We start from the raw sequence: 72,089 nt of genomic DNA, 5'->3' as shown, positions 1-72,089 counted from the left end.
TAACAGGGGCCACTCTGGGGTTAAGAGGGTGGTGTCTGGGGTAAAAGAGACCCTCAGTAACAGACAGCTGTGAGAGAAACAGCTGTAGCTGAGCCTTAGGGAAGGTTTGTGTTAAAGTAAGAAATCACGTCATCAGCTTCGTCACTCGCCGACCTGAGGAGCGAAAGAGAGGGAGAGGAAGAGAGAGAGAGAGAGAGAGAGAGAGAGAGAGAGAGAGTAGAGCCAGGTGAATGGAGATGGGTGGGGGTGGTGAAGAATGTGTCCACCCACACTTTCTTCTTGTAGCAATGTTTTTGAGAGCGAGAGAGGGGTCAGTGGACGACCTGTTTGCAGGGATCCCTCCAGAACAGCGTCTGGAAACTTTCACTCACACTCACAGGCACACACACACACACACACACACACACTCCTGCGGACCCCTGCTGCTCTGTTTACTAAGGTGTCTGGACATTCAGAGCTGGGGCTTTGAGGTTGCCAACTGACTCCTGAGGAAGTGTACAATCAAATTTCCATATTTTCAGTCGTCTGTCTGTCCGGATGTTCTTTAGCTTCTTTAGCTTAGCGCAGGAGCGATGAGGCTAATGTTGCTAACAAACATCAGAAGGCTACAGACTCCCGAGTACCTCTCCACTCACTGCAACCACATAAATGTCTTACTTAAGGTGGTACTGAGTAGTTACATGACCAACCTATCCATGTAGCTGAAGGCTGCAAAGACAGCAGTATCACCCTGGAGGTGGCGCTGTTACTGAACACCAGGTTATCAGCACGGCTGGGGTTATCTTTAGTACTCAATAGCAAAGATTGGAAAAAAAGAACAGGGCCACCTCTTGGGTCAGATGTTGCGTAGATATTCCAGAAGCAGGCTTGGTACTGGAAGGTGGTCGGTGCGTTACCGAGGGCGAAAGGGACGGAAGAGCACTGCCTCCTCCCTCAACGTCCGCCGCTTATGTGCCACCATTAGCATTGGACGTAACGGACCCACTGCCCCTACACTCTAGTGTGTGTGTGTGTGTGTGTGTGTGTGTCCACACGGTTGTGGTAATTCTCTGTTTAGCCTCGTCCAGACGTCCAGACCCTGATTTTAGAAACGATGCCCAGAGACAGTTGACTCAGCTCTGGAACTCAAACCAACGCCAACAGGGTGCGACAGTTTGGGAGTGGCTCATGCTAGTCTGTTTGCTAAGATGCTAACTAAAGCCCAAAATATGCCGAGTCATGTCCTGACCACAGGACACTTATGGAGCACTGTCCACTTGTGGGACATGTCTCAGATCTGCTTTACTCTTAGCACACTTCAGCTACGTGGCTAATGTCAGGTTCACTAAAAGAAAGCAGCTAGCATAGCTACAATGCTGGATCATCAGAATGTAGCTCCTGTATCATTTAAGGTGGACTGGAGACATCAGAACGTGGCCCTGCACCTTTAGGTCCGAGGCATCTTAAAGTAGCAACCTTCTCATTTAAGGTGAACCAGAGACACTAGAGTGTAGCTCCCGGATCAATGAATGTAGATCAGGATGTGAGAAACCGTGCAACACCATTTAATGTGGAGTGGAGGCACTAGAATTCAGCTCCTGCACTATTAAGGTGGATTGGCCCTATGCAGGCGAATAGACACACAAGAATATAGCTCCCAGACCATTTAAGGTGGACCCGAGGCACAAGATTGCCATTTAAGGTGGATCGGAAGCATGATAATCTATCCTCTGCACTATTTAAGTGGATCAGGCACAAGAATATAGCTGCACACCATTTAAGGTGGACCAGAGGCACCAGAGTGTAACTCCTGGACCATTTAAGGTGGACTGGAGGCACTTTTTAAGGTGGAGCAGTGAATAAAGAAGTATGGCTGCTTTGTTGTGGGCGACCCACTCCATGGAGCAGAAATAGGTTAATTTATGGACAAAAAAGTTATTTCATCAAATAAAAGGTTTGACTGGTATTGTTTGGGTGGTAAAAATAAAAGCTGCACAGTCTGAGGGACTGGTCATCAGATCTGACCACATCTGGACATAGCCGACATAGTTCTGCGCTCGAGTACCATACAAGGTGTTCCAGGACTTACATTCCAGCTGGACTAGGACACCGGATCTATTCAGACCAGACTGACCACGCTCACGGCAAACAACTGATGAAGACTTTACTGGAAATGACTGAGGAATTCCTGCACCTCAGTGTGGAGGAGTGGGACGCGTTGGTGTCTGCATCGCTCTGCAATTACACCTCCATGCCACTAGGGGCTGAATCTCAAACATCTTTCTCTACACAGTGTAGTATGCAATGCAGTGGTGCAGTAGAATTACGTTTATAAATCTTTAAAGTGCACTATTTAGGGAGTAGGGTGTGTTTGGGACAGAGTACAGTTTACACGAGGTGCCCAGAAAGATACAAATACAAACGTGAAGTCAAATAACGCCCGGTCTCGTTTGTCCTTGCAAGGCTTTTTTATTTTTTATTTCAGAGGTTTCTGCATTTTTCCCTTGTTTAACCTTATTATTCATCCTTGAGGTCCACACGATGTCTGAGGGAATCTCTGGTCATGAATTTGCTGCCAGTAGCGGGACGGACATAGTGTATGTTCCTGTACTTCTTTGGTTCAACATAAACAATGTCCGTCGGACTACTGACCAATCACAGTCTGTGATCTGAGTCGATGCGACACATAATTACATTTCTGGAGAGGTGCGCGCCAGGCCACGGTGTAGTTTACGGGGTAGGGTTCGACCCAGAGGTATAAACTGGGCTTTAGTTCACCAAGGTAAATGCCAAGAGTTGGCAAGAGAGGTGTAAAACCCTCCAACATGAGACTGTGGAGCGGAGGAACTGCATTCTCTGGAACTCAGTAACTTTGTGATGAGCCAAAGAGACAAACTAATCATTCAGCATCAGAACCTGACCCCAGTTCTCTTGTGGCTGCCATCAAATCTTCATAGCAATGTTCCATACGCTAATATCCCTTTCGCCATTTGCTCAGAGCTGCCGCTGCCTCATTTGAACTCGGATACTAGGCTAGATTATCATTCCCTGATCTCTCTCTCTCTCTCTCTCTCTAATCCACTAAGAGGAAATGAGTCTGTCTCTGAGTATTTCTCAGGCTCCTCAAACACAGCCACTCGTTTCCCTGAGAAATACCACACTCTGCTAAAAAGAGGTCTCTCTCTCTCTCTCTGGAGCCAGGGACTAAGAGGTGTGTGGGCTGTGCTGTCGCTCAGCTGTGCCTCCTCAGATAAATGGGAATCTACAGGAAAACACACTCAGCAATGCTAACATGGCTAAAAATGAATGCAAGCTTATGGGAACTATTTAGCATCAGCTAACTGGCCACTGCTAGCTTTAAAGTAACAATGGGCAGTATACAGATGACCTTACAATTACAGTTTCAAAATCATTGCATAGGTTCAGTGACCTGTAATAAGGAGAGCAGAGCCTCTGTCACTGCTACTATGGGCTCAGGACTGCGGAAACTGCACTATGTTCATTTTGGAGGAGCATAGCCTGAGCCTATAATTGTGCTACTTTGGCGTCTGCATGCAGTTACACTGCTGAAACACTAGGGCTGAATCTCAAATGTCTATGTAGTGCACAGTGTAGGTCATAAATGAACAGATTCTGCACTCGAAAATACACTGTACGGAGGATGATGAAAACGTACAGAGACGTGGAGAAGAGGAGTTCATGTGTCCAGACGTCCTCAGCGTATCTCTACGTGATCCGAGTTCATCCCGCTGTGGATCAGTCACCATAGTTATGGTCTGATCGGTCATGACGAGTACTTGTATTTCTGCTATGGAAAGTTGCAGGAACGTTGTGCACTGCGTATGGCACACAACAACGAGGAACCTATTTGTCTCAGAAACATAGATCTGCCTTCACAGCCTTTACTGAGGACATTCCTTTCAGCAGAGGCTGTGTACACAAGGTGTTTCTGATAAAGTGCTCAGTGAGGAAAAAGTCAAATGTGTATCTTCCAAAGAAACCCTTGCCTCACTCTCACAGCTGGACACAGTGGGGCGAGGCGACATTAAACAGAGTCAGCGCCACACCTCAGCAGCACTGTGTTACAGTTTCTGACCCTCCGGGGCGGACAGAGGCGTATCCACGGCGAATCCATTGATTTGGATTCCTACCTATTCTCTACAAAGTGCACTGTTAATGATTGGGTGAGTGTGTGAGTGAATGGGTGAGTGTGTGAAACTGTCCACAGGTGTGAGTGTGTAAGTGACTGGGTGAGTGTGTGAGTGAATGGGTGAGTGTGTGAGTGAATGGATGAGTGTGTGAAACTGTCCACAGGTGTGAGTGTGTAAGTGAATGGGTGAGTGTGTGAAACTGTCCACAGGTGTGAGTGTGTAAGTGACTGGGTGAGTTTGTGAGTGAATGGGTGAGTGTGTGAAATTGTCCATGGGTGTGAGTGTGTAAGTGAGTGGGTGAGTGTGTGAGTGAATGGGTGAGTGTGTGAAACTGTACACAAGTGTGATTTTGTCAGTGAATGGGTGAGTGTGTGAAATTGTACACAGGTGTGAATGTGTGATTGACTGGGTGAGTGTGTGAGTGAATGGGTGAGTGTGTGAAACTGTCCACAGGTGTGAGTGTGTAAGTGACTGGGTGAGTGTGTGAGTGAATGGGTGAGTGTGTGAAACTGTACACAAGTGTGATTGTGTCAGTGAATGAGTGAATGTGTGAAACTGTCCACAGGTGTGAGTGTGTAAGTGAATGGGTGAGTGTGTGGGTGAATGTGTGAAACTGTCCACAGGTGTGAATGTGTGATTGACTGGGTGAGTGTGTAAGTGAATGGGTGAGTGTGTAAGTGAATGTGTGAGTGTGTGAAACTGTCCACGGGTGTGAGTGTGTAAGTGAATGGGTGAGTGTGTGGGTGAATGTGTGAATCTGTCCACAGGTATGAGTGTGTAAGTGAATGGGTGAGTGTGTGAGTGAATGTGTGAGTGTGTGAAACTGTACACAGGTGTGAGTGTGTAAGTGAATGGGTGAGTGTGTGAGTGAATGTGTGAGTGTGTGAAACTGTACACAGGTGTGAGTGTGTAAGTGAATGGGTGAGTGTGTGAGTGAATGTGTGAGTGTGTGAAACTGTACACAGGTGTGAGTGTGTAAGTGAATGGGTGAGTGTGTGAGTGAATGTGTGAGCGTGTGAAACTGTACACAGATGTGAGTGTGTGAGTGACTGGGTGAGTGTATGAGTGAATGGGTGAATGTGTGAAATTGTACACAGGTGTTTGTGTGTGTGTGTGTGTGAGTGACTGGGTGACTGTGTGAAACTGTACACAGGTGTGAGTGTGTGAGTGAATGGGTGAGTGTGTGAAACTGTCCATGGCTGTGAGTGTGTCCTATCTACCGTTGTCCAGTCCCAAAGGTCAGTCGGCAGGTTCAAGCTTGTTGTTTCACGTTGGGAAACATCGGATGCCCCCCCCCTCACCCACGGTGTGTCCCAATCACAGTCCCCCGAACGGAGGAGAAGGGTCATGTGACCATAGTCTAGACACTAAAAACTAGGCCTAACCTCTAAGGGGTTAAACCTCTCAGAGACACAGGACTAAACCCACCCCAGAGTCTTGTTTTAATGAGGTTTTAAACTCTCCATGAAACAAAATGAAAACACAGCATGACTCGTCCCCGATGAATATCGCAGATCATGGCCCACAGCTTCCCCAGGGTATGGAGGAGGGTGTGTATACGTGTGTGTGTGTGTGTGTGTGTGAATCAGTAACAAGATGTTACCAACTCACAGTGTGGGGACTTGTCTTCCCTGTGGGGAACACAAGCAGGTCCCCACAATGTAATCATTACATTTGAAGATGAGGACATGTTTTAGGGTTGGACTATGGTTTAACAGTTTTACAGGTTAGGGTTAAGATAGTAGTACTTTTGGAAACGTTAATGATAAGTCTCCACTAAATGAATGGAAGTCTATGTAATGTCCCCATAATTCACAGAAACAGGATTGTGTGTGTGTGTGTGTGTGTGTGTGTGAGTTTCCAATCAGATATCAGGAATGTCACATTGTGATATCGCACAAAGACATATACACAGCCACATTGTGGGGACTTGTTGTCCTTGTGGGGACCTCCTTTAGTAAAGTGAATACAGGTCAGTTTTAGAAACAGGATTAGGATTAGGATTAAGACAAAATTAAATGAAATCAATGTAAAGCTCAACAATGCAGGAAAACCAAAGTGTGTGTGTATGTGTGTGTGTGTGTGTGTGTGTATTAGCTAGTGCTTTTCCAAGAGGGAGGCTCCTCTTACGTAACATAATGAACAGATTCAGCCACACCGGTGTGAATTCTTTCCGTCTGTTTATGGCCCTGTTCTCTGTAGAAGCAAGTGTGTGTGTGTGTGTGTTTGTAATATCAAACCTCAGGCTGCAATAATATTAGTTTGAGCTGTAAGCTGTCAAACCCCTTTAACACACACTTATCCCTAAAGCGGCGACGCTGAGGGATCGTTTCCCAAACTGACCGTGTTCCCAGCAGCGCCGCGCTTCCAGAAACAGTGACATCACCCACCCTCGCTGACGGGACAGAGACGGAGGGCGAGACACAGTCGTCAGACTACAGCAGAAGCCCTCAGGTTCCTCCCCCCACTGACTGTCGTGAGGATCTGATGGCGTTCGAACACAAGAGTAACACTGAGGCCAGGGGCTGCTGGTGAAGGGTTCATTCTGGATCACAGCCCAAAGGAAGTGGATAGAGCGCTATTAGACACAGGGAACACCGTTCCACTGTTCCACAGAGCAGAGCTGAGCATGTAGCTGGAGTAAGGTGCGTGTGTGTGTTGTGGGGACTTATCATCCATGTGGGGACCAGCTTAGGTTTAGGTTTAGGTTCAGTGTGAAGTCTTTAGGATAAGTCTTTAATGAATGAATGGAAGTCTGTGTAATAGCCCTGCAATGTATGAAAACAAACCTGTGTGTGTGTGTGTGTGTGTGTGTGTGTGTTAGATTCTGGACCAGCCGGAGTTTTCCACAACCCAAGACGAAATGTAAATACATCACTACTTGTTCTCATGGAGAAAACATTTGTTTTCAGTGCTTCAGCACATGAACACACACACACACACACACACACACACAGTCTCAGAATCAAGCTGGATGAAACGAGCAACTCTTCAAATACGGACAGCTGCCAAGGGTGGGCCGGAGAGCAAAGCCAGGGCTGAAAGTCTAACACCGGACACACTGGACCTCCACATTCACCGCAGTGGAATCAGCCCCTGCCTTTGATGAGAGGTCCTTTCTTTAAAGGCAGTGAAAGGGTTAATTAAACATGGCGTCCTATCCTATTTCAGTCAGTCATTTTCTGTAATGGTTCTCCGTCGTGTTTTAAACAGTTCTGGTAAATAAACACTACCATAAACTTTGCTTATGAGTGGAAATGGCTGACTGCACCTATAAAGGGACGCCTGGGGTGGGTTGGTGGGGGTGCGTTGGTGGGTGTGGGGGGGGTAGTACTGGGTCTGCATTGACTGGGCCAGACTGTTTTTGTTTTGACTTCCTCTTGAGATTTAAAGATTACTGGAACGAAAGTCGGAGACTGTATGATTTTGATGTATCTTTGTGAGTGGTCACAGACCATTCTGCTACCACAGGCTCAGCCCCCTATGACTCTGAGGAAAACTGGAAACCCTTGTGTCAATAAATAGGTAAAAAGATTAGGGGTCTCAGGCTGAAATGGCTCAGGTGTTTCTTTTACTCTGCTCCACTGGCTTAGAAAATTAATTTAGAGGTTTTCTAGAGACGTCCAAATGTGGAAAGACACCAACTGGGATGAGGATGTTGCTCTATTCCTGCTCCATAGGGGGGTAACACTGACTTATTTTTGCTGTTACAGTTACATTACTTAAGGTGGAACTGACTCTAAATTCAGGAGAGCACTAACTGCATGAAAGTAAACACAGAGCGAAAGTGCTACAAAACTAAACAGCTCGAGTTACACACGAGTTTCTGTGGGAATTCAAACAGTGAATAAACACTTACAATTTACACTTCAGACACCAACAAGATACAGTCGCTTTTTACTCACACACATCGCTCCACCTTAAAAGATACAGTCGCTTCTTACTCACACACACCACCCCACCTTAAAAGATACAGTCGCTTCTTACTCACACACACCACTCCACCTTAAAAGATACAGTCACTTCTTACTCACACACACCACTCCACCTTAAAAGATACAGTCGCTTCTTACTCACACACACCACTCCACCTTAAAACATACAGTCGCTTCTTACTCACACACACCGCACCACCTTAAAAGATACAGTCGCTTCTTACTCACACACACCGCACCACCTTAAAAGATACAGTCGCTTCTTACTCACACACATCGCTCCACCTTAAAAGATACAGTCGCTTCTTACTCACACACACCACTCCACCTTAAAACATACAGTCGCTTCTTACTCACACACACCACTCCACCTTAAAAGATAGTCGCTTCTAACTCACACCCACCGCTCTACTTTAAATATGCTGAGTTTCTGAACGTAAATAAACAAGAGAGGGAGAACTTCCGCAGAATGGTCAATGTTGCCTTTAAAGTTATAAATAAAAGTTCTCTCACCCATCTTGCTCAGTTTTGAGATTCTTTGGCATCAAACCCTCAATAATAAAGCTCCAGATCCTTCAAATTTAAGGTAGTAATATTGTTACTGTCTGCCACCATCCACAGGACCCACGTTTAACTGAAAATAAAATAGATTCTACCTCATAATCCACTTCTCAGGAAGCTTTGAGAAGAAGATAAACTTTGTCCCTGTGGCTTCAATCGGATAGAACTCAGATATCATGAGGATGCAGATCACTTCAGGCAGAGACTGTTGGTCCTGGCAAACTGGACGTGAACCAGAAGTGGCCCTAAGGGTGACCCCTGGCATTATTTCACCTGGATTTGGCCTTTTACCTGTACCTCAATTGGCAAGCAGCAATAAATCCAGTGGCAAATAGGTAATGAATATTGGGATCTGGGCTAGAAACATGCGATCTCAGAGATAGGAAGTTTTGCGTAGATGTTCCACTAGGGGGCGTAAGGCATTCAGTGTCTGGTCTGGAGGCAGAGGTTTTACAGCTATTGGTGAAAGAGTGAGGGTCCAACAAATACTCCGCCTAGTCCTGGACTTGAACTTGTATCTATAAAAAAGTACAGTCCAAGACTGGAATGCTCTGGAGCAGCTGCACATGAGCCTAAATTGACCATGTTCAGTGTCAGAGAGGTATAACGCCCCCCTAGGATTGAGTGTGTTCTCCACATCCAGTACTTTTGAGTTGAGTAGCTATGTCTGACCTCACTAGTGCCGTCCTGGCTGTGTGCAATCAAATCCCCACAGGAAGGTCCCACTATCTAGTGCAAAAGCCTGCCCAGAAGTGTAGCGTCCAAAAGGAATGGTACGAAATGATCAAAATGTCCCGTAAACCTACCATCCTTGTCACCTGAGGTACGAGATATTGTCCAGACCTTCCACCAGGGGGCGTTTTGCATTGGTGCCTGGTTTAATAACAGTAGGTGAAATGGGTAGGGGGCCTGGACAGGAACACCTAGAAGTTCCTTTCTGAATGCTGTCCAGGACTAGGATTAGGAATAATCCCTGCCTGAGAAACCTGCTCTACTCTCTGCTCTACCAATGTACAGTAGAGTTAAACTAGCCCTACACAGATCACTTGTTATGGACACAGTGAATAAAACATCTGTTCGGTCAGAGCGAACCTGGGAGGCGCCCGCCTGGAGACGTCAGGATAACATCTAGAGATGGTACAGATGTGCAGCTGTGAGTAATGCAGCCCAGAGGCATTAACTGTACTGGTCCTCCCCAGAGAACATGACGTGATGGACACAACTTGGCAAAGGTCTTTACAGCAAGAGATGTTTCTTTTGCTCTTCAGGGAAAACATGTAGATGTGTTGGTCAGAAGGATTCGGACCGGTCCTGGATTTTTGGAGCCAAAGGATTAATTCCAGAAAAGTTGTTTCTAAAAGCTATCATCATTTTTTAAATCATGGGGCTTAAAACTCCAATCCAGGAATGTTCTACTGCAACTTGTTCACTGCTGGGTTTCTCCAACTTTCTCCATAGATTTCCTTTCTGTCTGCATTTCATTCCCCAACTGCACTGTGTTTAATCTCATTAGGTCCACCTTAACAGCTAAGAGAAGAACACTAACCTCTGTTCATCAGATTCAACACGCTCAGAGGAGAACACTAACCTCTGTTCATCAGACTCAACACGCACGGAGGAGAACACTAACCTCTGTTCATCAGACTCAACACTCTCAGAGGAGAACGCTAACCTCCGTTCATCAGACTCAACACGCTCTGAGGAGAACACTAACCTCCGTTCATCAGACTCAACACGCTCTGAGGAGAACACTAACCTCTGTTCATCAGACTCAACATGCTCTGAGGAGAACGCTAACCTCTGTTCATCAGACTCAACACGATCAGAGGAGAACGCTAACCTCTGTTCATCAGACTCAACACGCTCTGAGGAGAACACTAACCTCTGTTCATCAGACTCAACACGCTCTGAGGAGAACACTAACCTCTGTTCATCAGACTCAACACGCTCAGAGGAGAACACTAACCTCTGTTCATCAGACTCAACACGCTCAGAGGAGAACACTAACCTCTGTTCATCAGACTCAACACGCACGGAGGAGAACACTAACCTCTGTTCATCAGACTCAACACGCTCGGAGGAGAACACTAACCTCTGTTCATCAGACTCAACACGCTCAGAGGAGAACACTAACCTCTGTTCATCAGACTCAACACGCTCAGAGGAGAACACTAACCTCTGTTCATCAGACTCAACACGCTCAGAGGAGAACACTAACCTCTGTTCATCAGACTCAACACGCTCGGAGGAGAACACTAACCTCTGTTCATCAGACTCAACACACTCAGAGGAGAACACTAACCTCTGTTCATCAGACTCAACACGCTCAGAGGAGAACACTAACCTCTGTTCATCAGACTCAACACGCTCGGAGGAGAACCCTAACCTCTGTTCATCAGACTCAACACGCTCGGAGGAGAACCCTAACCTCTGTTCATCAGACTCAACACGCTCAGAGGAGAACACTAACCTCTGTTCATCAGACTCAACACGCTCAGAGGAGAACACTAACCTCTGTTCATCAGACTCAACACGCTCGGAGGAGAACACTAACCTCTGTTCATCAGACTCAACACGCTCGGAGGAGAACACTAACCTCTGTTCATCAGACTCAACACGCTCAGAGGAGAACACTAACCTCTGTTCATCAGACTCAACACGCTCGGAGGAGAACCCTAACCTCTGTTCATCAGACTCAACACGCTCGGAGGAGAACCCTAACCTCTGTTCATCAGACTCAACACGCTCGGAGGAGAACCCTAACCTCTGTTCATCAGACTCAACACGCTCGGAGGAGAACACTAACCTCTGTTCATCAGACTCAACACGCTCAGAGGAGAACACTAACCTCTGTTCATCAGACTCAACACGCTCAGAGGAGAACACTAACCTCTGTTCATCAGACTCAACACGCTCAGAGGAGAACACTAACCTCTGTTCATCAGACTCAACACGCTCTGAGGAGAACACTAACCTCTGTTCATCAGACTCAACACGCTCGGAGGAGAACACTAACTTATGGTTCTACTCCAATATTTTTTTGGTGATCCTGTGGGGCGTTTGAAAATAACTTAAAGTGTGCAGAGCCACAGGTGCAGGACTACAGTCTGTAAGTGGCTGTGTGGTCAGTATAGAAGCAAGGAGATGATTTTAATGTTATGGCTGATCCACAGATGAACATTTTCCAGAGTGTGTTATATAAGGATCATGACTAAGCAGAGAGGAAGGAGTGAAAATTGCTCCCGTGTTTGTGAGACATCCCGGCGGGGGTTTAGTCCATCCACATTCTCCGGAGATTTCCTGTTATTCCCTGCTAATAACTTTCCGGACCGTTCGGAATTAAAGCCCTAGGAGGCCATTTTTCCTTAAAGAGCTGTTTAAAGCAAGAACTCCAAATATTCACTTTATGTGATGAATAAAGTGAAGACGAGATGATCTGGAGGTGTAGAGCCCCCAGTACTGTGCTGTGGAACAGTTCTAATGCCTAATGTTCTGGAAGAGCATGTGTCCATAAACATATGGCCATTTATTGCACATTAGCCTCATAGCGAATAGCACCAGACCAAGGGAGTGAGCAAAAATGCTCCTTAACCCTCATCAATATTGTTCAATTTATAATGACTTCTCCACATCACACTGACACCTAGTGGCCAGGATGTGTCTAAATTTCTGCACAGGTTTCCAACATGACCACCCCTAAGAGGGAGACCCCCTCCATGGAGCATAAACTGGTTCATTCAGGGATGTCATGTGACTTGCAAGAGTGACCCCTTGTTCAGTTTATCCCCTTCCCATTTCCAGTTGTACACATCCTCGGGAGGGGGGAACTGAACATGTGCCCCATAAGAGATATTTGAAGACGACTCACTGCTTCTTGACCAACTTTTGCTGCCGAGCTTAACCCACCAGAGGAGAAGGCAAACTGCCCAGATCTGGCACATAGGCCGACAGACTTTGATGGGAAAGATCCTACCCACCTTCTTACATAGCGAGGGGTCTCTAGGACTCCTGGCCTCTGTACCTAGATTCAAACCTGCAGTCTCCTGGTGATAGGGTCCAGTCCTCTGTTTTTGAAAGGCCAGAGCCCCTTGCTTTGTGTGGGACTTCAAAACATTTTTCTAAGGTTGCATTGTGAGTCCTGACCTATCCACAATCCATTGTTTCCCCTCTGGGATTTTGCTGGTGTTTACATAGCATTAGCGGGTTAGCCTTTCCTATTCCCTAGTGTCTAGACTGATTCAATCTCACAGGAACCTCTCAGCAGGATCTTGGCATTGGACAAAAGCCCTACATGCGAGGCTGTGAATTGTGTGTGTGTTTCTGTGTGTGTTTGTGGGTAAACTGAGGTCTTTTACAGTAGGGACGTACGTAGTAGCTGGGTGGGTTTGGAACGGCATATTACTTACTCACCTCGTGTCCAGAAGAGTTGGGACTGCAAGTCATTTGGAGACAAGCGTCTATGAATCAACAGTGTTGTACCACATGTAGAATGAGGTCTGGCATTACCTTGCTGAAATAACCATGGACCTCCGAAGAAGATCTCGATGGTAGCATGCGTCTCTCCAAAATTTCAGTACATGTCTCCACATGAACTGTACATATGCAGGTCACCCCTGCTGTGGATACTGATTGACCCCCCCCACCCCCACAACCACTACCATGACCCCTCACCCCACCCCACCACCACCAATACAATAACTGATGTCTGCATTTTGCACTATTCCCTTTTTCCACATGTTTTTCAGAAACTCAGGAATAGAGAACTCGGAGGTCTTGTAGACCACTCTCCTGGTGTAGCAGAGTCTCAGTTTGTATTCCTAGTGGCCAGGGACTGTATTAATTGTTAATAAACTATGGTTTTCAAAAAGGGGGTCATTTTTATAGTCTGGTCCGTCAGTGTATTGTGACATATTGTTCTGGCCATATCGTCCACCCCTGCTCACACACACAAACCCCACTGCCAGCTGTTGCTTCCAAATAAACAAATAAAGTGTGGTTCAGTCTTAAACCTTTCACTCCCAGCATGCAACAGCACTTATGAGTCCTCCACATACCAAACACATTACCCAACACAATATAAAACCACCATCGTATAATTCAAACATGACATAACTCCAGCGTGTTATGACTCCCAGCCCACGCTCCGTCCAGATGTTGTTTAAGAGCTCTTACTGCATTCAGGAGTTATGGAGGGGTATAGAGCCTTTAGTACAGACACACACCGTCCAGTCTTTACAAACAGCCCCAGCTTGGCCACACACTGGCCACTTTATCAGAAACACCCCCCTCTACTGACACTCACTGGCCACTTTATCAGAAACACCCCCCCCTCTACTGACACTCACTGGCCACTTTATCAGAAACACCCTCCTTCTACTGTCACTCACTGGCCACTTTATCAGAAACACCCCCCCCCTACTGACACTCACTGGACACTTTATCAGAAACACCCCCCTCTACTGACACTCACTGGCCACTATATCAGAAACACCCCCCCCTCTACTGACACTAACTGGCCACTTTATCAGAAACACCCCCCTCTACTGACACTCACTGGCCACTTTATCAGAAACACCCCCCCTCTACTGACACTCACTGGCCACTTTATCAAAAACACCCTCCTTCTACTGTCACTCACTGGCCACTTTATCAGAAACACCCCCCTCTACTGACACTCACTGGCCACTTTATCAGAAACACCCCCCCTCTACTGACTCTCACTGGCCACTTTATCAGAAACACCCCCCTCTACTGACACTCACTGGCCACTTTATCAGAAACACCCCCCTCTACTGACACTCACTGGACAATTTATCAGAAACACCCCCCTCTACTGACACTCACTGGCCACTTTATCAGAAACACCCCCCTTCTACTGACACTCACTGGCCACTTTATCAGAAACACCCCACTCTACTGACACTCACTGGCCACTTTATCAGAAACACCCCCCTCTACTGACACTCACTGGCCACTTTATCAGCAACACCCCCCTCTACTGACTCTCACTGGCCACTTTATCAGAAACACCCCCCTCTACTGACACTCACTGGCCACTTTATCAGAAACACCCCCCCTCTACTGACACTCACTGGCCACTTTATCAGAAACACCCCCCTTCTACTAACACTCGATGGCCACTTTATCCGAAACACCCCCCTCTACTGACACTCACTGGCCACTTTATCAGAAACACCCCCCTTCTACTGACACTCACTGGCCACTTTATCAGAAACACCCCCCTTCTACTGACACTCACTGGCCACTTTATCAGAAACACCCCCCTCTACTGACACTCACTGGCCACTTTATCAGAAACACCCCCCTTCTACTGACACTCACTGGCCACTTTATCAGAAACACCCCCCTTCTACTGACACTCACTGGCCACTTTATCAGAAACACTCTTTTCATGGTCCACACTCAAAGCGAAATTCATGGCTGTGGAGAGGTACCAGGGAAACACTGTCACACACTTGCAGGTATCAGTTCCTCACACTGGATGTAGGATTGTGTTCTTGTTTACTCGCTGGGCTGGACACAACACAAAACACAGAAACCGACAGCATCCCGTGGCTCAGGGTGTGTGTGTGTGTGTGTGTGTGTGAGTGGGGGTCTTATTTTACTGGACCCTAGTGTTAGTTTTAAATATGGACTTTACACCAGGGCTGTGATTAATTTCCACTCTGGGCCTGTCATTTCACACTTCTATTTACACACACACACACACACACACACACACACACACAACATATGACTCAGTAAGAATTAATGATGTCTGGGAAATAAAATACAACAACAGACGTTACATACTATTTATCCAATATGTTTGGAGACTAAAGGGTTAAATTCATAAATCCGCCCATGGAAACAAACTAAGGAGCAGTGAACACACACACACACACACTCGCTGGAGTGATGGGAAGTCACCACGGTGCCCGTGGAGCAGGTGGATGTTAGGTGCCTTGTTCTAGGTCTCTTCAGCCGTGGATGTTGAGGGAGGAGACAGTGCTGTTCCTTCATTCCCCCCCTGCCCCAAATTCTCCTGGCGGTTCTGGAGAGGGGACCCATGCCCCTCAGGGCCCAGGACCCCCCTCTGACCTTAGACTGCTGCAGGGTTTGTGGACTGTTCTTGTCTGGACTCTCCTCTGATCTTCACATCACTGCCTCATGTTAAGTTGGTGTTTGGTGCCATCTGCTGCTTCGAAATGATAGCGAATAGAACCTGTGTGTGTATGTGTGTGTGTATTTCTCAGTTTAGCCAGATAACTTTAGCCCAATGTATAATAAACAAACACAAAATGCAGAGCATGAAAACAGCTTCTGTTGCACCATTTAAGGTGGACTGGAGACATTATAATAAAACTGAACCATCATTTAAGGTGGAAGAGAGGCAGAAGAATAACTCATACATTATTTAAGGTGGTCGAAGGGCACAAGTCACCATTTAATGTTATATTCTTTGTAAAATACATAAAAAATGTCCACAGGTGTGAGTGAATGTGTGAGTGACTGCATGAGTGTGTGTGTCTGTGTCTGTGTATGTGTGTGAGTTTGTTTGTGTGAGTGTTTGTATGTGTGTGTGTTTGTGAGTGTGTATATGTGTGTGTATGTGTGTGAGTTTGTTTGTGTGAGTGTTTGTATGTGTGTCTGTTTGTGAGTGTGTATATGTGTGTGTGTGAGTGTGTGTGAGTGCGTGAGTATATGTGTGTGTGCATGTGTGTGTGAGTGTGCGTGAGTGTGTGTGTGTGTGTGTGAGTGTGTGCTTGTGTGTGTATGGGTATGTATGTGTGCGTGAGTGTGTGTGTGTGTGTGCGTGAGTGTCTGTGTGGGTGTATGTGTAAGTGTGTGTGTGAGTGTGTGTGAGTGCGTGAGTATATGTGTGTGTGCGTGTATGTGTGCGTGAGTGTGTGTGTGTGTGTGTGCATGAGTGTGTGTGTGTGTGTGCTTGTGTGTGTATGGGTATGTATGTGTGCGTGAGTGTGTGTGTGTGTGTGTGTGCGTGAGTGTCTGTGTGGGTGTATGTGTATGTGTGTGTGTAAGTGTGTGTGTGAGTGTGTGAGTGCGTGAGTATATGTGTGTGTGCGTGTGTGTGAGTGTGCGTGTATGTGTGCGTGAGTGTGTGTGTGTGTGTGTGAGTGTTCATGAGTGTGTGTGTGTGTATGGGTATGTATGTGTGCGTGAGTGTGTGTATGTGTGTGTGTGTGCGTGAGTGTCTGTGTGGGTGTATGTGTATGTGTGTGTGTAAGTGTGTGTGAATCACTGTAAAGCAGTGTCTCTCTGAGTGAGGACCTCCCTCTTTTGTCTAGTTTTTTCCTCTGTTTCCCGTCTCGACTCCTTCAGAGCGCTGAGGGCCGAGTCTGAAATGTGTGAACTGCGTTGCTCTGTTGGTTTAGGACTGAGGTGTTTTTAAGGAGGGACTGGAACTCTCCTGGAGACTGCTCTGATTCAGCTGTTCTGGTTCCATACAGACATTAAGGTCAGAAAGTTTGTTCTACAATAAGATGTTAGCTATATATTTAATTTACTAGACATTACATGTTGAGGACTCATTAGATCAGTTATGAATTGTATCGTCAGCTCTCGCTTCACTAAAGAGAAACGCCATCCGTTTTGTTGCGTTTCCCCATGACTCCATGTTTGAGCTGTAAACAGCCACTGAGGCCCTTCATCTGCGCAGTGTTTAATGTGGAGAGTGAAAACGGTGTTGACGTACAGTGGTGGAGAATGAAACAAGACGTCTCCAGCATTTTATCACCTCTACACAAACACCAGTGACCTCTACCCTTCTAATTATTAATAATTCAATACGGAAATGATGATGACGATGGAAAAATAACTTCATTTACTACATTTAAACTCTAAATAACAATCTGACACAAATCATTTATAAATGGTATCGCTGCTGTACAGATGTCGATGAATGAAATGTTGGGAATCTTGCCCAAGGTCTGGAGTCATAATATGATGTAATTGTCTGAGCAACAGAGAGACAGAGAAATGACGAAACCATTACACTACATACAATACATTGTTCTGTACAAGACCCCGTTTTCAAATTCCTGATTCCTTTAAGCAGTTTGACGTCACTGATCTATGAATGGGTTTCATTATTATATTAGAGCTGTTTGTTATCGTGTTATTACACTTCTATAAACTTAGGAGGAACTTCAAAAAGCAAATAACTGAAAGCTATTAATAAAACTGAGGAAACTCACACAGACACAGAGAGAACACACCACACTCCTCACAGACAGTCACCCGGAGGAAACCCACGCAGACACAGGGAGAACACACCACACTCCTCACAGACAGTCACCCGGAGGAAACCCACGCAGACACAGGGAGAACACACCACACTCCTCACAGACAGTCACCCGGAGGACACCCACGCAGACACAGGGAGAACACACCACACTCCTCACAGACAGTCACCTGGAGGAAACCCACGCAGACACAGGGAGAACACACCACACTCCTCACTATGGGAAGCCGTTCAGGAAATAATTATAATGTACTTTGTAAATATATATTGGTTTATGGAGAAACTACTTGAAAAGAAAAGATTTCGTACATGTTTATGGCTTGTTCTGTGCATTGTGAGGGTAAACCGTTTGTTACTTCCTGTATTTAGCGCTATTCATTAGTCCATGAAGCGTTAAAAGCAATGTGCGCAGCATTATGTACACATCGAACAGTCCCTTTCGGTCACCGCGGCTCTGCGAATCAGGAGCTAACTTCAGCGTCGTAGAAAACACACTGTTGTAGAACGTAATCCATTTGGCTCGTCTGAGCTTTGTTATCTTTATTATGACCTTTATTTAGTATTTATAATCGCGGAGCTCTGTCACCGGGCCACTCGGTTTTATTTGGAATATGTCAAAAATTTGTCCAAACTGAGGTTCATTAAAACCGCGCAGCACAATCAAATCAGGCTGCTCGCTGAACAGCACTGAGCGGCAAATTTCTACCATGCAGTGCAGAATCCAATATACACGCCCACAAACCAATATATGCACACACAAACCGATATAAACAAGCCAAAATACGCGCCCACAAACCGATATATGCCCACAAACCGATATAAACAAACCAATATACGCGCCCACAAACCAACATATGCCCACAATCCGATATAAACAAACCAAAATACGCGCCCACAAACCAATATATGCGCCCACAAACCGATATATGCCCAGAAACCGATATATGCCCACAAACCGATATAAACAAGCCAAAATACGCGCCCACAAACCGATATATGCCCACAAACCGATATAAACAAACCAATATACGCGCCCACAAACCAACATATGCCCACAATCCGATATAAACAAACCAAAATACGCGCCCACAAACCAATATATGCGCCCACAAACCGATATATGCCCAGAAACCGATATATGCCCACAAACCAATATAAACAAACCAATATACGCGCCCACAAACCGATATATGCCCACAAACTGATATAAACAAGCCAAAATACGCGCCCACAAACCAATATTCACGCCCACAAACCGATATGAACAAACCAATATACATGCCCACAAACCGATATATGCCCACAAATCGATATATGCCCACAAACTGATATAAACAAGCCAAAATACGCACCCACAAACCAATATACACGCCCACAAACCGATATATGCCCACAAACCGATATAAACAAGCCAAAATACATGCCCACAAACCAATATACACGCCCACAAACCGATATATCTGTGTAGCCTTGTAGTTGACCCGTTTGGAAGCTGTTTTGATCGCTCGGGTTTTCCTGTTTACTCGTTTCTACTGTTATTTCTGAATTTATATCTGTTTTTATAACCTACTAACCATCCATAGATCTATCTTTTAGATTGTCTCCGCAGGAATATTTATTACAGAGGCACTAAAACTGCCACCGGACCCTGGAGTAACGTTCTTGGTGTAAGTTACTAAAATCAATTAAAAGCGGTAAGTACCTGCAATTCGTGGTGATGAAGCTTACAGCAGACTTTGGGCGTTAAACTGCTGGATGTCCAAGTGGTGTTCCGAAAATCAAGTGGGCTTTATAGACAATTGGTTTCGTTTTGAGGGCAAGCCTGGTCTTATAGGTAGGGATGGTATCCACCCCACGCGGGAGGGTCCTGCCTTACTTTCTTGCAGCATAGCACATAGTCTTTTAGTTAGTCAGCAGAGTAGTGTAGATAGCTGCTGACAATCCAGAGCCGGGACCAGGCCGCAGACAGACAGGCTAAACCGACCGTCTGCGAACTGTCTTGAGGCGTCACCCAGGTTCAACTGTATTGAGACTGTGTCTTTCCCCCGACCTAAATGTAAAAGTAGAAAAACAAAATCAGCCTGTTTCAGCAACCTAATCAATATTAAATCATACACAACACCTAGCAGCAACACCTCAGAACAAAAATTTGGGTTACTCAACATAAGATCACTAAACTCAAAAGCACTCATCGTAAATGATATTATAAGTGATCATAAATTCAATGTTTTCTGTCTCACGGAAACGTGGGTTAGACCAAATGAATATTTAGCACTAAATGAAGCCACCCCCTAGGCTATAATTATGCACATAGCCCAAGAATATCAGGCAAAGGAGGTGGAGTATGTGTAATTTACCAAAATACCCTAGAAATTAGTCTTAAACAATGTCACACCTTCTCTTCTTTTGAGGTTCTCTCCACTATTATTACAAATCCGGTCACAAAAAAGGACGCATTTTTATTATGCAACATTTACAGACCACCAGGGCCTTACTTAGAATTTCTGAAAGAATTCAGCGATTTTGCTACAAACCTAGCCGTGTGCAATCATAAAGTTATAATTGTAGGAGATTTCAATATCCATTTTGAGAAGGAAAGTGACCCACTAAAAAAGGCATTTACGTCAATCTTAGACTCTATTGGTATTACACTACTGCAGCCACACTTTAGACTTAGTTCTGACACTAGGTCTTAACATTGACAAAATTAATATCTTACCGCAATCCTCAGCAATCTCCGATCATTACTTAATTTCATATGAGCTACGTTTTAGCCATAATATATGTAGGAACCCTCGCTATTCTACAAGGCGTATAATAAAACCATCTACCGCCCTACAATTTATAGAAAACCTACCAGAACTATCGACCCCAGTTCCAACTCCATCAGACCCAATGGACCTAGATGTACTAACTGATTACCTAGAAAATTCCTGTCGATCTACTTTAGAAAAGGTAGCACCACTTAAACATAAAAGTATAAGACAGAAAAAGCTCGCACCATGGTATAATGATAAGACCCGTACTTTAAAACAAACATTACAAAACTAGAACGGAAATGGCGATCAACCAAGCTTGAAGTGTTCCATTCTGCCTGGAAGGACAGCCTTATAGAGTATAGAAATGCCCTCACTAAATCTCGCTCAGCATATCTGGCCTCGCTGATCTCCAATAATAAAAATAATCCGAGAGCACTGTTTAGTGTGTTTTCTAGAATTACAAAAATTCAAGCAGGTTCTGAACAACTTATTCCAGCAACTCTCACCAGTAAAGATTTTATGGACTTTTTTAATAATAAAATTGAGAATATAAGACAACAAACTCAAGCCACAGAATCAAATCAATCCTGGCTGCCACCCGATGTGAATGATATAAAACATAATTTAAATGTAAAAGAAAGACTTGAAACCTTTTACCCACTCCCACAATTAGAACTAGAGAAGATTATCACCTCCGCAAACTGTACAACTTGCACACTTGATGCAATTCCCACAAAGTTGCTCAAAAAAGTACTACCAGCTATTATTGATCCTCTTTTAACGATAGTAAACTCATCCCTTAGTCTGGGCCATGTACCCAAAGCTTTTAAACTAGCAGTTATTAAACCTATGATCAAGAAACCAAATCTTGATGCTAGTACACTGTCTAACTACAGGCCTATTTCTAATTTGCCATTTCTGTCCAAGATCTTAGAAACAGCTATGGCCCAACAACTTAGTTCATATCTACATAAGAATCATATATATGAAAAATTCCAATCTGGATTCAGGCAACATCATAGTACAGAGACAGCTCTAGTCAAGATAAGAAATGATCTTCTTCTTGCCTCTGATCAAGGCCACGTATCCCTGTTGGTGCTTCTTGACCTCAGCACAGCCTTCGATACAATAGACCACAATATTCTCATAGAAAGGTTAGAAAACATGGTTGGAATCACAGGGACAGCCCTATTATGGTTCAAATCTTACTTAACGGAACATTATCAATTCGTAAAAGTAAACAATCTAAATTCAAATTATTCTAAAGTAAGATTTGGAATTCCACAAGGCTCTATTTTAGGATCATTATTATTTACATTATACATGTTACCGCTAGGCACAGTTATAAGAAACCATGACATTAACTTTCACTGTTACGCAGACAACCCACAATTGTATATTTCAGCCAAGCCCGATGAAAAACACAGATTAAAGAAAATAGAGGACTGTGTAAAAGACGTGAAAGGCTGGATGTTGCGTAACTTCCTCCTTCTAAACAGCAACAAAACAGAGGTCCTGCTTTTGGGTCCAAAAGTGGCAAGAAATAAATTATCAGATTTAATTTTAAATCTCGCTGACTCTCCAGTTAAACCTGTTTCAGCAGCAAAAAATCTTGGTGTCATAATTGACCCGGATTTATCATTTGATCAACACATAGGCAGTAATCACTAGGACAGCTTTTTTACATCTTCGCAATATTGCTAAGATTAGAAATGCCTTATCCCTTCAGGACGCAGAAACATTAGTACATGCCTTTATTACTTCAAGGCTTGACTACTGTAACGCACTACTGTCAGGATGCATCAGCAGCAATTTAAGAAAACTTCAACTAGTTCAAAATGCTGCAGTCAGGGTCCTCACTAAAACTAGAAAATTTGAACATATCAGCCCAGTTTTATCATCACTTCATTGGCTGCCTGTTAAATTCCGCATTGATTACAAAATTTTGTTATTAACATATAAAGCTCTACATGGGCTCGCTCCTGAATATCTTCAAGATACAATTTCCTATTATGAGCCTCCACGTTCACTCAGATCACAGAATACTGGATTTTTAATTGTTCCCAGAATTCAGAAGGCCTCAGCTGGGGGAAGAGCCTTTTCTTATAAAGCCCCCAGACTCTGGAATGATCTTCCAGAAAATGTTCGGGACTCAGACACAGTCGCGATCTTCAAATCTAGGCTAAAAACACATTTGTTTAGTTTATCTTTTGGTAGCTAATGCTCCCCCATAGATAAAGGCGGCAGATCCGGGGGGTCCATGGACACAGGGAATTATAGTAAACTGAGATGCTGGTGTCGATCACTCAGGTTTGTTGACGGTGGAGCGGAGGGATGCCAGTGTTTCAGGATGCTCCCGTGTCTGTGTGTCCTCCTGATTCTCTCCTTTTAGTTAATGCTGTCATAGTCAGATCTGCCGGAGTCATTAGCCACACTCTGGAAATTTTCATATTTTCTACTTTACAAACACAAAACAGTTCAAAACTAATTCCATCCCTTTACATTTTTCCGAGTAAACGACTGCCCACCTGTCTGTCTGGACACTGATGGATGACTGTCGAGATCCTCCTCCACGCTTCAGACCAGCTGCCCACGCTCCAGCAACCACCAAGTGCCTTGAAGCTGTCCCTACACTGAAGTTCTCACGGACTACTAACTATCATCACCAGTAGATTGACCAGAGGAGGATGGGTCACCCCTTGTGAGCCTTGGTTCCTCCCAAGGTTTCTTCCTCAGCTGGGGGAGTTTTTCCTTGCCACTGTCGCCCCTGGCTTGCTCACTTGAGGGTTTTACATTTGTTTTTACATTTCATGTCAAATCTTTGTCTTACTGGAATTCTGTGAAGCTGCTTTGTGACAACATCAGTTGTGAAAAGCGTTATATAAATAAATTTGATTTGATTTGATATATGCCCACAAACCGATATACACAAGCCAATATACACGCCCACAAACCAATATACATGCCCACAAACCGATATGCCCACAAACCGATATAAACAAACCAAAATACACGCCCACAAACCAATATACATGCCCACAAACCAATATACACGCCCACAAACCAATATATGCCCACAAACCGATATACATAAGCCAATATACACGCCCACAAACCGATATAAACAAAAAAATATATGCGCCCACAAACCGATATATGCCCACAAACCGATATACATAAGCCAATATACACGCCCACAAACCGATATAAACAAAACAAAATACACGCCCACAAACCGATATAAACAAACCAATATATGCACCCACAAACCAATGTATACGCTGGAAAACCAATGTAAGTACTGGTAATCCGATATATATACCCACAAACCAATATATATACCCACAAACCAATACATACAAACCAATATATATGCTAGGAAACCAATGTATAAACTGATAATCCAATATATACTCACAAACCGATATATACAAACCAACAGTTTAAAACCAATGTATGTGCCATTAAACCAAGTAGTTTCTCCATAAACCAATATATATGTACAAAGTACATTATAATTATTTCCTGAACGGCTTCCCATACCTCACAGACAGTCACCTGGAGGAAACCCACGCAGACAGAGGGAAAACACACCACACTCCTCACAGACAGTCAACCGGAGGAAATCCACGCAGACACAGAGAGAACACACCACACACCTCACAGACAGTCACCCGGAGGAAATCCACGCAGACACAGAGAGAACACACCACACTCCTCACAGACAGTCACCCGGAGGAAACCCACGCAGACACAGAGAGAACACACCACACACCTCACAGACAGTCACCCGGAGGAAACCCACGCAGACACAGAGAGAACACACCACACTCCTCACAGACAATCACCCGGAGGTAACCCACGCTGACACAGGGAGAACACACCACACTCCTCACAGACAATCACCCGGAGGTAACCCACGCTGACACAGGGAGAACACACCACACTCCTCACAGACAGTCACCCGGGGGAAACCCACACAGACACAGGGAGAACACACCACACTCCTCACAGACAGTCACCCGGAGGAAACCCACACAGACACAGAGAGAACACACCACACTCCTCACAGACAGTCACCCGGAGGAAACCCACGCAGACACAGAGAGAACACACCACACTCCTCACAGACAATCACCCGGAGGTAACCCACGCTGACACAGGGAGAACACACCACACTCCTCACAGACAATCACCCGGAGGTAACCCACGCAGACACAGGGAGAACACACCACACTCCTCACAGACAGTCACCCGGGGGAAACCCACACAGACACAGGGAGAACACACCACACTCCTCACAGACAGTCACCCGGAGCGGGACTCCCACAACGTATGACAGAGACACCATCTGATGCTCCACTGTGCTGCCCTTTACTTGAGAATTGTTACAGTGAAATATTAACGCTAACTTAATTTCTGAAAATATCATAAAACTTGTAAACATTGCCAAAGTTCATTAATTATCAAAATCCCTCTGCCGTAATTTCAACATGGTGTTGATTTACGTCACGAGGGAGATGTAAATGAACTGTTGTGTCACGGCCATATTCAGATTTATGAGTTTTGGAGTTAGTTATTAACCTCCAGCTGGGAGTCCTCCTCGTTTCCTCAGGTGTTATCTCACAGGGCTGTGTATAAAAACACAGCAGAGTCAGATACGGTCCTGCAGACGGGTCTCTGGAGCTTCTTCTGGGACGTGATTAAAGCCAAAGACACAGAGATGTTCAGATCGGTTTTGACCGTGTGGATGCTGCTGCTCCTGCAATACAGGTAAAAAAACACAGATCATTTTAATTAAAATGTGTTTAAAACTCACTTTTAAACTGAATGTTAAACTGAAAGTGGTTTGAAATGTTCTGAAGATAAAGAAATAACTCGGTGAACAGAGGGTTAGTCACACGTCTGAAAACTGTGTGAAATTCAAATTCAACGCTACATTAAACATTCATTAAACAGACAAACGTTTGAATGAAACTCAATTTCTTCTGAAACGTATCTGAAAACACATGTAAAAAGCATGCTGTAGGTGAGTGATGGTGGATGTAACGTCTCTGTGGCTGTGACACTGGTCATTTCATACTCTTTATTATTGAAGAAATGTTCATGAGTGAAATAACCTCTGTGTAAAGAGACGTCTCCCCGGGGGAATGTGTTAAAGTTGTTGATGTGGCGCTGCTGTAAACGTTAGCGTCTGATAACATTGCTATCGCTCTAACGATAAAGCGCTGCGACATCCAGCTCGTGTTCGTTACGGAGTTCTTTAGCTGTTTTATATTGATTTGTGTTTCAGAACTGAAGGAGTCTATGATTATAACAAGTACCACACCATGGACGAGGTAAACGTTCATTACACGTCTGTAAACGTTTGTGATTATAAATGGTAATGAAGGTATGAGATTACATGATTAATTACAAGCTAAATCACATTATTCTGGATCACATCCTTGAAATAAGTTCAGTTCAATCTTTTCATTTTAATATTTTACAAAAAAGGTGTATTTCCTTTCCGTTTTAACTCCAAGTTTAAACTCGTAAACGTTGAATTGTTTGATTAAAACACTGACACACAACCTGAGGAATGACTTAATGTATAGAGCTCTTTACTTTTATAGTTTTATTTCATGAATAACGTTAGTTTAACTTTCACCTCCAAACACACGGCGAGGGTTCTTTATTTGTTTATTCATTCATTCATATACAAACATTAAAGTACATTGAGATCTAGATAATGTTGTTCACGTTTACTTTTGTAGCTGTTTATTAAAATGTGTTATTGAATATACGCATTTATTAATTCATTAATTTACTCCGTGATTCAGCTGTAGACCGCAGCCCATGATTGTGTTCCCTGTCCTCTTCACCCGTGGTTTGCGCAGATTTCCAAGTGGATGGAGCAGACGGAGCGGGATCATCCGGGTGTCGTCTCCAGCGTAACGTATGGAACCACGTACCAGAAGAGGAACATCACTCTGCTGAAGGTATTCACTCCTCACTGGTGATTATTGGTATTGTAGCGGCGCTTGTGGTTGTTGTGATTAGGAGCAAGAAACGGAAAACTACACACATTCTTCAGGTTTTTTCTTCTTAACGATGAACTCTAATAAAAATGATTCAACTTTTTTCAGAGGAAATGGAAATTCAAATGGTTTATAAATAAATAAATAAATCTGGTAGTTTAATGGAATTAAAATCGATAAAATCGTAATCCATGTTTATCATAAGCCGTTTCCATGGTATCGTAAACAGTCCCACCTTTCAATGACTTTAAATACCATTACTTTTGTTCGTTGTTTTTCAATAGCTGGTTTATTCCATCAGTTTAGAATGATATTTTATTGTAAATAAGATCAGAACATTTAAATATGAAAAACACTTTTTAAAAAAAAGGGAGATACGAGGTTGTATCCCGCTTGTGGTGACGCGTTGGTCCTCTTTGCTGCAGATCGGTCTGAACAGCACTCTGCCGAAGAAGGCCGTGTGGATGGACTGTGGGATTCACGCCAGAGAGTGGATCTCTCCGGCTTTCTGTCAGTACTTTGTTAAAAAGGTGAGTGCCTTTACGGGAGCAGTCTGTTCCCTTTATTCACCAGAAAGTGTTTTGAAATTCAGAATCTGTAACTGTAGCTGGGGAAAATGAAAAGGGAAGGAATCAAGTGAATACTACAGAGGTCCTTGATAAAACCTTTGGACCTGATTCGGCTGTAATCAAAACATCAGAATACATCCAGCTAACTAGAGCTGTGAATGTTAAGTCAATTTGTTTTAAAAATCATAGAACTGTAGTAGTAGTGTAGCGTAGTAGTGTATTGTTTCCCAACAGTTGGCGTCTGAAATGTGTCTGCTGTCTTCTTTAATAAATTGGAAACAATGGCAGCAAACGTAGTCAAAAAGCCAAATGCAGCAAATGACTTCAGTTGTGTGGAGGTGGTTTAGAAATTAAATATATCAATATTCTGTATATATTTCATGTGTATCTTAGGTAAGTTACAGTTGTTTACAAAATAAGTCAATGTTTACACATTTGTGAAAATATACTGAAATTTGTGCTAAACTACAATGTTATTAAATATAGTTTTAACAGGATTAACATTAAACATTATTCATTTAATATAATTCATATTAAAATAACATTCATTTTGTAGCAGTAGTGTGTTCTTGAAATTAATGTAAGTCATTTTAAATGTTTTTTTCGTATCACCGAGAATATCGTTATTGACAACACACCCTGAAATATCGCGATATTATTTTAGGGCCATATCGCCCACCCTTAGACCAGCTCTCGTAGCCCACCTCCAGCCTCCACCAGCACTGAGTCATGGAGCAGCCTTAAAACAAACACCACAGGCCAGGTCCAGCCTAAAACTAGGAGTGTGGCACCAGATTCTGGATAAATGAAGTCATTTGTGGTGGAAATATCGTATATTGAAGTGTTGAGCCCCGTTAAATCACAGCACAGGAAAATCTCTCACCACGACCTCCCGACTGCTAACCACAATATCTTTATCGTATGATTTTATAATAATATCATTCATATCTACAATTTCTCTCATTTTGATTTCTGTATTTTCTGTTGAAACAGATTCTGAATTTCTATAAATCAGACCCGAAGGTGAACACACTCTTTAAGAACCTGGACTTTTACATCACTCCGGTTCTGAACATGGACGGCTACGTTTACTCCTGGAAAGACAACACCGTGAGTTTAAACTATGTCCTTACTGCAATGAGTCTCATTGGAACATCGTTGGAAAACTATAGTGTGTTTCCCGTGTCCTGATTAGCACTATAGCGAAAATGCTAAAAGTCCAGCTAGCACTGATTTTGGCTAATGTATAATAACCGTAGCTGATAGCACTTACTCTGAACAGCGCTGGACTAACACACATAATCCACACAGAATGTGTGTTATGTAAATACAACAGTCGATCACAAAGGTTTTTTTAAAACTGTGTTGTTGCACTGGTTAGCTCTGGTGTTAGCTCATTCTTCTTTATTCAAACACAGTGACCACAACAGCAAATGGTTTGTAGCCTACGTACCGTGTTCGTATGTTTACAGACTCGTCTGTGGAGGAAGTCCATGTCTCCGGGGACTGAGAATTGCTCATGTGTTGGGACCGACCTGAACCGTAACTTCTACTCTAACTGGGGAAGTAAGTCACTCTACACTCAGATTTAATGGGGAAAAAATTCCAGTGTTTTACAACTTAATTCAGCCTACAGAGCTGGAATTCCTTATATGGGCATGAAGACATGACGACGGCTTTATTACTACTAAGGATACTATCCACTTAAAGTGATTCAAATCTGATCAGCGTTGTGTGAACATGTCAAATCGGATTTTTCCAAATCAGGTTTGAGTCACTTTCAATTTCTTGTCCTAGATCAGATATAATTTATGGGCAATCGACATGAATGTGAATGACCAGAACCATCAAAAACCACCAAATTAAATCTGATTAATGCGGTTTATAATGTGAACACAGACAAAGTGGAATCAAATCTGATTTAAACCTGACCCTTGTCTTTTCTCTTCAAAGTGAGGAAATCTGACAGAGCACATATAGACTATGCTGAAATATCCTGTGAACATCTTAAAATCTCCAGGGATTATTTGATTTATACTAATAATCCCTACTAATCCCTTACTAATTATATCTACACTCTTAAAAATGAAGGTTCAAGGGCTCTTTAGTAAAAGAAATCTTCATTCTCCTTTTGCGCAGTGGTGGGAATTTCCAGGAACTGTTGTTCGGAGGTGTATAACGGACACTCCGCTCTTTCCGAGTCCGAAGCTGTGGCGGTCACTAACTTTCTGAGCGAGAATCGAGACCAGATCCTGTGTTTCCTGACCATCCACTCGTACGGGCAGCTGATCCTCGTCCCCTACGGACACCCCAACATCTCCGCCCCCAACTACGATGAACTGGTGAGGAGTTAAATCAGATTAAATTAGAAACAGATTAAAACATACATTAACACTTTTATACAGGTTAGAAACAGATTAAAGATTTTATTGACCTTATAAGGTATAAGCTAATTATTTAGCATTTTTCCCAACTGTCTTCTGCACAGTATGACACCACCTACTGTTACATGGGTTAGCTCTGGGGTTAGCATTAGCTCAATTAATTATATTTATTTATTATATTTATTTTATTTCAATAACAAAGACCATGCACAAATGATATTAATCTCCAAAGAAAATATTTTGCATCAGAGTTACCTAAAAACGGGCAGCTTTAATTATGAAAATTAAACATTATGAAAGTTTAGCTTAGCACTAGCATTAGCTTCACACAACTGCTGTCGCAATACTGCCATGTCTTGTAGTTTCCATAAAAATAAAGTAAAATTTTACCTCAGAAATGTTGGGGGATTGTTTCTAAGATGTCTTTTCTAAACTTAATTGAGCAATTTGATTATCCATGTGCTAAAATGCTAACCGTGTGTGTGTGTGTGTATATGTGTGTAGATGGAAGTAGGCCTGGCTGCAGCAAAAGCAATTAAAGACGTTCATGGGACGGACTACACAGTGGGGACGTCCCCAGATGTGCTGTGTGAGTGACTTTTTCCAAATATTTAAAATGAAATTTTATAAATGTAAAATGTCATACTTAACTGAAATGAGTAGAAACTCTGTTGAACACAGAATAATGCAATTAGTTATAAATATTTGATAAATAGCCCATGATCATTCATCAGGGGAATGCTTCTGGTTCCCTATGTTTGTATGGAGGAGTTCTTTAATGTGAGGACCAATATAACATTGCTTGTAATTACATATTTTTACCAGAGGGGTCTCCAACTCCCCATAACATACAAAGTGCAGCTTAACATTTTATATAATATAAACAGAATCTATATAAACAAGAACACGTTACTATTCTTCTGCACATCACATGCAGTTACATATTTTCACCAGAGGGGTCTCCAAATCCCTGAACACTGAGGCTGTCAATAATTTCACTGTAAGCGGTTACAGACAATGAATAATATTAATAATAATAATAATAATAATAAATCAATGTATGTTAAATGGACAATGTCAGTGAACACGGTTCCTCGTGTGTTGCTTCAGACCCCAACTCCGGCTCCTCCCGGGATTTCGCTCGTCTGATCGGGATCCCGTTCTCCTTCACCTTCGAGCTGAGAGACAAGGGTCAGTTCGGCTTCGAACTTCCCGAGAATCAGATCCAGGCCACGTGTGAGGAGGCGTACCAGGGCGCCATGTCCATCATCAGCTACGTCCACGACAAGAGCTTCAGCAGCTCCGCGCGCGCACTGACAGCCGTCCTGTGGACCACACTGACCACCGCCGCGCTCGCCAGCGCCCCCTGGCTGTGAACCGGGGATGTTTCTACTGTACGATGGACCGTATCAACCAAATTAAAGACATTTTGTAGCCAGTTTTGGACGTTTATTAAAGAGATGGAGGTCATCGGTGTTATCATTAGCGACCCACTTCAATACATTTATCTCCATTCACTTTACAGAAACAGTGGGTATGATTGGGTCATTTTGCTCCTGGGCGCTGCCTAGAGTTGCAGAGTGTAACTCACTTTTACAGCACTGCACGGAAATCAAAAGGGGGTGCTGTAGGTTCCTACTCTCCTCCAAAATGTACATAGTGCAGTTTCTGCAGTGCTGAGCTCAGGGTAATAACGACAGGGACCCTGTTCTCCTTATTACAGCTGTGTGAAGCATCCCAGTCATATTGGAGATGTGAAAATACTACATACTGTTGCTCTAACACTGTGCCAAACTCCACAACAGCGCTGAGTAAAATCTCTTTACATCGTGTCCTTTCTCCTGTAATGCTACAGTTTTGGAGATACAAGGTTCCAACAATGTTTTAATTAATTTATCTAACTTTTTAAACATATTTGTAAGTACCTGATCATTCAATGAAACTAGAAGATTGTTGCATTGACTTACATTAAGTTACATATTTGAGGCATGAAACATGAAAGTAATAAATATTAAATACTTTAAAAACTGCATTTGTTTGTGATTGTTCAACGTTTAATAAAATGTGTCTTCTGCATTTAAGCCATCCCTCACACACACACACACACACACACACTAGTACACTAGGGGCACTGAACACACAGCAGGCGGCCATCCCCAGTGCCCAGGGAGCCGTTGGGAGTTAGGTGCCTTGCTCAAGGACACCCCAGCTGTGGACCCTGAGGGAGCAGACAGTGCTGTTCCTTCACTCCCATCCCCCCAATCTTCTTGTTAGTCGTGGGGATAGAACCAGCAACCTTCGGAACCCAAGCCCACTTCTCACAACCCAATTCGGCTATAAACTCACTGAAATATTAATATGCCACTCTGACCACCAATGTGTGTTTGGACTGTGGGAGGGAAGTGGAACACTCTGAGAATACCCACGCCGACACAGTGAGAACACACTAAACCACACACAGCCAGTGATCCAAGGACAGGATCCCACCCAGGACCCAGAGAACTTGCAGCGCCACCATGTGACTCAAATGTGTATGAACTAGTGAATTTATAAATGTTAAATCTAAAATATTTATATTAGAGAATAAAGATAATTTATTTTTAACACTTTTTTATTTTAACATTTAAATTTTTACTAGTTCATACACATACCTGTTTTTTCTCGTGTTTATATATAATTATATTATATATATATATTCCGTTATAAACGAAAAAATTAGAGACTTTTATTCTGTAAAGTCGGTTGGGACGTGCGCCGCTGCGCTTTGTGCCTGTACGCATGCGCAGTGTCGGCCTCGGCTCCTAGTAGCTGGACGGTTGGAGCGGCTTCAAAAATAAATAAAAATAACATTAATAATAAAGCAAAGCCAATCAAAGTGACGCGGGCCGAGAACCGGAGCATTAAAGGGCGCGGATACTGTGTTCACAGCGCCCTCAGCGCGGTTACTTCGCCGCGTTTGAGCCGCCGTTCCCCCGCGGTGCTCGTGGAGCAGCGCTGCCTGGTGAGCTATGGGCCGGTCGCGGAGCCGCAGCTCGTCGCACTCCAAGCGCTCCAAGAGCGGGGGCGCTAAACACGCTCACGGAAAGAAGCGCTCCAGGTCCCGGGAGCGCGACCGTGAGAGGAAGAGGGAGCGGGAGGCGAAGCGGAACCGTCGGAGAGAGTCGCGGTCTCGATCCCGGAGCAAGACTCGTTCCCGGGAGCGGGAAAGAGTTGCCACGCCACCCGAGAGGATCGACATCTTCGGCCGCACGCTCAGCAAGAGGAGCGCCGGGGACGACAAGCAGAAGAAGGAGGAGGAGGAGAGGAAAGCCGAGCTGGAGAGGCAGAGGAAGATGTAGGATATGCTTTAGTCACCCGTGTTTAATGATTCGGTTCACTGCTTCCTCCGTTCTTACATGGTGTTTACGAACCTCAGCCCCCCAGCACTAGACAGCACACACACTAACAATACACTGAGGGGGGGCACTAACATTTAAACACACAGAGTTTAGTGTAAACCCTCCGTCCTGATTGGTTCCTTAGGTGTGTGAGGTCAGAAATCCTGTCTATCTCAATCCGTGCTTCTGAAACGCTGCCCATGCTAGAACACCACACACACTAACAAGACTAAACAACTCGCACACATTCTAATAACACTAAACACCATAGCCACACTACCAGCATTAAACACCACACACAACACTAAACACCAAACAAACTAAACACCACACACACATACTAACAACACTAAACACCACACACACACTTACTAACAACACTAAACACCATAGCCACACTACCAGCATTAAACACCACACACAACACTAAACACCATACACACTAATAAGACTAAACACCACACACATTCTAATAACACTAAACACCACACACATACTAACAACACTAAACACCATAGCCACACTACCAGCATTAAACACCACACACAACACTAAACACCAAACAAACTAAACACCACACACACATACTAACAACACTAAACACCAAACCACATTCTAATAACACTAAACATCACACACATATACTAACAATAAAAAAAAATAATAAACACCATAGCCACACTACCAGCATTAAACACCACACACAACACTACACACCAAACAAACTAAACACTACAAACACACTAACAAGACTAAACATCACGAACACACTAACAAAGCTAAACACCATAACCACACTACCAGCATTAAACACCATAACCACACTACCAGCATTAAACACCATAACCACACTACCAGCATTAAACACCATAACCACACTACCAGCGTTAAACACCATAACCACACTACCAGCATTAAACACCATAACCACACTACCAGCATTAAACACCATAACCACACTACCAGCATTAAACACCATAACCACACTATCAGCATTAAACACCATAAACACACTACCAGCATTAAACACCATAACCACACTACCAGCATTAAACACCATAACCACACTACCAGCATTAAACACCATAACCACACTACCAGCATTAAACACCATAACCACACTACCAGCATTAAACACCATAACCACACTATCAGCATTAAACACCATAAACACACTACCAGCATTAAACACCATAACCACACTACCAGCATTAAACACCATAACCACACTACCAGCATTAAACACCATAACCACACTACCAGCGTTAAACACCATAACCACACTACCAGCGTTAAACACCATAACCACACTACCAGCATTAAACACCATAACCACACTACCAGCATTAAACACCATAACCACACTACCAGCATTAAACACCATAACCACACTATCAGCATTAAACACCATAAACACACTACCAGCATTAAACACCATAACCACACTATCAGCATTAAACACCATAACCACACTATCAGCATTAAACACCATAACCACACTATCAGCATTAAACACCATAAACACACTACCAGCATTAAACACCATAAACACACTACCAGCATTAAACACCATAAACACACTCTCAGCGTTAAACACCATAACCACACTCTCAGCGTTAAACACCATAACCACACTATCAGCGTTAAACACCATAACCACACTACCAGCGTTAAACACCATAACCACACTACCAGCGTTAAACACCATAAACACTACCAGCATTAAACACACTACCAGCATTAAACACCATAACCACACTACCAGCATTAAACACCATAAACACACTACAGGCATTAAACACCATAAACACACTACCGGCATTAAACACCATAACCACACTATCGGCATTAAACACCATAAACACACTACCGGCATTAAACACCATAAACACACTACCGGCATTAAACACCATAAACACACTACCAGCATTAAACACCATAACCACACTACCAGCATTAAACACCATAACCACACTACCGGCATTAAACACCATAACCACACTATCGGCATTAAACACCATAACCGCACTACCGGCATTAAACACCATAACCGCACTACCGGCATTAAACACCATAACCGCACTACCAGCATTAAACACCATAAACGCACTATCAGCATTAAACACCATAACCACACTATCAGCATTAAACACCATAACACAATGAATCATGTCACTATGTAGCCCCTGAATAAAGCAGTTTATGCTCCACAGAGTGGGTCCCCCACACGTGGGCTCTGTGGTTTACAGCAGGATTCTACAGGGTCTTGGTGTCAGGTGAAGTCTGTTTAACCTGACGTAGAGTCACTGAGAAACTGACACGTCCTCTGCTCTCTGTCCTGCTCCCAGCCGTCAGCAGGAGATCGAGGAGCGTCTGATCGAGGAGGAGACGGCGCGGAGGGTGGAGGAGCTGGTGGCCAAGCGGGTGGAGGAGGAGCTGGAGAAGAGGAAGGACGAGATCGAGAGGGAGGTGCTGCGGCGCGTGGAGGAAGCCAAGCGCATCATGGAGAAGCAGCTGCTGGAGGAGCTGGAGAGACAGCGGCACGCGGAGCTGGCGGCTCAGAAAGCTCGAGAGGTGAGCGGCGTTGTCCGGTTCCACCTTGAAACCTGGGGGAAAAGTCTGTACATTCATTTTATTTTCTTTTAAACCTTGGTCGTCTGGAGGTTTCAGGACCTCGTAAGTTGATGTGAATGTCTGGGGTCAGTCTCTCACCGAAACATCTGTCCCTTTGCAGGAGGAAGAGAAGTCGAAGCGCGAGGAGCTGGAGAAGATTCTGGTGGAGAACAACCGCAAGATCGCAGACGCTCAGGCCAAACTGGTACGACTGCTCACCTTCACTCTCCCTGCAGGAACAACACTGCCCTCACTGTGGCCTCCATCTCCCCACGGACCGAACAAGAGACCTGTTTATCACTTCACTCCTTCAGCACCCGAGAGAGAAGAGGGGGAGGACGAGAGACGATAAAGAATGAGAAAGAGAGAGAGAGAGGAGGACAGACAGAGGGAGATATATGAGAGGGAGGGCTTAGAGAGAGAAAGACAGGGAGAAAGGAAGAGAGACTGGTCTGTTTGACTGCTAATGGGCTGTATTGGTATGAGTGGATCAGACACAGCAGTGACTCCTGGACTTATTAAACCCAATAATCGCACTAGGACGCTGCTGGTGAGCCTGGTCTCGGGCGAGTGGAATTAAAGCCTCGGTCACAGGCTTTGGGACATTTGCGTGGTTGATGTTCTTCTTGTTGTTGTTGTTTACTCAGGTTGTTTGTGTGTTGTTCTCCAGGCTGAGGAGCAGCTCCGGATCGTGGAGGAGCAGCGGAAGATCCACGAGGAGCGGATGAAGCTGGAGCAGGAGCGGCAGCGGCAGCAGAAAGAGGAGCAGAGGATCATCCTTGGGAAGGGCAAGTCCCGGCCCAAACTCTCCTTCTCCCTCAAAGCCACGGACTGAGACACTCTTTTTCTTTCTCTTCCTCTCCCTCTCTCTCTCCCCCCCTCCAACACTTCCAATGTCTCTCTCTCCCTCCATCTCTTCCCATCTCTTTCTCTCTCTCTCTCTCTCTCTCTCTCTCTCTCTCCATCACTTCCTGTGTCACTCTCTGTCCCCCCATCTCCATCTTTCTCTATTTCTCTCTCTCTCACTTCTCTCTATTGCTTTGTCTCCTTTTATTTCTCTCTCTTCTCTTTTTTTAAACGAGTGGAAGTCTCGCCTCTTGTTTTTATCGACCTCCTGTTTTTGTATCAAAGACTGTTACCCATCTCCCGTGTCCCCCGAAGAGACGAGGAGGGGACAATCACGTGGAAGACATGGACAAACCCACGGCGAACCGGGACCACGTGTCCATCTGCGTTCGCGAGAATCTGGCAACCTTTGTTTCTCGTTGTTTTTATTTTTTTCTCCCGTAACTTATTCATGGATTCGATCTTCAGCCACAGCCTGGTCGGGACGCCCCCTCCTGGACAAAGCTGCAAACACCACCTACGTACAAACTCATAGGTGCTAGAACGAGACGAGTCACTCCAGAGAGCGCAGTTCCACTCCAGAGCAGCACAGCACCGGGGGCGTTATCCCCCTCGTTATTCCCGTCTGATGTTGAGTGTGGTGACCTTAGGCTCATGTGCCGCAGCTCCAGAGACCCTTTGGATTTCATGCTTTTGTGTGGAGATGATGCAGTGTGTATGTCCGCCTCACTCATTAGAAACATGTGGACGTAGTGGATGTAGAGCGATGTTCTCAGACGTCACACCAGGTTTCTTTTCTTCAAATCAAGCAGCTGCCAGTGTGTGTGTTTATGGATTTAAAAGATAAAAGTCCTGTGTGTGTGTGCTCTAAATTTTAAACTACAATAATGTGTTTTTGCCTCAAAAACATCGTTCAATTTTGGTCAGAATGAAGTTCTCTGCTCCAGATCAGGTTCACTGATTGGAGCCATTGCAACAAAGAACCATACACACTAACTATTTACGTTCTCCCCCTGTGTAAACAGCCCTGTTCCTTTAAATGACAATGAGCCGCTCGCTGTTCACCCCGACCCCGAGTGCACAGCAAGGAAAGCCCTGGTTTTTAGCCGTTTTCGCTCGGTTCTCTTTCTTTCTTGTGTCTGTTTTGCTACGTTCAGCCTTGTCTTTTAAAGTGCTGTGATTGGGCAGACTCAGACGAGGGGGCGTGGCCATTCTAAAGTCTCTGTGCTTGACGTCAGAAGCGGAGTAGAATCAGAACGGTTTTGATAGCCAATAAAACTGTCTCCACTGTTACGACTAAAATGTAAACGGCTGATACGTGGTTCTTCGTTGCAAGGGCTCAATTTTCTCACTGGTTTTCAAATGAGAAACAGTCTGAGCTCTGGCTCTGAGACGCTTCCACGAAGTCTCTACACGGTCCTTTAGCACAAGCCCCAGACCCAGGAAAGTGAGGACAGTCTGAAATCACACCACACAGTTAATAAATTCTTTCATTACAACTAACACGACACGGATGTTTTTCCTTATGTTTTGTGCTTCTTGTAGAAACTTGTTCTCATTCCAGGTTTGAGACACTTCCCCGAAGAGAGCGTGTTTCCCTGGAATCGACGGTTCGTCATCAGCTTTGGGTCTGAATCGTTTGTCTTCAGCTGTACGTCTGCGTCAGAGTTGTTTTTTAACAATGTAATATATTACGGCCATGAGGTATATAGTGTATTCTGGATGCTATGTTATTATGTGGCCACACTGTATTAAAAACAAAGTGTCTGGGTCCGGTGCTAGGCTTTCTCTCTCTCTGCTCACGGCAGAGAAATGCCATCTGGAGGTTTTTAGACAACGGAGAGACTCCAAACGCTGAAAAGCACCAACCGAGATGAGGATGTTGCTCTATTCCTGCTCCATAGGGGGGTATCACTGACTTATTTTTGCTGTTACAGTTACATTACTTAAGGTGGAACTGACTCTAAATTCAGGAGAGCGCTAATTGCATTAGCGAAAACTCAAGTTTTCAAATCAAACCAAAATGTATTTATATAGTGCTTTTTATAACTGACAAAGCAGCTTTACATAATTAGTATCAAATGAGTTTCTGTAGTAATTCAAACAGTGAATAAATTTCACAGTCGAGTTACACTTCAGCCGCATAAAAAAGCAAGTAATAATCCACATTTAAAATGTTGAGCTGCTGAATGTTAACAACCAGGGAGAACTGTGTTTCCCCACATAGACATTCCCATTGATAGGACTTGAATGGGACTGTAATTAGTTTTTTCTTTCTCCACCCCTGCTAATAATTCCATTCCAGGGAAACACCCCAGACTTGTGAGTTTGTTGATGCTAAGTAATATTAGCTTGCTATCTCACCTACAACAACAATTTAAATGTTTTAAAGGGATATATTCTCAGTAATTGTTTGGAAATTATGCCATCAATGCTTTAAATCCTCTACTGACTGACTGTAGCTTGGTAGCGGCTGCTGTCTTGCAGTTGTTCAAATTGCAACGTGATTAGCATAGCTATTAGCAAGCCCTCCATTTTAACCCCAGAATTAGCGCATGTGATTATTGTTTTTACATTGTTTTCTAGACGTCTGTAGAGGAACCAGTTTATGCTCCTTATGTAGGGGTTTAAGTACAGAAACTTTGACTCGTCCAGGCCAGTAGGTGTCAGTATAAGAGCTGTTTTCATAATAACTGGAAGAAATGATGACTTCTGCTTTGCCCTCTGCATGAATTCTCTTTTTATTAATTATTGAGGAAATTTAGTGTAAATGATTATATATATTTTGTAATATTTCCCATATGTTTTAGTATTCTAACCCCTCTCTGGGTTCAGTCCTTGCCCAGTATTTTAATGGGTTTATAACTGTATTAAAGCAGGGGTCCGGTACATTGTATAAGATCAGGTTGAACCCGGTATTGAAATAATTTCAGAAAAATATTCCCAGAAATAACCCCTAATGTTCACGTCTGGAGCCCACCAACCCACACACCGTGAAACAACACCCACCAGTCAGTTGTCTGTGTGCTGTCTGTATGAATACATACAGGATAAAAGGAGTCGTTCTGATTCTGGTGTAATTTCAAGACTGGGTGCTGTTTCACACTTCAAAACTTACTCTAGGTGGTGTGACTTTGCTGTGAACATTTGATAGCAGCCGTGTTAACATTAGCAAGGTCAGGCACTGGGCTAATAGTTTTGGCTGTATCCAGAACCACTGCTCCTCCACAAACCAATGACCATCATCCATGCTGTAATTCTCACACATGTCCACTAGTGGGCATTTAGACACAATCTGTTAATCTTGCAGTTTTAACATAAGATGTGCACCCACTCTCTGTCCACTCTGTGAGACACTCCTCCCTCGTTGGTCCACCTTGTAGATGTGAAGTCAGAGACAGTAGCTCATCTGTCGCTGCACAGTGTGTGTCGCTCGTCCTCTAGTCCTTCATCAGTGACACAGGACGCTGCCCTTGAGACACTGTTGATTGGTTTAAAAACTCCAGCAACACGTGGTGTGTCTGATCCACTCACTCAAATCATACCTGGTCTGTGGGGGTCCTTACCATTACAGAACAGAGTGAAAGGGGGTTAAAAGTATGCAGAGTAACTGATTACAGGACTACAGTGTAATTGCAGAACTACAAAGTCCATGTGTGTGTTCCGTGGAGCTGAGAGAATGGACAGAAACAAGGAGTTAGCTTTAATGTTTAGGCTGATGTGTCTCATTTATTCCCCCTCTGCGCCAATGGGCCGGGGCCTCTCAGCAGCTGTGTTGGGGTCTGGGGCCCAATACGCGTCGTCTGTGGAGAGTGTGTGTTCTGAAGCAGGATCTGGAAACTGGAGTGTCAGCGCTAATAAAACACTTCCTTTCAAGAACTGCTAACAGCTAGTGGCTAACGGCTAGCGGCTAATGGGAAATTAGCTTTAGGCCTGGGTGTGAGGAGTGTGGGCTAAACACAAACAGACCGAAGGGGGGCTCTGGACTCAGGTGTGAAGGGGCTCTCACCTCTTCATTCAATTATCTCCGACCTGTCACGGGGGTCTCTTTGAAGACCCTCAGCACCAGCAGCTGACCACCACACTCTCCAAACACCAAATGCCCCCAACACCAAACTGACATTTCTAATCCCATTTGCTCACACCAGTTTGTCTCAGAAATGTGTATTTAGCACATTAGCCCACTAGCCTAGAGCTAGCAGCTAGTCTGTTATACAGGTGTTTACAATAAACAGGTCATGTAATATATATTCAACATTGAAGTTCTTGGTGCCTTTTAGATTCTGTCCAATTTAATTTAATTTATTTTTTTTTAATTCTTTCAATGAACGGACCAATGGAAGTGCTAAAAAAAAGGACTTAAACACATTAGTTTTTAACATACACTCCTCTAAATGTATTTTACAGTAATAGTGTGTTATTTACGATTTAAACAATTTTTTTACAAAAATAATTTGAATAAATTAACTTTTCCTGTAACTAATAGACAACAAAAAATGCTATAAACAATATATAGGTGCTATTAGATGTTCATAGATATATAGCAATTAAACACAGATATTAAAGTGTATAGATGTAGTACAAGGAGCAATATGCTAATAACCCTCTGCTAATAAATGTTAAATTCTGTTGCAAAAATGACCATTATTTTATTATTTGGCACAAAATAGTGACATATCTTCCGTGTGTAATTAATAACCAGACTTCCTACTCTTCAGTAACTTAATTAAATGATTGTAATCAGAGATTGTTTGAAGAACAACAGCCTTCACACCGTCAGAGCTAACAGTTAGCACGGCTAGCTGCCTGACACAACACTCGTTAGCAGTCAAACAGATGTTAGCATGAGAAAAGAGCAAGGCTCCAGCTCTTTAAGGCTAGGCCCATTAAACAGCCATTAAACATAGGGGTATATTGTGTTTAAAATGTGGAATAATCAGCACAGGACAAAGGACCAGGAACAAGGCTTTGTTTTAGCTTCAGCGCTAACTTCTGTCTATCATCATCTGTAAAGCAGATGTCTGTGTGTGTGTGTGTGTGTGTGTGTGTTACAAATGCATATATATATATGATATAAATGAATTCAAATACAATATAAAATGACTAAAAATTTGACTGACTCTTAGTTTTATGCAAATGTTTGGGTATAAGTCATTGTTTTGTTATGAAATCTTTACAGAGAATACACTCCTTTACCACCTTTCAACATCATTGAAAACATTACTTACATCTTACTTAAATATTAAAATAGAGCCCTTGCGATATATGGAACATTATATATGTTTAACATTTAAAATAAGTATTAAATTATTATTAATGTTCAGAAATCAAACAGCTCATAAAGGCAGTAATGGTCCCTTCTTAATATTTACATCAACAACATTGTGAAAACATGAGCAACCAATGTTTGTGTGATCTTTTTACGTTTAAACCAGTCACTCTTTAATTTTTATTGTATTTCCCACAGCGTTAAAAGCGTGCAGGAGTGTGTCCTTCATACAGCATGTTTTTATATTATGTTTCAACAAAACTTTGCGTTTTAAGCAAACACCCAGATAAAGCTGTTTACACAGCTGCTTTCTGTGAAGATTTATAAATAAAAATATATATTAATTTGCTGGCTTCCACTTAATGTGAACGGATCAAAGCGTGCCGTACTTTCTCACGGACGCGAGTTTTATTTAATGTTTCATTCATGACTCAGTTGTACGTTGGTATTGAAGATATCTTCTTAAACATTAAAGAAAATACTGTCGTTCATGATTCTACACATCTTTAAAAACGAAAAGTAAATCCCTTTATACAAGAATCTTTTGTTCTTAAACGTTGTGTTTCGCCCAGAAACGAACTGACTCGAGTTGGCACCGACGTGGGCGGAACCTTAGTAGAACAGTGGGCGGGGCTTGGACGCGGGCAGTGGGCGTGGTTTAAGCGCACACGGTTGACTCCGTATGAATTGTTATGAGGATTGAGGAGGGGCGGGGCTTGGATGAAGGCGGTGGGCGTGGTCTGGGCGAACACAGCAGACTCAGAGCGCATCTCTTGCCCGGTCCGAGTCAGTTCTGAGGGACGCGGAGGAGGAGGTGGAGGTTCTAGGTCATTTTAACGGGTTCCACGGGGGATTCGCGGCTGAGGACGTGCGTTCGCCTGGAGACTGGATTACAGCGTTATAACCGCGCGGGATTAAAGTAGTCCGGATTATAACGGCTTTATAGCGGGAAGGGAAATCCAGTTGCGTGACATTCATCGCGATTTACCTTGGTCCCACAACCAGAAAAGCGACGACCCCGGCGGATACCCTTGCGTCTGCACAGCGTAGACGTTAATCCCGGTCTTAGTCTTAGTCGCGTTGCCATGGAGCCGCTGTGGAGATCTGTCCTCGGACTCTTGCTGGTCGTCTGTCGCCTGAAACTCTCCCGCTCCACGATTTTAGACTCAATTTACTGGAACACCTCCAACACCAAGTAAGTTCGGACCCTGTTCCCGCAGCTTGGGGGTAGGACCACCCGCCCCGAACAACTGTTGCAGCTCACAGACACGGGTTACTACAAAACCCCGAGAAACACGTGCATATTTTAGCACATTTTTACCATCAATTGCGTCACAAAATGCCACCAGTGTCAAGTTTACGCTAATTAAGTTCACAATAGCATAGTTATCTTAGTAAAACAAACACGACTGGCCTCACAGGGCATGTTTTCTGTTGACATTTCGGTCTAAAATGATAGTATTTTCAATATTAGAAATGTCCCAAAATTGCTAATTTGTTGATTTTAGACGTTGTCCGCAAAAGTCTTAAAACACCAGACAAAAACGTCTAATTAGAATTGATCATTCAGGCGTTTGCTCAAATGTGTCAGCACTTGGGCACATTAAAAGTCCACTCATATGCTAATCAGACCCACTGTTGGTGTTTGGGGAGGTTAAATTAGAGTCCTCAAATTCACAATTACTGCAGTTATAGTTTCACACCAGGTAAGCAACGTGGACAAAGGTTACGGCACCGTCTGTGTTTTTATAGTTCCCTGCGTTGTCCATATTCCTTACGTTTTTACAGTAAAACCTTCAGTAAAAAACTAACCACATTTTCAGAGGGGGCCCAAATTTTGCACGCCCAAAAAAACCTAATGTTTCTAATGTTGCCTTTGGGGAAGACCACCCACCTCTTCAAGTGGCTGCAGACCAATTTGAAGCTGAAGAGTCAGCAGAGCACAGTAGGGATGGGTGAATTAACAGTGTTTTATTGTTGATCTGAGGCACTGAGGAAAATTTCCCGGTCATGACGCACTTAATTGAGCATCTTTGGCCTTATGCTGTAAATATAAATGTATCAGATGCTTCGTCCTTCTCTGGAGACGATGGAGGGGCTAGTTTTATTGTGTAGGACCTGCACATGACACAACACTGTGGTGAGGAACAAAAAGGGATTTCTTAAAAATTCCTTCATAAATTTGTGACCAAAATTGAATGGAACCAAACGTCTCTTGTCTTGTCTATGCACTCTACACATTATGGAGTTTAGATGGGGTCTGGTTTTGTTGAAGCACTTTAAGGAAATGGCAAACATGTTCAATGGGTTTAGAGCTTTCAGCAAAACACAACTTAAAGACCAGACTCGGAAGGAGAACTGCGGTAAAACCACGTCTCCAGCATCAGTCGAGACGCCCATGACCATTTCTCATAATAATGCACAACGACGTCTGGTTACTATCACCTCCATCGTTTCACACCAAGAGTTTCTAATCCAGTGAGTGGGCGGAGCTTAACAGATTTTACAGAGGAAAGTTTTTCTAACTTTTACAGCAAATAAAAGTATTATTACATTATTTATGGTGAGGGAAACATACCCCTGCTGGTAAAAAGACAGCGTTAACACCTATAAACAGGAGGTAAGAGGTTTCAGAGCCTTGGATTTTTTTTGTAGAAATGTGTTTTACGGTAAAAAAAACCCAGGATTTTACTGTAATTTTTTGAATTACGAAAAGCAAGAACCTGAGCATCTTGTAGAGTCATAGCTCTTGGTAGGTTTCAGTTTACTGCCACTTTTATGACGCGCCATAATGAGGCCAAATAAAGGCTTCAGTAGAACCCCCCCCCCCCCCCCAATCCGCATACACACACACACACCCTTAACACCCTATCACCCTCCATTCCCCATTGGCAAGGGTTAGTAAGAGAGTAAATGCCACCTAATGGAGGCGGATGTAAGCTTGCCATTTGGTCCGCTCAAGCCAAACTCCCATGTAGATGTCACCAGGGATTAGTACGCAATCTACCGGGTTAAACCGCCCGGGGATGGGGCTAAGACACGGGGTCTTTTTTCGGTAATTAGGCCGTCAAATAAAACAAGGCAGAGAGGCTCAGATTAGCCGCGGAGTTTGCTCTCGTCTCCAGGTCTGCATTCAGTTTTCATGAGCTCCAGTAACTCTGTGGGTAAGCTTTGTCACGGGGATTTAGAGACAAAGGCCTCTCTTGGGTTGAGAGATCAATCTTTCTACTCCCCCCCCCCCTTGGCCTTTTCCCTTTTACTTAGTAGGGTCCTTACTCAAGCTGAATCTGCAGGGGGCCAAAGGAGGGGTGGCACCACTTCCTCTCTTCTCAGAGACCCTCAGGAAAAGCCTGGACCATGGCCCTCCCCTCCCTTCTGTCCACCTTTTGTTGCTTTCTTTTTGTGTCCCATGTCCTGATGATTTTATGAGTGCCCGTGTAGCTCTGAATCACACTGTTAGCTTTACAGAGGCTGGGGAACACCTGTCTTTAGCGTGGCGCTACATAAACCCTTCATGACGACCGGAACGGCCCTCCTTTAACATCTGTAGACCCTTGTTTTGAGTGTGATGTCATCTGTCAGAGCAGGTTGCTTTGATGTTTGATCATAACGGAGATAAAAGGCATTCCCCCTTTAATATCGCTAACGTTGCTAACAAACACTGGAAGTCAATAGTCACCCAAATAGCATTTGAAAATTAGTTCTGAAATGTATTATGTGGATTAACTCAGTGAAGTTGTATTTAAAGATATATATATATATATATATATATATTTTAGTCTCTGTCAGACTCTGCGGAGTCGGACCTTGTTTACATACAGTATTTAAACTCAAACCGGGACTACTTTATCGTCCACACAACACCTTGCTCTCCCGTACTCTTCCGCCTTCAGCTGGAGGCTGGATTGCAGAAGTGTGTGGTGAGAAGTCTTACAACCTAGACATGTTCTGAGCAGCTTGAGAGAAGTTTGTGGGCATATATTTACAAAGGCTACTTGGGTGACTATTGACTTCCAGTGTTTGTTAGCAACGTTAGCTTCCTAGTTCAGCTCTGAGGTGAAGAAGCGAAAACTGGACTCCAGAGACATCCCACAAGCTGATGTCTGGTCACTGGACAGTTCTCACCAAGTTATTCCTTTAATTTAATACCTGCAAGTGCTGTTAATTTTTTATAATTATTTTTAATATAACACCAACAATAACCTCTGAGCCGTGGTCAAAGTCAATAAGAGTGTTACTTTCCAGTAAATGGAACCAGACTTCGCCTGGAGTACAACTCTGACGCTGCATTTTGTTTCATTTCCAATGGAAATCTTTTAAAATGATTATTCAAGCTGGAATATTATACCATGAATGTGTTTATACAAACAAAACATACATCTCGGAGCCCAACGATCCTAAATCAACATCTTCCACGGAAGATTTCGGGTAGTAAGGGGTTTTTGAGGCTTCGTACGTCTGGTTACCTTCACCGCCACTGTGAAGAAACCTGGCCCATATTTACCACCACTTCAAATGGCGTAGCGGTAAAACTATGCATTATTTTCTTTTGAAAATTGGTGGAGGTCCTCGTCGGAGTTAGCGGAAGAGGCTGATTGTGTTTGGAGGAAGAAAGCGAGTCGGCCCAGTGTCAATAATCTGGCGTGTTGTGAAGTTATGAGCCGGAGACGGAGTGTAAAGACACACCTGCGAGCAGGGGGCTCCTGATGGATGGGAAATAAAACACGAATCCAACAGGGGAGGAATGTTAATGGGTTGCATACTTGTTCTTGGAGGGGGGAGGGAAGACAGAGTGGGGTGTGGTGGGGCGACTCATTGACCCCAAGGATTTTACAGCACGGCAAATGGGCGTTTTTTTTTTAAAGCTCCTCTATCATCGCTCTTTGGTCACTTTCTCATTCGGTTACAGACAAAAGCCCCCCACCCCACCACCACCCACCTCTGCATCGGGAAGAAGGGAAATTGCTTGGCCATCTTACAGCAGGAGGAGGGGTCTGGCCGAAGCTTCCTTGTGCAAGGAAACAAAGAGGGTCTCGCATTGTTTAGAGCCGCTAGCTTGTAACCGTCCCAAGGGTCAGTGCCTCAGAGGGGCTGGGGGTTAAGTATTTTAATCAGAGTGGACCCCCAGGCTTTAAAAGCCCCTCTGTTTAGGAGCCACCACATCTTCTCACTTGTTTGCATTCCTGATTAATCGAGCTGACTGAGAAGAAAGAGGCAGAGATACTTGGAGCTAATATTACTTGACCCCTGGTCATCAACAAGGTCTGGGAGGGAGTGGGTGATATCGCCAAATAATAGTAGAGAGACCCCTCATGTGGCACTTTTCACTGCATGGTCCCAACTCAACTGGACTCTACTCTCTGATTGGTCTCTGGTTGGTTTTCCACTGCAACACCTCCCTCCCAAAATGTATCAGGTGTTGTCTCAAAACCCTGTCTCTAAGAGGAACAGAGGGCTTTGGAAACCACAACAACGGCGGTGGTAACGTTAAGCGGTGTTTACTCATGGTGTATCGGCGTGTTGTTGTTGTTTGGGACTGAACACAGCTCCGTCATCAGTTCAGACAGATCAGTAGAGTTTGTTCCTTCCTTGTTGCAGCGTCCAGCTCTCGCTGGATTCTTTCGTCGGCCACCGATCCGAGGAGCGTTTGAAACTCTTCAAAAGACCACGGCGTCATTTTACGAGCTGCCGTCTTGAGTCGGATAAAAACAAACGTGATCTCTGCTGCAGCTGGAGATTTTACAGATGGAGAGTTGGTGCTGGTCGTCTGCGTCTCGTAGCGTAGAGTGACGACTCTCTCTGGACAATCAGCGCTCTGCAAGTTTTACATGCCACGGTTTAGTCCCTACTCGACTCGCTCTGAACCACGAGAGAACAGCCACTAAACAAGAACCCACTCCCAGAACCAGGACCTGATTCACCTGGTGGAGTTGAGTAGGGACTGTGCAGTGGAAAAGTGCTGTTGTCCCAAAGTGTGTAATCCCACTGAGCCTTGAGCTGTGAAGCAGCTGAACTGTGTTCTCCAGTTCTCTGAACATTTAATGCTTAATATGTTTGTGGTTGCCATCAGATCCTCACAGCAATGTTTCAACATCTAGTCTTAGCACCAAAAGACATAGTGTTGCAAATTCCTTAATTCCGTCCCCCCAGAAAAGGTTTGTTCACTGTGACAGATGTTGACCTGTGTTGTCGTCACTCTCTAGGTTTGTCCCCGGCAGAGGCCTGGTCCTTTACCCTCAGATCGGAGACAAGCTGGACATCGTCTGTCCTCTTTTAAGACCAGGTGATGGAGAGCAGAGGAACGTCGAGTATTTCCGGGTTTACCTGGTCTCCAAGGAACAGCTGGACAGCTGCCGTGTGGCCAAGACGGACACGGCGCTTCTAAACTGCGACAAACCTGACAAGGACGTCAAGTTCACCTTCAAGTTTCAGGAGTTCAGCCCCAACCTCTGGGGCCTGGAGTTCCTCCAGGGGAAAGACTACTACGTCATCTGTGAGTACCCCACCCCCAGACTAACCTGTCCACACCTTCCGCCCACTCCGACAGCATAGCTTGGGTGGTGAGAAGGGTGTATATAAACGTTAACTTTGATAAACACAGTTTATTAGCGTACTAGCACTATAGCAACACAGAGTGGTAATAGCAGCCCTGTTAGCGCTAGGCTACTGTACATTTTACTGCTTTTACACTGGGATTTCTTGAGTGTGACAGTCTGAATCACTTTTAAAGGTGATTAAGTTCCACTCCACATCAGTTTCCACTATGAAACCAGAGGCATGTGCATGAAAAACCTCCAGAAAATTCCTCACACTCTTTGTTAGCGCAGCATTTAGCTTCCTTCTGATTTCACCACAGATGTAAAAGTTTTTTTAAGTTGATTCCTTTCAGCAGAAGCCACTCCACGTCAGACCCACCCTCAGGTTTGTGGAGTTCAACTTTGGGGAAGTCAAAATGGGGATTAGTGTGATTAGCGTGATTAGCATGATTAGCGCGTTCATCATTTTAGCGGTAGACCGAACCTCATCCTGGAGTCAAAGAGGTTTCGCGAATGGGATTTGGATTTGGGTTTGATCTCCTCACGTTCTCACGCGATCAGGGTGTGTGTGTGTGGTGGGGGGGTGTTTTTGAGCTGATGAGTGAAAAGATAAGTCGTGTTCGTCTCCTTTGAGCCGCTGTAAAAGCATTCGTGTCCAGTTCGTGCCAACTTTGGCCTGTTCTCTGCTGGAGAGAGAGAGAGAGAGAGAGAGAGAGAGATTTGCACGCTCCAAATCCTCCAGCGTGAGGCACAGCGCTCTGACGGGATTTCTGTAGGCAGCTTGGCCCCGAGCCGCAGGGCTCAGGATATCTGACCTAAATGGTCCCAAAGAGGGGTGTGTGTGTGTGTGTGAGACAGAGAGAGAGAGAGAGAGAGTGGGGCATGTGGGAATGGATGTGTGTGTCACTCATACCATACACACTCACATACTCACACACACTCTCTTACTAATACACACACACTCACTCACACACAGATACACACACACACTCACTGATACACACTCACTCACTCACTCATTTATACACTCACACACAGACTTACTCACACAGGCACACACACACGCACACACACACACTTACTCACTCACTCATACACACACTCATTCATACACACACACACACACTCATACACAGACACACACACACACACACACACACTCATATGCACACACTCACACATTCACTTATACACACATATACACACACACACACACACACACTCATACACACTTTTCTGAGGGAAACTCCACAGCGGCGGGTCCTCGTGACCAGGGGGCGCCGATGCTCCGACGGGCCACACTTTCTCTTCCTCTCTGGCCCCTCCCCCTGGTCAGTGACGGTCAGCACACACTGTGATTGTGGACTGAAATGTGCAGGTCTTTGTTTACTGTCCTTCACTCAAACAACAGCCAACAACAACAACAACAAAGGAGTATGTGGCTAACACACACACACACACACACACACGAAAAGTGCACAAACTTTTCCAAACAATAATCGCTTGGTGTGTGTGTGTGTGTGTGTACAGGGGGAGTGTGCTGTAATTCTGAGCTGGGGTTTTATGGTAGCGATTATGGGCGAGTGTGTTTAGTCTAAATGCGACGTTTCCGTGGTTACCCATGCGTCTGATCACACGCTTGGAGACGCTGCATGCAGAGCGCGTGTGTGTGTGATTCATTAGAAAGGGTTTGGTTGTGGGATGTTTTTATGAGGGTGAAAATAAATTACACTGAGATGTTAATTACAGTGTGAACTGAAGAGGTGGGGGCGATCAGGGTGGTGGTTGGGGCGGGGGGTGGGGGATAGTGGTGGTGGTGGTGGCATATGAACCATGTTTCCTCAGAAACAGGAACCGACACTGTTCCACCGCCGCAAACTCTGTTCGTACCCCACCCCCGGTGAGCTCCTGGTGGTCTCTCTTAGCCCTTTCCACCAAAGAGGGACCGGTCCGGTGATGACGCTGAGGTGAGATTCACCCGGAGAGCACCAAGGCTCCAAGAGTCACTCCCACGCTTAAGGGCAAGGCCTCCCGCTCCTTCCTCCAGGAGTTTCTCTTTGCCAGAGGAGTCCTTTAAGAGTTTCTGAATGTCAGGGGCAGGGAGGGGGTCTGTGCTAGTGAAAGCTGACCAGGAAATCGAGGCAGGAGTCAGTTGTTGTGAGGAGTGTCCATAAATATTTGAACACAATATAAGTTACAAAGGCCATTATTATCTGTGGTTAAGGGGGCGGAGCTAATTTACGAATGCCTGAGCTATCATAAAGTATGTCTCAGGGACATGAGGCTTGCCCATGCATGTGTGTGTGTGTGTGTGTGTCCTGCCTGAGGCGCTCTATGTGCTTGTTGTGGTGGTTGTAGTAAGGGAGAGGGAGAGAGAGAGAGTGGTGGGGGCAGGGAGAGAGAGTGGGAGGGTGGTCTTGACTGAGCCTTGTGATGAATGTGAGACAGCTCCCAGAGAAATGGGCCACGTTGAGTTCAAAGCTCTATCTCTCTCTCTCTCTCTCTCTCTCTCTCTATTGGATGTGGTGCCTGTTGCTCTGCATACTTCCCTTCCATCCTGTTCTGCCAGGTGATCCTCAGCGCTGCAGTGACACTAACGTGGTGGTAGTGGTGTGTTAGTGTGTGTTGCGCTGGTGCGAGTGGATCAGACACAGCATGTACTACTTGAGTGCTCAGTGGCGCTGAGAGAATGGACCGTGAGCGTAGAAACAGGAAGGTGGTTTTAACGTTATGGCTGATTCGGTGTAGGGTTCCACTGGGAGGCTGAAGTCACTCTGAGGCAGACTCTCTTTAACCCTTTAGTGCTTGGTGTGGAGATGGTAAGTGCAGTAGCGCCGTCTCCAATGACGTTTTAACGACGCTCCCCAGAATTTACAACGTGCAACCCAACAAACATCATCCATTTATGGCCCTCCGGAGCTGCGCCCTCCCCCTCTTCACCCCCGCAGAGTGAGACACATTTCCTTTCCTCGTGAATCAGCACCTCGTTTGGCCGAGCGGACCCCTGGAGGAAGCTTTATCCTTCTCTAAAGCCGTGATGCAGACGTCTGGCAAGGTCGACCCCCTCAAACCTGACCACAAGGCCCCTGGGCTTCGGCTTTTATTGGGATCAGCTGGAGTTGAAATCAATTATTGCTGAGATTGGGGTCCGCCCGAGCCTCATGGGTCAAACCTGAAGTCCATTACTGAGGGTGGGATTGGTGTCGGCTTGTGGACGCCACGTCCTTTAGCGGGAAACTGTCGTACGCCATTAGTTTTAGAGCATTGTGAAATTCCTGTTTTTTTTTTTAATTCAATAAATAAATGCGCAGTTCACTCATGTGCAGCTGCTCCGAGGGAATCCCATTTTATTTCATGCATCACTGATAGCACAGGGTCCAGCTTAAAAGAGCAGAGTTGACTAATTATGGTGGATGTGTGTTTACAGCAGTGTGTAAGTGTAATTAGAATTAAACGTAGCCCAGTTGTAATTCACTGTAAGCTAATTATAAGCCTAGCAAAGCTGCTCTGTGACTCTAGAAGCACCAGACAGTAACGAGCTCAGCGTTAAGACTCTGGGGTTGGTGTAATTGGATGAGGAAGATGTTAAACCCTGTTAGAAACCAACATACACAGACGTTCAGTGATTTAGGCTCAATGACATTTTTTAATTTCCCCTTACCCCTTGTTCAGAGTGTCCTCTCGTCCCTTGGAGCTGAGTTACAGGGCGTATAGATTAAAACCACCAGGGACCAGGGACTAAAACCAGGGACGACCCTTCAAGACCCTGATAAGTCATGAGAACACAAAAAAAACAGAGCAGCGCTGCATTCCCAGGTGACTAGCGTTGCTCTGTAGCAGCTCTGCACCAGTCTGCAGTGATATCAGAGGAGCGCTGTTGCTGGATCCCCTCCCATAGGCAAAGCGAAAGGGTGGGGCTAAGTGGTCAGGGCAAGGGGGAAATGGGACTGGACCCAAGTGTCTTAATCAAGGGGTTTTGAAGCTGTAAAATTGAACTCACTCTTTTTTCTTATTCTTTGTTTTTTCTAGCAACGTCAAACAGCACCCTGGAAGGTTTGGACAACTACGAGGGAGGCGTCTGCAAGACCAACTCCATGAGGCTGGTGCTCCGAGTCGGACAGAGTGAGTCAGGGTTCTGTCCCTCGATGGACAGGGCATCACCTTTTTTACTGTCAAAATGTGTGTCATTTATTAAAAGGACTTGTTTTGGGTGTGTTTCTAACGATGCGTTGCTAAGGACAGGTATCTAACGATCCATTGCTAAAGACTCATTACTGAGTTATTTTGTACGGAACTTGTTGGTAAGGATGTGTTGGTAAAGGTGTAACTCTAAAGATGGAAATTAATCTAGGGACACTTGTTAAAAATGTTATTAAGTATGTTTCTAAAGATATGTTAAGGACTGGTTAATAAGGACCGGTTCTAAGGAAGTGTTGTTAAGGGTTTGTTTCTTAGGAAGTGTTGCTAAGGACCATTTGTTAAGGGTGAGTTTAAAAGGATGTGTGGTTAAGGATAGGTTTATGAGGAAGTGTTGCTAGGGATATGTTGTTAAGGGTGTGTTTACAAGGATGTGTTGTTAAGGAGAGGTTAATGAGGAAGTGTTGCTAAGGACTTGTTAAGGGTGTGTTGCAAAGGACTGGTGGTTAAGGGTGTGCTGTTCAGGGCTTGTTGTTAAAGCTGTACTTTATCAAGGATGTGTTGTTAAGTGTGTGTTTCTGAGGACTCGTATTTAAGGATGTGTTTTTTAAGGACGAGGTGTTAAGGAGGCGTTGTTAATAATGTGTTCCCAAGCGTTAATTGCTCATTAGCCGTTATATTTGAAAATCATAATTAGTCGGAATGCTGATCTGTACTCAAAAAAATAACACACACTCGACAAATTGGCCCACAATTACCAGACTGGTACCTCCCCGGGGTTCACACTCCCACATTGTTATAAACAGGTGCATCTGTGCGATTCTGAACAGGTTCTGATCATTCTGTCCGCGGTTATCGACTCGTTTTGTGCCGGCGCGTGTCCGTCTGTGCGTGGAACACACGCGTGTTCGCGGCATTTCAGCGTGTAATTGAAATGTCATGTGCAGTGGACTCCTGCGTAGCGCCAGCTGTCCCCTGCTCAAGGCCAATTCATTAACTCCTCTCTCTCTAATCCGGGAGCTGAACAAATTCCAGACAGGAAGCGCAGAGGGTCCCACTTTTGTTCGGAAGCGTCCAAGAACAGTGTGTGTGCAATGTATGTGAAACTCCATATGTTAGCACTCCTTCTGTAGGTCTTCGGATTTACTGAAGGGTCTTATTAAGTGTGACAAGTGCGATAGGAGTGTTAATATATAAACATACTTCAGCTTGAGCGATTTTGGACCATGTTTCCTAAATCCATCTGTAATCTTTGGATTTGAAGTGGAAAGACTGGTGCCACTTGATTCTATATTGGTGTAATCATGTTATATGTGTGTGTGTGCCTCCCAGGTCCAACAGATTCAGTCGCCACGAAAGACCACTCACCAAAACATTCGGACAGCGACCACCAAAGCACCATCAGCAAGGACAGCGACGTCTCAAGCCCACCCGGTGTGTATATGTGAGAAGTTCATTTGACCATGAAAGCTTTGTATAATCATCTAAATGTTAAGAGGAATTTTCAAGCCAAATCTAACCCCAAATTGAAGTCAGTCAGAAGTTTTCTTGATGCATTTTCCTATGGGGCTTGAAGTAAACATGCACCACATTAGCACAGTGCAAACATCATACCTAAATTATCACTCACCTCTAACCTCAGATCAACAACAAAAAAAAACCTGAATTATCCGTTTATGAAAAGTGCCCTGTGGTGTACAGTTCAGAAACCTCATTAGTGAGGCCAATATCCTGATTTGCAAAGGCTTCTAATCTGGTTGTCAGCGATTATTTTGCCCATTTTTATTGATAACCTCAAATATATGGGTTTAATTTGTATGTATTCATGTGTTCTCTTTGTGTTCGTCCTTCCCCAGACTTGGACACCGATACGGAAAAAAACAGCGGTAAGACCACAGGTCCCTCTGCCTCAGAGTTGGCCCTGTTTGCCGGGGTGGTCTCGGGAGCTGTGGTCTTTGTCCTGCTTCTAGTGACCTGTCTGGTGTTTCTGATTCGGTGGCGGAACCGTAAACACTCAGCACAGTGCTCCGGTCCGCTGCCGCTGCACACCATGCCCAAGCGAGGTAGCACCGGGGGTAACAACAATGGCTCAGAGCCCAGTGACATCATCTTCCCCATCAGAACCTCGGACAGCATTTACTGCCCACACTACGAGAAGGTCAGCGGGGACTACGGACATCCTGTCTACATCGTCCAGGAGATGCCTCCCCAGAGCCCGGCCAACATCTACTACAAAGTTTGACAGAGCCTGTTGCAGGACGATTAGTTTTGCCTCTTTAGAACATGGACGTCTTGCTGTTGATGCTTCTGGAGGTTGTCCTAGTGGGACGTAACAGGGATCAGAGGTTTCTTGATTAAAAGGTCTTTCCCCTCGTGAAAGTATGGTGAAAGATTTGGATTGAACTGTAAAGTCTTGGGACTCCTGCAAACCCTGTAGGATGTTAAAGGGACCAAACATTTCTTTACTGAAAGGAAAGTCTTTAATTGGACTTGCTGAAGATTTTGACTAGTCTGGCTACAATCTTGACCTTTGACTTGCAGAAGTTTTTGACACAAGCCTTGACATTCGATTTGACTGTTAAAGTCCAGGGACTGTCTTAGATTAGACTTACGAAGGTTTTTGACTGTTCTGGCTAAATCTTTTGAACTTTGATTCGACTGGTAAAAACTTGAGAACGTCTTAGATTGGACTTGCGGAAGTCTTGTACATGTCCGACTAAAGACTTGACCTTTGATTCGACTGGTAAAGGTGTATGTCTTTGACTGGGCTGGTCTTTAACTGGCCAATCCAGAAGTCTTTCATTTCAATTTTGTTGCACTCAAACAACCACGATTAATACATAATTCAAGCCAAGTTCTTAAAACCAAGCAAGGACTTGCAGAGGCACGTTTTCTCCTTTGTCCAATGCTTTCAAATTCACCAAGACTGTGGTGCTACCAGTTTTGTGCTTAGGGGAAGTAGCTTCCAAAAGCTTGAACCTCTGTAGATTTACACGTAACCAGCAAGACCACAACACTGGGTCTTACTTACTCTTGTAATGCCAACCAAACTCTCTTCAGGACACCTAGACCTTTCAGATCATCCACCAAGGTCAAGAGTCACATCAAATTTGGCGTTTTCAGCTGTTGAGCCTGTTTGTTTGAACTTTCCTCTTCTGGCTGAAAGACTTCAGCCTGTGTATGAAAGACCAGAAGGCTCTAAAAGACTGTTCCTGCCTCCTGGAGGTGGTCTGACGGATGCATTTCACATATCAGACTCCTGCGGTTTCGCCTCCATATGCCGTTCCTGAGTCAGGGTGCAGCTTCTTCAGGCCTCACGGGGGGTTCTCTGGCAGCTTGACAAACTGTTCGTCTACAAAGACAAGCCAAACTCCACTGACCCCTCTTTGTTTACTCCTGTAAATACTACCTAAAGTGTTTTTTTTCTAAGTTATGTCTTAAGTTATGTTTGTATGGATCTGGGACTCCTTTGTGTTGACCGTTTGTCCTGAGAAAGGACAGGACAGGGACGTTTCTCGAGTGTTAATGCTGGGGATTTGAGCAGATTTGGGCGATCTGCTCTGTCCAAGCATTGATCTGTGGATTGTCCTCCAAGCGGACCGTGCCTTCCAGCTGGACGCGGCTGAATGGACTGTGATTACGCGGCCTGTTTGTGAGAGACTTCTGTTTGGAGATGATGAATAACAAAGTGTTTTGTAAGATCTGAATAAAGCTGGAGGCACAGTGGGTCAAAAAACTACCAAGATTTGTCCTCTGTTTTAATATGAATAATAATAATATTAAAATATCATAAACTTCACATTTGTGAAGGTCGTCCAAAAATCCTTCTAACAAGTGAATTCAGCTGCTTTGAAGGTGCACCCATCATTATCAAGCCCCCAATGGGATATGATGAGCAGTGGAACTGTATTTGTTAAATTAGCATCATTTAAGGTGGAATAAGGGCGGTAGAATGAAACTGCTACATCATTTAAGGTGGAACACATGCACCGGAATATAAGTGTCAGATTGTAACGTGGAACAGGGGCATCAGAGTGTATTACTGCATCATTTAAGGTGGAACGAAGGCACAGGTATGTAAGTGTTGCATCATTTAAGGTGGATCAAGTGCACCAGAACGTAAGTGCTGAATTATTTAATGTGGAATAGGGGCAGAAGAATGTAACTGCTACATCTGTTAAGGTAGAACAGGGGTGCCAGAATGTAATTGCTGCATTATTTAATGTGGAACGAAGGATCCAGAATTAATTGCTGCATTATTTAAGGTGGAGCAGGGCCCTGGAATGTAACTGCTGCATCATTTAAAGTGGAGCAGAGCACCAGTATGTAGGTGTTGAACTATTTAAGGTAGAATGAAGGCAACCAAATGTAACCTCTTGTAAGGGGGAACAGAAGCACCATAATGTAACTTCTGCTCCATTTAAGGTGGAGTGGAGACCACATAATACAACTTGTACATTATATTAAGTCAGAGCGTGAGTCTAAACTCAATATTCCCAATACTAAGAGTCAGCTAGATGGGTATAAAACCCCCAGAACAGCTACAGGGTGAATATGAATAACCACAGCGTTGATTGAAGGATGACTAACGTATCAGTCTGAGGGGTTTCTGGATCCGCTGCCTTTCAGAGATATGTGAGCTGTTGGCTTTGTCCCATTTCTGCCCCCTTTGCCCTTGTGCTCTCCACAAAGTCACTCACTTTTTTTTGTGGCTTCACTCTCTCAAACCATAACAGCCTTAAAATAACCACCCAGCCTCCATTTTGTTTAGAAAAGGCTTAACCTCCCTTTTCACCAGTTTCTCATCTGAATTCATCATTCCACCTTAAATGGTGCTGTAGCTATATTCAACAATACAGCTGGTACATTATTTAATGTGTTATGGGGTCACCAAAATCTAACTGTTGCATCATTTAATGTGGAATGGAGGCACCAGAATGAAATCACTACATCATTTAAGGTGAAACAGTGGTGTCAGAATTTAAGTGCTGCAATATTTAAGGTGGAATGGTGGCATCAGAATGCCTCTGCTGCACTACGTATGGTGGAATGGAATTACAAAGCTTTATCTACTGCACTGTTTAAGGCGGAACACAGGTACAAGAATGTATCTACTGCTCTATTTAAGATGGAACGGTGTTACCAGATTGTAGCTACTGCACTATTTAAGGTGGAATGGAGTTACCAGAATGTAGCTACTGCACTATTTAATGTGGAATGGAGTTACCAGAATTGATCTACTGCACTATTTAAGGTGGAATGGAGTTACCAGAATGGATCTACTGCACTATTTAAGGTGGAATGGAGTTACCAGAATGGATATACTGCACTATTTAAGGTGGAATGGTGTTACCAGAATGTAGCTACTGCACTATTTAAGGTGGAATGGTGTTACCAGAATGTTGCTACTGCACTATTTAAGGTGGAATGGTGTTACCAGAATTGATCTACTGCACTATTTAAGGTGGAATGGAGTTACCAGAATGGATCTACTGCACTATTTAAAGTGGAATGGAGTTACCAGAATGGATATACAAAATTACAAAGCTTTATCTACTGCACTGTTTAAGGCGGAACACAGGTACAAGAATGTATCTACTGCACTATTTAAGGTGGAACGGTGTTACCAGAATGTAGCTACTGCACTATTTAAGGTGGAATGGTGTTACCAGAATGTTGCTACTGCACTATTTAAGGTGGAATGGTGTTACCAGAATGTAGCTACTGCACTATTTAAGGTGGAATGGTGTTACCAGAATGTTGCTACTGCACTATTTAAGGTGGAATGGTGTTACCAGAATGGATTTACTGCACTATTTAATGTGGAATGGTGTTACCAGAATGTAGCTACTGCACTATTTAAGGTGGAATGGTGTTACCAGAATGTAGCTACTGCATTATTTAAGGTGGAATCGCGTTACCAGAATGTATCTGCTGCACTATTTAAGGTGGAATGGAGATACCAGAATGTATCTGCTGCACTATTTAAGGTGGAATGGAGATACCAGAATGTATGTAGCTAATGTATTATTTAATGTGAAACTGAGTTATAAATCTGAATATATATAAAAGAAAACAACACCTTTGCACTAAAAAAGCTCTGTCTCAGCCCATTTGCTCCTGCGGCTTTAAGTCACCTCTGCTGAAGGTGACAGCGAGACGTGTGATAGGGGAATTTTCAGCCTTGACCCACCAACACCTCTGAGAGCCGGAAAGCAAGGTGTTATGAACAAAGGCCCCTCACACCTCTTGACCTCTAACACTCTCCACTGTCACTCACACACTCTCACAGATAGGGCAAACACTCTCTAATATTGACATGCTGAGATAAGTCCCCCCCCCCCCCCCCCCAAGGGCAAGCCCCTCGATATTTACTGGCCTGGCCTCATTTGTGCAGAGATTAACAAGTCTATTGATACCTTATCAATCATGTCACTGTCTGGAGTAGGGGTTGGGAAAGGGTTAACAGGCCACTTTAGTAGAAACACACTGTTTATACTTCGTGTTTGAAGTTTAACAACAGAATAATTGCCCCAATCATATCAGCTACAGTCTGTACATGCAATCTTGGGGTTTCCAATAAAGTGGCCACTGAATGTTTTCATTCGAGGGCCCTATAAAATCTGTCATGACCCATTGTCCAGATCTCTGCTTCTTTATGAACCCGGTTCCTTCGCCAGCGCTGAGCGTGGGCAGCAGCGTACAGGAAGAGAGTGTGTTTATGTTTCAGAGGGCAGAACAATGGAGTGGTCAACGTCCCGCCCCCAACCAGCGGCCTGTCCCCAGCAGCCAAAAGAAACATTTCTGTCACTGCAGAGAGCCACGTCCTGTCCACTGTTTACTCAGAGCCCCACCAGCCAGCCTTCTTACACACTTATCCCTCTTAGACCACTTATTACTCAGTAACTACTATGAATTACACAGTAATTACTATCAGTCATTCCACAATTATTTAATACACAGTAATTACTATCTGTTATTCCACAATTATTTAATAAAGAGTAATTACTATCAGTTATTTCACAATTATTATGTATTATGCAGTAATTACTTACACAATAATTACTATGAATAACTTAGTAACTATTGTGTATTACACAGTAATTACTAAGTAATAAGTCATTATTTATGACACATGAATGAATTATTTAATAATTACAAGTAATTACAGTACTTACTATAAACTATTAATTAACTATGAATTACACAGTAATTACTATGAATTATTAAGTTATTACTATAAATATCTCAGTAATATATTAAAGTACACCGAACCATCTGTAAATGATTCAGTTAATATTATGAATTACTGATAAATTAATTAAATTAATTATGTATTATTCTGTCATGGATTAGTAATTAATACAAATATTCAGTAATTACTGTAAATTAATCAGGAATGTATTAGATATTCAGTAGCTACTATGATGTACTCAAGAACGGCCTACTACTGGAGGAAAAGAAATCTGACTGACACACAAAAGGACCAATCACAGTCTGCGATTTTGGCCTGACGTGCGGAGGTAGTTATTCACGTTGGACCAATACCAGAGCCAGGACAAAACCATACACAGATGTACAGAGAGCCAATTAGATCACAGCTGGCAGAATCCTAATGGTGAGGCCAGATTAGTGCAGTGAAAGTATCAGACTGTCCATCAACTTGTGGGCGGAGCATCTGTGGCTGAGAAAACCCATTAATAATGATGAATTATTCAGTAATTACAATGACTTTCTGAATGAACTACTCCGGTACTACTATAGATCAGTAACTAATATGAACTATTAAGACTTTACTATTGTTATCAATTATTCAGTTACTACTGTGTCTTCAACACTATGTCTACTTCCACAACAGAGCCACATCCTTCCAGACCCATGGTGTTGGTGGTCTCCCAGTGTTATATACACAGCTGTGGATGTGTTCAGGATTTGTTGAGAGGCGAAAGTGTTAGGTGCTGTTGATCTAATGGAGGAGTTGTGGTTGTTTTGATTCCACCTTCTCTGTATCTCCTAGCTTTCAAACAAAACTCTGACATAATTTAAATAAAACCCCCTTGTTTTTCCTCTTCTTTGAGCAAAGTGGATGATCTCCATAATCCCCTTGATGCCTGTTTTGACTGGAAAAAACAGTGTGGCTCTCTTGATGTGTTGGAGATCCCGAACTGGAATGTCCGCTGGAATGGCGGTGTTGATTCTGGACGCACTGAGAGGAACAGCCACGGTGGAGCAGCCGGCGCTGAGTAAACTCCCCGCTGAGTCGGGTTACATTCTGCAGCTCTCACCTCCGCTCCAGCTTTCGTGGCATTGTCCTGATTACAGGGCCCGACTCTGGAAGACCCCAGCCTCTAGTTTCTGACACCCTTTGATAGGCTCGACATTGACGTTGGCCTTGTTGCTCGTGTGGAAAGGGAGCTGTCACTGAGAGCGGGGGGAGATTTTTCTTTCTGTGGGAAAGTGGGCTAGCTCCCAGGAGAATACCAGAAAGCGAGCGGGACCTCACAAACCGGGGCTTGCTCGGATTATTCAAACAGGTCAAATTATTGACCAGTGGACGATAAGAACACAGAGGAAAACTCTATTGCTCATAGGTTGCTCTGTAATGGCTCAGGAGACATCACGGTGATTCTCCTAAAACTCCGTAGGAGAAACAGAAAGACAAAGAAGGAGACATGAGAGAAGGATAAAGGAGGGAGTAGGGTGTAGCTCATCTGGCAAAATCTGAGCCAGGTTGGAGACTTTACTCAGATCTCCACTGAAACTCCAGAGGAGACACGTGTGAGATCACTGAGACATATTTGAGCAGCAGCAGACTTAGGCTAAAGTGTCCTTTGTCTTTCCGTCTGATCTCGATGTTGTTGAGGAGAAACTGCTGAGACATTAAGGTGATCTCCTTTTTGACTTGTGTGGTGAGACCTCCCAAAATGTTATGTTGCCCATGTTTACAGCTGTGGCATTTGGCAGACAGTCGTATTGAGTGTGATATTAGGAGTCTTGCTCAGCAGGACTTGTTTTAGGACTTGGTGCAGGACATTCTGCAGGACTTGTTTTAGGACATTCTGCAGAACTTGTTGTAGGACATGGTGCAGGACTTGGTGTAGGACATTCCGTATGATTTTCTGCAGGATTTTATGTAGGACCTAGTCCAGGACTTTCTACAGAACTTCTACAGGAATGTTGCTTTCACTGCAGGACTGTCTCTAGAACATTCTGCACTACTTTTTTACTTTTATAGGACTTTCTATAAGACATTCAGGACTAACCACAGGATTTTCAGGACTACTGCAGGACCTTCCGGACTTACAGGAGAACTTTCTGAATCTTTAGAACAAGCCTTAATGCAGGGCATTCTGTAGTACCTACTGCAGGACATCCTACAGGACTTTCTGCTTGGCTTGCTGTAGGACTTACTGCAAGACCTTTAGATAAATTGCAAGACATTTGCAGGACTTTCTTTAGGACCTCGTTTAGGACTTAATGCAAAAAAAAAAAAAGTTAGCATTTTCTGCAGGGTTTTTACAGGATATCAATGTGGGCTTTTCTTCAGGACGTTCAGGACCTTCTGTTCTACTCTGAGGACTTTGTGAGGGACTGTTTTCACAGGACGCTCTGTAAGACTCTGTGTGGTGAATTCTGTAGAACTGTGTGTGACTCAGCTCTCACAGGAAATGGGAAAATGTTGGGAAAATTAAGATATCACCGTCATGTGGCAGGCACGTTTCCTTTCAGCCCAGGGCTGTGGACTGATATAAAGGACCATCGGGGGAAAAAAAGGGGGCTACGCAGGGCGGGGGGACGGGGGGTGGAGCGGGAGGGACAGGGCCCAGTCATCTATCAAACAGGGTGGAGAAAAGCCGAGGGAGGAAGAGTGTTTTTACTCCGAGGGAGAGCCATAGATCATCTCCGACCTGTCACAGAGGAGTCCGTTAAAACAGACTCCAGGCCGAAGCGGGGGGACTTCTTCAGAAAGCCCACCATAACTCAGCCCGAGCAGGGCCGGGCCCAGGGGGCTACTTCCCGCCCCGACCGGAGGACTCACCTTTACAGCCGGTTATACACCGGGACCATCGGTACCAGACTGGTCTCCAGGTCCATGTTACGTCCATGGTTTCTCTTTTTCTCTTAGCCCATCCATGTTGGGTCGGCCTTTTAAGGTGGAACTAAAATAATAGTTGTGTAAAGTTTCACATTTAAGGCGAAACTGGAATTAGAAGCTATTTCAACTCATAAAAGTAATCCATTTAAGGTGGAACAGAGAGCTACCGACCATTTAAGTTGGCTTAATGGAAAACTGGAATAGCCATTTAATGTGGAATGGAAAATGTGGCCTGTTTAAAATGGAGTAGAAAACTGAAATACAAAGCTAAACTCAGCCCCAAATTCACCCATTTAAGGTGGAATTAAAACTGGAATAAGAAGCAGATTTCAGCCTTCTAAATATACTAATTTAATGTGGCACAGAAAAGTGTGTCCCATTTAAAAGGGAAAGAAATACTAAACTAAGAAGCTAACTTCAGTCCCCTAAATTCACCCATTTAAGGTGGAATTAAAACTGGAATCGGAAGCTGATTGAAACATCGTCAATTCACTCATTTAAGGTGGAATTAAAACTGGAATAAGAAGCTGATTTAAGCCTCTTAAATTCACTCATTTAAGGTGGAATGAAAAACTGTGGCCGTGGAAAGGAAAAGAAAGGAAAACTGAAATAAAAAGCTAATTTCTGTCCCCTAAATTCACTCATTTAAGGTGAAACAGAACATTGTTGTAGAATCGGTGGCTAACTTTACCCCACTAAGTTTACAGATTTAAGGTGGAATTACAACTGGAACGAGAAGCTGATCTTACTCTCCTAAAGTCACACATTTAAGGTGGAATGGAAAACTGGAACAGAAAGCTAGCTTCCTAACGTCTTCCACAGCCGAGTGCGGTTTGTATTCAACTTTTTTTTTTTTAACCCCCCTAGCCAACACTTGGCATTGAGCACGGTGAACCTAAGCCCTAGGCTCATGTGCGATATATTTAAAGGGGAGATGTATAGAGTTGCAAGTAAAACACTGGGCCTTTTTGTCCTCGCCGTATATCCAGTGTTCAGTTTGATATACTCACTGCAAGACGCAATATCCTGAGCATATTACGGGACGTTGTAATGACTTGCAAAGGAAGGGGGGGGATGAACAAAATGAAGTGATAGAAAAACACAAAGTCATAAGACAGAGAGTTCTCTCTCTCTCTTACACACACACACACACACACAGTGCCTTTGGCTGCGATCTTCAAAGCTACCTTCCCCCTGTGTTTTTTTTCCTTCTCTCTCTCTCCCTCTCTCTCTCCCGCTCTCTCGCGCCGCTGTATATCACCCTGATCACGGCCGAGTGACAGCGAAAGTGGAGGAAAGATTAAGGGCTTGCGCACCCAGGAATGTTAAGTGTGGTTTAAGCATGTGTGCGGAGTATGGGCTCCGGCACCATCAAGGCCAAACGGTTTGGAAACAATTAAAGTAATGGAAGAGGGAGAGAAAGGGGAGGAACACCCCCCCACCACCAGCGACACCCTCCCCCACCAACACCCCACCCCCAAAACCACCTCCCGAAAAAACTGCCCGCACACACATGACTTATAGCCCCTCAGAGCGCCGTCCTCACCTTCCACCGCGTCTGAAACCTTCGGGTTATTGAGCCTGGCTGATTTTCACTGAGACAGGGGGGGTTCCTGTGAGCCCCCTGTGTCCTCTGTGCTGTAGATATGCATTTATTACCGGCTACAGAGTGTTTATAAACACATAGGGAGCGGATATTATAACAAAAACACTTATAAACATGTTATAGGTCTGTTATAAAGCAGTAATAACACAGGATCGCTATGTAATACAGCATATACAACAGCTAAACGTATAAATTCACAGCCTAAGCCACAGGACAGGTTACATAAGGCAATATCATGAGCATACACCCTATATTCTCAGTTTAAAAGCAGTTATGAGGTATTAGGTTTGACATAAGACACCTAATAAATACATTTATGAAGAGCTATGTAAACAGGATTTATGGGAAGTGTTGCTGAAACCAGAGAGCACCACTTTGCAGTTTGCCTTTGGGCACGTTCTCTCAAAACAGAAGACCTCAGCCGCAGTGAACTTCCCCAGCCCCAGGGTTAAAAGCACGGCTAAATCCTCCCTGTCATATTTATACACGGCACCTCCAGACGTCTGGGCTCAATTCTCCCCTGATTCTAACGTCTAACTCTCAGACTTTTTTTTTTTCTGAGTCAAAGCTCCGGCAAAGTCAGAGGCTTCAGGAAAACAAGGTCCAAACAGCAGAGCTTCCTGACGCTGTCAAGCCCCTCGTTTCCTCGCGCCACCCACACTTTTGAAAATAAAGCAGTCCCGCTTCGGTTCCCAGTAGAGCCATTTAGAGGGAGCCACTGGGAGACGTGCAAGTGTGAAGAACTTGTGTTAAATCTGAAAGTACACCCCAAAGTCCTGAATTAAAAACAAATATGCGTCTTACCCGAGTTACCCTTTCCACCTTAAATGGTACATTAGTTACATTCTAGATTCTGAAACAAGCCCCGTCAGTCCACCTTAAATGAACGATTGTTGACAGCTTCTAATTTAGAAATTAAATTTCCACCTTATGCAATCGTCAGCGTCTTTCTTCAATTATTGGTTTCCCCTTAAAGGTGCACTTTAAATGTACAACTTTACAATTCACTGCTTAGTTCCACCTTAAATTGGGGGTTACAATACTGAAGTCGGCTCATGTTTAATCACCTTCCAACTCAGTTTCTTGTTATAATTTTTCAATTCCACCTTAAATGAGAGCTCTTTAAATGTACGACTACACACGACTAACAACGTCTTATTCCAGTTCAAGAAAGAAATCCGCCTTAAAAAGTGTGTTAGCTACTTTCTAACAGGTTCACCAGCCTCCAATTTGGTTCCACCTTAAAAGGTGCACTGACTGTGTTCCCCATCCTTTCAGATATGAATGGCACTCTCGACTAAAACACGTCTAAGACTAAAACGAACTTCCTTCATCAAGAATTCCATAAAGATAACTTTTCCATTGCACCTTAAAAGAGGCTACATCAAAGCCAGAGGGTTCAGGAAAACAACATCCAAACAGTCGAACTTCCTGAAGCTGCCAGGCTCTGGTTTCCTCGCACAACCCACACTCTCAGAAATAAAGGTGCTCCTTTGAAGTGATTCCACCTTCGGTTCCCTGAAGAACTCGTCCGTATCCAGGTCTTTAAATAACCACATCAGGAAGGAGATGTGTGTGAAGAGTGGGGTTTTTTTCCAGTCCTTTAACTCATCATTTAAAAAAATAAAAATGCATCCTTTTTAGTTTGTCCATTCCACCTTAAATAGTACTGCAGCTCAAATCACTTTGATCTTCCTATTCCAGTTGTCCATTCCACCTTAAGTGTGTGTCTCTGCAAGGTAGAAATTAACTTTATATTCCAATTTTTCATGCCACCTTAAATGAGGGACATTGTGAGGCTGAACTTAGCGTATTCCAGTTTTCCACTCCACCTTAAGTGAGCAAATTTCTGATGCTCTCTTACTCCAGTTTCCTATTCCACCTTAAATGATGTACAGTGTTTGAAGTCTGCTTGTTATTAAAATATTTCAGTCCACCTTAAACAAACAACTTAACATGCCTGAAGTTAGCTTCTTATTCCTATTTTCCATTCCACCTTAAATCGTTGACTGGTTGAAGTCTGATTGTTATTAAAGTCTTACATTCCACCTTAAATAGTTGACTTTATGGCTTCATATTTAACAGTGCTTTACTGCGATGTACACGGTCTAAAACACAGATATTTGAGTTCCACCTTAAAAAGCCTGTGACTGTGGTCTACAGGGAAGACTATAAACCAGATATTGGAACATTGCTGTGAGGATTTGATGGCAGTCACAAACTTCTCACAACATTTCAGTTTTACTTTCAAAAGGGTGCTTTCTAAAGCGATGTGTCTGGTGGTCTTTTTAAGGCGGCGCCCGTATTTCAGCGAGCAGATGTGTGGCTGTCAGGCAGAGAGGAGCCTTCTGCTCCAGGCGATGGACTTCCCCCTTCCCCCTAAAGCTCGATTGACATGACATCTCCGCGTGGACGCCCCCCTTTTAGCGATTCCAGAATATCCGTGGCTGCCTTGTCATTCAGTCTTTTGTGCGGCTTTTCTCGGCTCTGGCCTCCGTCGAACAAAACCCCCTCCCTGAACAAGACGAGTCTGAAAGCAGCCTTTTAAGACGGTCCCTAACTCACTGTGGCAGAACAATCGGGGTTCAGGCCTATGAAACTTCATGAGGCTGAAGCTTAATATTCCAGCTTTACATTCCACCTTCGACGGGCAACTTAAGGAGGCTCATGTTAGCTTTCGATAACAGGTTTCCATTCCACCTTAAATTGGTGAGTTTAAGAGGCTGAAGTTATCTTCTTATGGCAATTCCACCTGAAACAGGCTATATATGATGCTGACCCAGGTTACCATTCCACCTGAGTTTAGGGGGCTGAAATCAGTTGTCCATTCCACCTTAAAGGGGCAAATTTAGGAGGCTGAAGTTAGTGACTTATTGAAATTTTCAGTTGGACTATAAATAGGCAATAGGTTCCAGTTTTTCATTCCACCTTAAATGTGTTAGTTTGGGAGATTGAAGTCAGGTTCTTATTCCACTTTTCCATTCCACCTTAAATAGGTAAGGTTAAGAGGCTGAAGTTAGCTTCTTGATCCGTTTTTCTGTTCCACCTTATGTGGAGCATTTTATAGGAGGTTTCCTTCCTATTATAATTTTCCCTTCCACCTTAAACAGGCTACTAAAACATGGACATTACCTTCTTATTATAATTTACATTCCACCGTAAATCCACAAATAAACGTTTAAAGATTCCTTTTTTACATTCCCCCTAAATCTGAAGTGACTTTCCTATTTCAGTATCTCATTCCACCTTAAATTGGGTGATTTATAGGAAGTTATCTTGGTATTCTTGTTGTCCATTCCACCTTAAATGGGAAATCAGAACATGTGTCCTATGGCTCTTTTGTGGGGTCCCCCGAACAAAAGCCCACCTCCGAAACGAGACAGGTCTGAAAGCAGCCTTTTAAGGCGGTCTGTATCTCACTGGGGCGGAACAATCAGGGGATCAGGGCTATGAAACTTCATGGAGCTGAACTCTGACCACCCTAACCCGGGAACAAAAGGGGGATTATCCACCAGCTGATTGCTTTCTGCTGGCGTCCACTGAGGGGCGTGACCGCGGCGAGGGGCAGTAATTCTGAAAGGACACAGGGGACAACAAAGGCTCGGGGAACTAATAGCACACACATTCACTCTTAATAAGCTCTGGGTTTTAATGGGGTGTTTACCGTGGTGTTGTTGTTGTTTGTAAGTAAATAAGATTATTATATAATAACAAAACAAGAAAAAAAATCTTTATTAGAACACCACCTTTTCAAGCGAAGATACAAATAATCATAGTACCTAGGCATTGTGAACCACCTTTGTTATTCACATTACGTAACAAAGTAAACAAACAAACAAACAAAATCTACCTGTCTTAAGTTTGTAAACACCAGACGTACCCCAGCAATGCTCAGTTTGTAAACTCTCTATAGAACAGCATGCAACAAAGCAAGACTGACCCCCAACCTTAAGAACCCCTGAACTCTTAAAATCACAATAACCTTAAAATTCCACCTTAAAAGACGGAGTAGTTATATTCTGTTTTTTAATCAAGTTTTACATTCCACCTTAAAATGGTGACGTTACAAGGCTGAAGTTGAGTTAGCATTGCATTTGAGCTTTCCATTCCACCTTAAATGTATGATTTTAGTTAGCTTCTTATTAGAATTATTCATTCCATCTTAAATGAGCAGCTTTACAAGGCTGATGCTGATTCATCAGCTTCTTACTCCAATTATTGGTTCCACTTTAACGGTGCACTTTATATGTGCAACTCAATATGGGGTTACGATACTGAATTTGTGTTTAAGTATATGACGATACAAGACTAACATTAACTTTCCATTCCAGTTACTTAAATTTTCGTTTCCACCTTAAAAGGTGCACCATAAATGTGCTGAGTGCCTGAGCATGAAACAGTGGAACGGCATTCTCTGCAGTGATGAACTCTGAGAACTTTGAGATGATTCCTGATCCAGAACTAATCCTCCAACACCAGCAGCTGCCCTCACTAATAAGTTTGTGACTGCCATCAAATCCTCACAGCAAGCTTTGTCCTGAAAAGACAAGCAGGGAACAGTGGAAGACGTGTAGTCTGTGAAATTTTGTCCACAATTTGCACATCGCGACTTTAAAGGAACACTCTGTGTGCATATGAAAATGTCTGTTTTGTGAATGGAAAGGGGAAACAGGTGAGGGCCAAAGAGTGGGCCTTGAGGCACACCCCAACAGGTTTAGTCCATTACCTCTTCCCCTTGTTTCCTTGCTCCCTCATTCCCTCACTCCTGAGCCAAGTGGGTCACAGTCTGTCAAGTCTCCCTCAACGGCAGGTTTCACACCTCGAGGAATGCGGCGCTAATTGACGACGAGGGACCGACCGACGAGGCTGACAACCTTGTACAAAAGCCGTTGCTCTGTCTGCTGTTTCCCGTGGCTTGTTAATTAAAGGTGCCGTCAATCATTTCCACCTCCAATGAGAACCAAACTATTTTATGAAAGTGATTGTTTATGTTTTTACAATTGCTACATATTTACAACAAACAACAACCACGAGAGGAAGGATCCAACGGCTTTGACGTATCTTATGCTCCACAGAGTGGGTCCCTCACATGGGGCACCCATGTTCCCATCAGGTCCAGGGTATCAGGAATGACCAGGGCACTAGTCTTTATGAGAAAGCTGGAACATCTGTTGCGAATGAGGGCTGTAGACGGATGTTTCCATTCCTCTTTTGGTCCCCCCTCGGTGCGAGGAGTGAGGCAGTTGACGTTGCTGTGTTGTGACAGGTAGACGGAGGGAGACGTTTTGTTGCTGCAGGCATCAACCGATCTTAAATAGAGGCTTATGTATACGTCCCCCTTATAGAGTCCTGCATACCCCCCCGATACAGGCCTCCACTCTACACACTCAGGCGCTGGGTTCTCAGGTTGTTCTCAGTGTTTAAGGCTAAGAACAAACAAGAATATGACGAGAGGACATGGAAAATCTAAACACTGAGGACATCACAATGTAAAGAAAACTCAGAACACATTGTTAAAAGACAGTGCTACAACATGAAGGGAGCTCTCCCTGTTGTTGTTGTGTTGGGAGGAGGGTAGCTGGGGTAGATTTTGAAGTGGCTTTTAATAACAGTGGGGTAACTTGTTTCATCACACTGTGGTAGATTTTGGAGTAGGGTTTAATCACACTGTGGTAGATTGTGGAGTGGGGTTTAATCACAGTGGGTTAGATTATGGAGTGGGGTTTAATCACAGTGGGGTAGATTGTGGAGTGGGGTTTAATCACACTGTGGTAGACTGTGGAGTGGGGTTTAATCACACTGTGGTAGATTGTGGAGTGGGGTTTAATCACACTGTGGTAGACTGTGGAGTGGGGTTTAATCACAGTGGGGTAGACTGTGGAGTGGGGTTTAATCACACTAGGGTAGATTGTGGAGTGGGGTTTAATCACACTGGGGTAGACTGTGGAGTGGGGTTTAATCACACTGTGGTAGATTGTGGAGTGGGGTTTAATCACACTGTGGTAGACTGTGGAGTGGGGTTTAATCACACTGGGGTAGATTGTGGAGTGGGGTTTAATCACACTGGGGTAGATTATGGAGTGGGGTTTAATCACACTGTGGTAGACTGTGGAGTGGGGTTTAATCACACTGTGGTAGATTGTGGAGTGTGGTTTAATCACACTGTGGTAGATTGTGGAGTGGGGTTTAATCACACTGTGGTAGATTGTGGAGTGGGGTTTAATCACACTGTGGTAGATTGTGGAGTGGGGTTTAATCACACTGGGGTAGACCGTGGAGTGGGGTTTAATCACACTGTGGTAGATTGTGGACTGGGGTTTAATCACACTGGGGTAGATTGTGGAGTGGGGTTTAATCACACTGGGGTAGATTGTGGAGTGGGGTTTAATCACACTGGGGTAGATTGTGGAGTGGGGTTTAATCACACTGGGGTAGATTGTGGAGTGGGGTTTAATCACACTGGGGTAGATTATGGAGTGGGGTTTAATCACACTGTGGTAGACTGTGGAGTGGGGTTTAATCACACTGTGGTAGATTGTGGAGTGGGGTTTAATCACACTGTGGTAGATTGTGGAGTGGGGTTTAATCACACTGGGGTAGATTATGGAGTGGGGTTTAATCACACTGTGGTAGATTGTGGAGTGGGGTTTAATCACTGTGGTAGACTGTGGAGTGGGGTTTAATCACACTGGGGTAGACTGTGGAGTGGGGTTTAATCACACTGGGGTAGATTGTGGAGTGGGGTTTAATCACACTGGGGTAGATTGTGGAGTGGGGTTTAATCACACTGGGGTAGATTATGGAGTGGGGTTTAATCACACTGTGGTAGACTGTGGAGTGGGGTTTAATCACACTGTGGTAGATTGTGGAGTGGGGTTTAATCACACTGTGGTAGATTGTGGAGTGGGGTTTAATCACACTGTGGTAGATTGTGGAGTGGGGTTTAATCACACTGGGGTAGATTATGGAGTGGGGTTTAATCACACTGTGGTAGATTGTGGAGTGGGGTTTAATCACACTGGGGTAGATTGTGGAGTGGGGTTTAATCACACTGGGGTAGATTGTGGAGTGGGGTTTAATCACACTGGGGTAGATTATGGAGTGGGGTTTAATCACACTGTGGTAGACTGTGGAGTGGGGTTTAATCACACTGTGGTAGATTGTGGAGTGGGGTTTAATCACACTGGGGTAGATTATGGAGTGGGGTTTAATCACACTGTGGTAGACTGTGGAGTGTGGTTTAATCACACTGTGGTAGATTGTGGAGTGGGGTTTAATCACACTGTGGTAGATTGTGGAGTGGGGTTTAATCACACTGTGGTAGACTGTGGAGTGGGGTTTAATCACACTGTGGTAGACTGTGGAGTGTGGTTTAATCACACTGTGGTAGATTGTGGAGTGGGGTTTAATCACACTGAGGTAGATTGTGGACTGGGGTTTAATCACACTGGGGTAGAATGTGGAGTGGGGTTTAATCACACTGGGGTAGATTGTGGAGTGGGGTTTAATCACACTGTGGTAGATTGTGGAGTGTGGTTTAATCACACTGTGGTAGATTGTGGAGTGGGGTTTAATCACACTGTGGTAGATTGTGGAGTGGGGTTTAATCACACTGTGGTAGATTGTGGACTGGGGTTTAATCACACTGGGGTAGACCGTGGAGTGGGGTTTAATCACACTGAGGTAGATTGTGGACTGGCGTTTAATCACACAGATCACACCAATGAACAATGGCAAGTTATTTGTGATGTGGGTGTGTCCTGTCTTACCATGAGCCAATAAGAACAGGGGGTGTGGCCACTGCTGTTGTCTTAGCTATGTTCCAATTGCACACTTTGTATTAATTTATACTAGTGTTGGAGTGTGCAGTTTAGCTACAAGTGTGAAAGTTGAGTACACAAAAAAGATTGACACTATTGTCCCACAGTCCATCGGGAAACAGAAAGGGAGGAGCTTCTCCCTCTGTGTGGAAAATAGTGCCCTACT

The 72,089-nt window shown here is 44.1% G+C and overlaps 3 protein-coding genes across 4 annotated transcripts; all 3 read left to right on the top strand.

Annotated features, from left to right (window-relative positions):
* Positions 1–25,290: 25,290 nt before the first annotated feature.
* On the top strand, positions 25,291–31,603 carry cpo (carboxypeptidase O). Its single transcript, XM_066660730.1, has 9 exons — positions 25,291–25,423; positions 25,944–25,989; positions 26,530–26,631; positions 27,096–27,200; positions 28,233–28,349; positions 28,712–28,805; positions 29,379–29,581; positions 30,128–30,212; positions 30,734–31,603. The coding sequence occupies exons 1-9, from the start codon at positions 25,374–25,376 to the stop codon at positions 30,997–30,999; spliced, it is 1,068 nt and encodes a 355-aa protein (XP_066516827.1). The 5' UTR covers positions 25,291–25,373; the 3' UTR covers positions 31,000–31,603.
* An 815-nt stretch (positions 31,604–32,418) lies between these two features.
* arglu1b (arginine and glutamate rich 1b) lies at positions 32,419–38,284 on the top strand. The gene is made up of 4 exons (XM_066659669.1): positions 32,419–32,957; positions 35,349–35,574; positions 35,735–35,818; positions 36,284–38,284. The coding sequence occupies exons 1-4, from the start codon at positions 32,632–32,634 to the stop codon at positions 36,446–36,448; spliced, it is 801 nt and encodes a 266-aa protein (XP_066515766.1). The 5' UTR covers positions 32,419–32,631; the 3' UTR covers positions 36,449–38,284.
* A 4,225-nt stretch (positions 38,285–42,509) lies between these two features.
* Positions 42,510–56,042, top strand: efnb2b (ephrin-B2b). 2 transcript variants are annotated; one of them, XM_066659700.1, is made up of 5 exons: positions 42,510–42,923; positions 47,932–48,221; positions 52,294–52,386; positions 53,743–53,835; positions 54,258–56,042. In XM_066659700.1, exons 1-5 carry the CDS (start codon positions 42,814–42,816, stop codon positions 54,641–54,643), a joined length of 972 nt encoding a protein of 323 aa, XP_066515797.1. In that variant the 5' UTR covers positions 42,510–42,813; the 3' UTR covers positions 54,644–56,042. The 2 variants fall into 2 exon arrangements, with proteins under 2 accessions (XP_066515797.1, XP_066515796.1); XM_066659699.1 differs by having other exon boundaries at positions 53,734–53,835.
* Positions 56,043–72,089: the final 16,047 nt, after the last annotated feature.

The sequence above is a fragment of the Hoplias malabaricus genome, chromosome 2, assembly GCF_029633855.1.
Source record: "Hoplias malabaricus isolate fHopMal1 chromosome 2, fHopMal1.hap1, whole genome shotgun sequence".
In the NCBI taxonomy this organism is placed as follows: domain Eukaryota; kingdom Metazoa; phylum Chordata; class Actinopteri; order Characiformes; family Erythrinidae; genus Hoplias; species Hoplias malabaricus.
This window is presented reverse-complemented; position numbering and strand designations above follow the sequence as displayed.

Excerpts from the sequence above, each read along its gene's own strand:
- efnb2b (XM_066659699.1), top strand. The coding sequence starts at position 42,814 with ATGGAGCCGCTGTGGAGATCTGTCCTCGGACTCTTGCTGGTCGTCTGT. Across the intron at positions 42,924-47,931 it reads TGGAACACCTCCAACACCAA|GTTTGTCCCCGGCAGAGGCC; the intron begins GTAAGTTCGGAC and ends GTCACTCTCTAG. Across the intron at positions 52,387-53,733 it reads GGTGCTCCGAGTCGGACAGA|GTCCAACAGATTCAGTCGCC; the intron begins GTGAGTCAGGGT and ends TGTGCCTCCCAG.
- arglu1b (XM_066659669.1), top strand. The coding sequence starts at position 32,632 with ATGGGCCGGTCGCGGAGCCGCAGCTCGTCGCACTCCAAGCGCTCCAAG. Across the intron at positions 35,575-35,734 it reads CGGCTCAGAAAGCTCGAGAG|GAGGAAGAGAAGTCGAAGCG; the intron begins GTGAGCGGCGTT and ends GTCCCTTTGCAG. Across the intron at positions 35,819-36,283 it reads CAGACGCTCAGGCCAAACTG|GCTGAGGAGCAGCTCCGGAT; the intron begins GTACGACTGCTC and ends GTTGTTCTCCAG.
- cpo (XM_066660730.1), top strand. The coding sequence starts at position 25,374 with ATGTTCAGATCGGTTTTGACCGTGTGGATGCTGCTGCTCCTGCAATAC. Across the intron at positions 25,424-25,943 it reads CTGCTGCTCCTGCAATACAG|AACTGAAGGAGTCTATGATT; the intron begins GTAAAAAAACAC and ends TTTGTGTTTCAG. Across the intron at positions 25,990-26,529 it reads AGTACCACACCATGGACGAG|ATTTCCAAGTGGATGGAGCA; the intron begins GTAAACGTTCAT and ends TGGTTTGCGCAG.